This window comes from Hemitrygon akajei, chromosome 1 (genome assembly GCF_048418815.1).
Source record: "Hemitrygon akajei chromosome 1, sHemAka1.3, whole genome shotgun sequence".
Taxonomy (NCBI): Eukaryota; Metazoa; Chordata; class Chondrichthyes; order Myliobatiformes; family Dasyatidae; genus Hemitrygon; species Hemitrygon akajei.
In genome coordinates this window covers 3,341,317-3,413,168 of record NC_133124.1, presented here as the reverse complement: position 1 = coordinate 3,413,168, position 71,852 = coordinate 3,341,317, and the positions used below count along the sequence as shown (strand labels likewise).

Below are 71,852 nucleotides of genomic sequence, written 5' to 3'. Positions count from 1 at the left end.
GGGTGAGACCAGGTGAGGGGGAAGGTGGGTGGGTGGGGGAGAGGGGGGATGAAGTGAGACACTGGGAGGTGATGGGTGAGACCAGGTGAGGGGGAAGGTGGGTGAGTGGGGGAGGGGGATGAAGTGAGACACTGGGAGGTGATAGGTGAGACCAGGTGAGGGGGAAGGTGGGTGGGGAGGGGGATGAAGTGAGACACTGGGAGGTGATAGGTGAGACCAGATTAGGGGGAGGATGGGTGAGTGGAGGAAGGGGATGAAGTGAGACACTGGGAGATGATGGGTGAGACCAGGTGAGGGGGAAGGTGGGTGAGTGGGGGAGGGGGATGAAGTGAGACACTGGGAGGTGATGGGTGAGACCAGGTGAGGGGGAAGGTGGGTGAGTGGAGGAGGGGGATGAAGTGAGACACTGGGAGGTGATGGGTGAGACCAGGTGAGGGGGAAGGTGGGTGGGTGGGGGAGAGGGGGGATGAAGTGAGACACTGGGAGGTGATGGGTGAGACCAGGTGAGGGGGAGGATGGGTGATTGGAGGAGGGGGATGAAGTGAGACACTGGGAGGTGATGGGTGAGACCAGGTGAGGGGGAAGGTGGGTGGGGAGGGGGATGAAGTGAGACACTGGGAGGTGATAGGTGAGACCAGATTAGGGGGAGGATGGGTGAGTGGAGGAAGGGGATGAAGTGAGACATTGGGAGGTGATGGGTGAGACCAGGTGAGGGGGAAGGTGGGTGGGTGGGGGAGAGGGGGGATGAAGTGAGACACTGGGAGGTGATAGGTGAGACCAGGTGAGGGGGAGGATGGGTGAGTGGGGGAGGGGGATAAAGTGAGACACTGGGAGGTGATGGGTGAGACCAGGTGTTGGGGAAGGTGGGTGGGTGGGGAGGGGGATGAAGTGAGACACTGGGAGGTGATGGGTGAGACCAGGTGAGGGGGAAGGTGGGTGAGTGGAGGAGGGGGATGAAGTGAGACACTGGGAGGTGATAGGTGAGACCAGGTGAGGTGGAAGGTGGGTGGGTGGGGGAGAGGGGGGATGAAGAGAGACACTGGGAGGTGATGGGTGAGACCAGGTGAGGGGGAAGGTGGGTGGGTGGGGGAGAGGGGGGATGAAGTGAGACACTGGGAGGTGATGGGTGAGACCAGGTGAGGGGGAAGGTGGTTGGGTGGGGGAGGGGGGGATGAAGAGAGACACTGGGAGGTGATAGGTGAGACCAGGTGATGGGGAAGGTGGGTGGGGAGGGGGATGAAGTGAGACACTGGGAGGTGATAGGTGAGACCAGGTCAGGCGGAAGGTGGGTGGGTGGGGGAGAGGGGGGATGAAGAGCGACACTGGGAGGTGATGGGTGAGACCAGGTGAGGGGGAAGGTGGGTGGGTGGGGGAGAGCGGGGATGAAGTGAGACACTGGGAGGTGATGGGTGAGACCAGGTGAGGGGGAAAGTGGGTGAGTGGAGGAGAGGGGGATGAAGTGAGACACTGGGAGGTGATAGGTGAGACCAGGTGAGGGGGAGGATGGGTGAGTGGAGGAGGGGGATGAAGTGAGACACTGGGAGGTGATGGGTGAGACCAGGTGAGTGGGAAGGTGAGTGCGTGGGGGAGAGGGGGGATGAAGTGAGACACTGGGAGGTGATGGGTGAGACCAGGTGAGGAGGAAGGTGGGTGAGTGGAGGAGGGGGATGAAGTGAGACACTGGGAGGTGATGGGTGAGACCAGGTGAGGGGGAAGGTGGGTGGGTGGGGGAGAGGGGGGATGAAGTGAGTCACTGGGAGGTGATGGGTGAGACCAGGTGAGGGGGAAGGTGGGTGGGTGGGGGAGAGGGGGGATGAAGTGAGACACTGGGAGGTGATGGGTGAGACCAGGTGAGGGGGAAGGTGGGTGGGTGGGGGAGAGGGGGGATGAAGTGAGACACTGGGAGGTGATGGGTGAGACCAGGTGAGGGGGAAAGTGGGTGAGTGGAGGAGAGGGGGATGAAGTGAGACACTGGGAGGTGATAGGTGAGACCAGGTGAGGGGGAAGGTGGGTGAGTGGGGGAGGGGGATGAAGTGAGACACTGGGAGGTGATGGGTGAGACCAGGTGAGGGGGAAGGTGGGTGGGTGGGGGAGAGGGGGGATGAAGTGAGACACTGGGAGGTGATGGGTGAGACCAGGTGAGGGGGAAGGTGGGTGGGTGGGGGAGAGGGGGGATGAAGTGAGACACTGGGAGGTGATGGGTGAGACCAGGTGAGGGGGAAAGTGGGTGAGTGGAGGAGAGGGGGATGAAGTGAGACACTGGGAGGTGATAGGTGAGACCAGGTGAGGGGGAAGGTGGGTGAGTGGGGGAGGGGGATGAAGTGAGACACTGGGAGGTGATGGGTGAGACCAGGTGAGGGGGAAGGTGGGTGGGGGAGAGGGGTGATGAAGTGAGACACTGGGAGGTGATAGGTGAGACCAGGTGAGGAGGAAGGTGGGTGAGTGGAGGAGGGGGATGAAGTGAGACACTGGGAGGTGATGGGTGAGACCAGGTGAGGGGGAAGGTGGGTGGGTGGGGGAGAGGGGGGATGAAGTGAGTCACTGGGAGGTGATGGGTGAGACCAGGTGAGGGGGAAGGTGGGTGGGTGGGGGAGAGGGGGGATGAAGTGAGACACTGGGAGGTGATGGGTGAGACCAGGTGAGGGGGAAGGTGGGTGGGTGGGGGAGAGGGGGGATGAAGTGAGACACTGGGAGGTGATAGGTGAGACCAGGTGAGGGGGAATGTGGGTGGGTGGGGGAGAGGGGGGATGAAGTGAGACACTGGGAGGTGATAGGTGAGACCAGGTGAGGGGGAAAGTGGGTGAGTGGAGGAGAGGGGGATGAAGTGAGACACTGGGAGGTGATAGGTGAGACCAGGTGAGGGGGAGGATGGGTGAGTGGAGGAGGGGGATGAAGTGAGACACTGGGAGGTGATGGGTGAGACCAGGTGAGGGGGAAGGTGGGTGGGGGAGAGGGGGGATGAAGTGAGACACTGGGAGGTGATAGGTGAGACCAGGTGAGGGGGAAGGTGGGTGAGCGGAGGAGAGGGGGGATGAAGTGAGACACTGGGAGGTGATAGGTGAGACCAGGTGAGGGGGAAGGTGGGTGGGTGGGGGAGAGGGGGGATGAAGTGAGACACTGGGAGGTGATAGGTGAGACCAGGTGAGGAGGAAGGTGGGTGAGCGGAGGAGAGGGGGGATGAAGTGAGACACTGGGAGGTGATAGGTGAGACCAGGTGAGGGGGAAGGTGGGTGGGTGGGGGAGAGGGGGGATGAAGTGAGACACTGGGAGGTGATAGGTGAGACCAGGTGAGGAGGAAGGTGGGTGAGTGGAGGAGGGGGATGAAGTGAGACACTGGGAGGTGATGGGTGAGACCAGGTGAGGGGGAAGGTGGGTGGGTGGGGGAGAGGGGGGATGAAGTGAGTCACTGGGAGGTGATGGGTGAGACCAGGTGAGGGGGAAGGTGGGTGGGTGGGTGAGAGGGGGGATGAAGTGAGACACTGGGAGGTGATGGGTGAGACCAGGTGAGGGGGAAAGTGGGTGAGTGGAGGAGAGGGGGATGAAGTGAGACACTGGGAGGTGATAGGTGAGACCAGGTGAGGGGGAGGATGGGTGAGTGGAGGAGGGGGATGAAGTGAGACACTGGGAGGTGATGGGTGAGACCAGGTGAGTGGGAAGGTGAGTGTGTGGGGGAGAGGGGGGATGAAGTGAGACACTGGGAGGTGATGGGTGAGACCAGGTGAGGGGGAAGGTGGGTGGGTGGGGGAGAGGGGGGATGAAGTGAGACACTGGGAGGTGATAGGTGAGACCAGGTGAGGAGGAAGGTGGGTGAGTGGAGGAGGGGGATGAAGTGAGACACTGGGAGGTGATGGGTGAGACCAGGTGAGGGGGAGGATGGGTGAGTGGAGGAGGGGGATGAAGTGAGACACTGGGAGGTGATGGGTGAGACCAGGTGAGTGGGAAGGTGAGTGGGTGGGGGAGAGGGGGGATGAAGTGAGACACTGGGAGGTGATAGGTGAGACCAGGTGAGGGGGAAGGTGGGTGGGTGGGGGAGAGGGGGGATGAAGTGAGACACTGGGAGGTGATAGGTGAGACCAGGTGAGGAGGAAGGTGGGTGAGTGGAGGAGGGGGATGAAGTGAGACACTGGGAGGTGATGGGTGAGACCAGGTGAGGGGGAAGGTGGGTGGGTGGGGGAGAGGGGGGATGAAGTGAGTCACTGGGAGGTGATGGGTGAGACCAGGTGAGGGGGAAGGTGGGTGGGTGGGGGAGAGGGGGGATGAAGTGAGACACTGGGAGGTGATAGGTGAGACCAGGTGAAGGGGAAGGTGGGTGGGTGGAGGAGAGGGGGATGAAGTGAGACACTGGGAGGTTATAGGTGAGACCAGGTGAGGGGGAGGATGGGTGAGTGGAGGAGGGGGATGAAGTGAGACACTGGGAGGTGATGGGTGAGACCAGGTGAGTGGGAAGGTGAGTGTGTGGGGGAGAGGGGGGATGAAGTGAGACACTGGGAGGTGATAGGTGAGACCAGGTGAGGAGGAAGGTGGGTGAGTGGAGGAGGGGGATGAAGTGAGACACTGGGAGGTGATGGGTGAGACCAGGTGAGGGGGAGGATGGGTGAGTGGAGGAGGGGGATGAAGTGAGACACTGGGAGGTGATGGGTGAGACCAGGTGAGTGGGAAGGTGAGTGGGTGGGGGAGAGGGGGGATGAAGTGAGACACTGGGAGGTGATAGGTGAGACCAGGTGAGGGGGAAGGTGGGTGGGTGGGGGAGAGGGGGGATGAAGTGAGACACTGGGAGGTGATAGGTGAGACCAGGTGAGGAGGAAGGTGGGTGAGTGGAGGAGGGGGATGAAGTGAGACACTGGGAGGTGATGGGTGAGACCAGGTGAGGGGGAAGGTGGGTGGGTGGGGGAGAGGGGGGATGAAGTGAGTCACTGGGAGGTGATGGGTGAGACCAGGTGAGGGGGAAGGTGGGTGGGTGGGGGAGAGGGGGGATGAAGTGAGACACTGGGAGGTGATGGGTGAGACCAGGTGAGGGGGAAAGTGGGTGAGTGGAGGAGAGGGGGATGAAGTGAGACACTGGGAGGTGATAGGTGAGACCAGGTGAGGGGGAGGATGGGTGAGTGGAGGAGGGGGATGAAGTGAGACACTGGGAGGTGATGGGTGAGACCAGGTGAGTGGGAAGGTGAGTGGGTGGGGGAGAGGGGGGATGAAGTGAGACACTGGGAGGTGATAGGTGAGACCAGGTGAGGGGGACGGTGGGTGAGTGGAAGAGGGGGATGAAGTGAGACACTGGGAGGTGATAGGTGAGACCGGGTGAGGGGGAAGGTGGGTGGGTGGGGGAGAGGGGGGATGAAGTGAGACACTGGGAGGTGATGGGTGAGACCAGGTGAGGGGGAAGGTGGGTGAGCGGAGGAGAGGGGGGATGAAGTGAGACACTGGGAGGTGATAGGTGAGACCAGGTGAGGGGGAAGGTGGGTGGGTGGGGGAGAGGGGGGATGAAGTGAGACACTGGGAGGTGATGGGTGAGACCAGGTGAGGGGGAAGGTGGGTGGGTGGGGGAGAGGGGGGATGAAGTGAGACACTGGGAGGTTATAGGTGAGACCAGGTGAGTGGGAGGATGGGTGAGTGGAGGAGGGGGATGAAGTGAGTCACTGGGAGGTGATGGGTGAGACCAGGTGAGGGGGAAGGTGGGTGAGTGGGGGAGGGGGATGAAGTGAGACACTGGGAGGTGATGGGTGAGACCAGGTGAGGGGGAAGGTGGGTGGGGGAGAGGGGGGATGAAGTGAGACACTGGGAGGTGATAGGTGAGACCAGGTGAGGAGGAAGGTGGGTGAGTGGAGGAGGGGGATGAAGTGAGACACTGGGAGGTGATGGGTGAGACCAGGTGAGGGGGAAGGTGGGTGGGTGGGGGAGAGGGGGGATGAAGTGAGTCACTGGGAGGTGATGGGTGAGACCAGGTGAGGGGGAAGGTGGGTGGGTGGGGGAGAGGGGGGATGAAGTGAGACACTGGGAGGTGATGGGTGAGACCAGGTGAGGGGGAAGGTGGGTGGGTGGGGGAGAGGGGGGATGAAGTGAGACACTGGGAGGTGATGGGTGAGACCAGGTGAGGGGGAAGGTGGGTGAGCGGAGGAGAGGGGGGATGAAGTGAGACACTGGGAGGTGATAGGTGAGACCAGGTGAGGGGGAAGGTGGGTGAGCGGAGGAGAGGGGGGATGAAGTGAGACACTGGGAGGTGATAGGTGAGACCAGGTGAGGGGGAAGGTGGGTGGGTGGGGGAGAGGGGGGATGAAGTGAGACACTGGGAGGTGATGGGTGAGACCAGGTGAGGGGGAAGGTGGGTGAGCGGAGGAGAGGGGGGATGAAGTGAGACACTGGGAGGTGATAGGTGAGACCAGGTGAGGGGGAAGGTGGGTGGGTGGGGGAGAGGGGGGATGAAGTGAGACACTGGGAGGTGATAGGTGAGACCAGGTGAGGAGGAAGGTGGGTGAGTGGAGGAGGGGGATGAAGTGAGACACTGGGAGGTGATGGGTGAGACCAGGTGAGGGGGAAGGTGGGTGGGTGGGGGAGAGGGGGGATGAAGTGAGTCACTGGGAGGTGATGGGTGAGACCAGGTGAGGGGGAAAGTGGGTGAGTGGAGGAGAGGGGGATGAAGTGAGACACTGGGAGGTGATAGGTGAGACCAGGTGAGGGGGAGGATGGGTGAGTGGAGGAGGGGGATGAAGTGAGACACTGGGAGGTGATGGGTGAGACCAGGTGAGTGGGAAGGTGAGTGGGTGGGGGAGAGGGGGGATGAAGTGAGACACTGGGAGGTGATGGGTGAGACCAGGTGAGGGGGAAGGTGGGTGGGTGGGGGAGAGGGGGGATGAAGTGAGACACTGGGAGGTTATAGGTGAGACCAGGTGAGTGGGAGGATGGGTGAGTGGAGGAGGGGGATGAAGTGAGTCACTGGGAGGTGATGGGTGAGACCAGGTGAGGGGGAAGGTGGGTGAGTGGGGGAGGGGGATGAAGTGAGACACTGGGAGGTGATGGGTGAGACCAGGTGAGGGGGAAGGTGGGTGGGGGAGAGGGGGGATGAAGTGAGACACTGGGAGGTGATAGGTGAGACCAGGTGAGGAGGAAGGTGGGTGAGTGGAGGAGGGGGATGAAGTGAGACACTGGGAGGTGATGGGTGAGACCAGGTGAGGGGGAAGGTGGGTGGGTGGGGGAGAGGGGGGATGAAGTGAGTCACTGGGAGGTGATGGGTGAGACCAGGTGAGGGGGAAGGTGGGTGGGTGGGGGAGAGGGGGGATGAAGTGAGACACTGGGAGGTGATGGGTGAGACCAGGTGAGGGGGAAAGTGGGTGAGTGGAGGAGAGGGGGATGAAGTGAGACACTGGGAGGTGATAGGTGAGACCAGGTGAGGGGGAGGATGGGTGAGTGGAGGAGGGGGATGAAGTGAGACACTGGGAGGTGATGGGTGAGACCAGGTGAGTGGGAAGGTGAGTGGGTGGGGGAGAGGGGGGATGAAGTGAGACACTGGGAGGTGATGGGTGAGACCAGGTGAGGGGGAAGGTGGGTGGGTGGGGGAGAGGGGGGATGAAGTGAGACACTGGGAGGTTATAGGTGAGACCAGGTGAGTGGGAGGATGGGTGAGTGGAGGAGGGGGATGAAGTGAGTCACTGGGAGGTGATGGGTGAGACCAGGTGAGGGGGAAGTTGGGTGAGTGGGGGAGGGGGATGAAGTGAGACACTGGGAGGTGATGGGTGAGACCAGGTGAGGGGGAAGGTGGGTGGGGGAGAGGGGGGATGAAGTGAGACACTGGGAGGTGATAGGTGAGACCAGGTGAGGAGGAAGGTGGGTGAGTGGAGGAGGGGGATGAAGTGAGACACTGGGAGGTGATGGGTGAGACCAGGTGAGGGGGAAGGTGGGTGGGTGGGGGAGAGGGGGGATGAAGTGAGTCACTGGGAGGTGATGGGTGAGACCAGGTGAGGGGGAAGGTGGGTGGGTGGGGGAGAGGGGGGATGAAGTGAGACACTGGGAGGTGATGGGTGAGACCAGGTGAGGGGGAAGGTGGGTGAGCGGAGGAGAGGGGGGATGAAGTGAGACACTGGGAGGTGATAGGTGAGACCAGGTGAGGGGGAAGGTGGGTGGGTGAGGGAGAGGGGGGATGAAGTGAGACACTGGGAGGTGATGGGTGAGACCAGGTGAGGGGGAAGGTGGGTGGGGGAGAGGGGGATGAAGTGAGTCACTGGGAGGTGATAGGTGAGGGGGAAGGTGGGTGGGGGAGAGGGGGGATGAAGTGAGACACTGGGAGGTGATGGGTGAGACCAGGTGAGGGGGAGGATGAGTGAGTGGGGGAGGGGGATGAAGTGAGACACTGGGAGGTGAGACCAGGTGAGGGGGAAGGTGGGTGGGGGAGAGGGGGGATGAAGTGAGACACTGGGAGGTGATAGGTGAGACCAGGTGAGGGGGAAGGTGGGTGAGTGGGGGAGAGGGGGGGATGAAGTGAGACACTGGGAGGTGATAGGTGAGACCAGGTGAGGGGAAGGATGGGTGAGTGGAGGAAGGGGATGAAGTGAGACACTGGGAGGTGATGGGTGAGACCAGGTGAGGGGGAAGGTGGGTGAGTGGGGGAGGGGGATGAAGTGAGACACTGGGAGGTGATAGGTGAGACCAGGTGAGGGGGAAGGTGGGTGGGGAGGGGGATGAAGTGAGACACTGGGAGGTGATAGGTGAGACCAGATTAGGGGGAGGATGGGTGAGTGGAGGAAGGGGATGAAGTGAGACACTGGGAGGTGATGGGTGAGACCAGGTGAGGGGAAGGTGGGTGAGTGGGGGAGGGGGATGAAGTGAGACACTGGGAGGTGATGGGTGAGACCAGGTGAGGGGGAGGATGGGTGATTGGAGGAGGGGGATGAAGTGAGACACTGGGAGGTGATGGGTGAGACCAGGTGAGGGGGAAGGTGGGTGGGGAGGGGGATGAAGTGAGACACTGGGAGGTGATAGGTGAGACCAGATTAGGGGGAGGATGGGTGAGTGGAGGAAGGGGATGAAGTGAGACACTGGGAGGTGATGGGTGAGACCAGGTGAGGGGGAAGGTGGGTGGGTGGGGGAGAGGGGGGATGAAGTGAGACACTGGGAGGTGATGGGTGAGACCAGGTGTTGGGGAAGGTGGGTGGGTGGGGAGGGGGATGAAGTGAGACACTGGGAGGTGATGGGTGAGACCAGGTGAGGGGGAAGGTGGGTGAGTGGAGGAGGGGGATGAAGTGAGACACTGGGAGGTGATAGGTGAGACCAGGTGAGGTGGAAGGTGGGTGGGTGGGGGAGAGGGGGGATGAAGAGAGACACTGGGAGGTGATGGGTGAGACCAGGTGAGGGGGAAGGTGGGTGGGTGGGGGAGAGGGGGGATGAAGTGAGACACTGGGAGGTGATGGGTGAGACCAGGTGAGGGGGAAGGTGGGTGGGTGGGGGAGGGGGGGATGAAGAGAGACACTGGGAGGTGATAGGTGAGACCAGGTGATGGGGAAGGTGGGTGGGGAGGGGGATGAAGTGAGACACTGGGAGGTGATAGGTGAGACCAGGTGAGGCGGAAGGTGGGTGGGTGGGGGAGAGGGGGGATGAAGAGCGACACTGGGAGGTGATGGGTGAGACCAGGTGAGGGGGAAGGTGGGTGGGTGGGGGAGAGCGGGGATGAAGTGAGACACTGGGAGGTGATGGGTGAGACCAGGTGAGGGGGAAAGTGGGTGAGTGGAGGAGAGGGGGATGAAGTGAGACACTGGGAGGTGATAGGTGAGACCAGGTGAGGAGGAAGGTGGGTGAGTGGAGGAGGGGGATGAAGTGAGACACTGGGAGGTGATGGGTGAGACCAGGTGAGGGGGAAGGTGGGTGGGTGGGGGAGAGGGGGGATGAAGTGAGTCACTGGGAGGTGATGGGTGAGACCAGGTGAGGGGGAAGGTGGGTGGGTGGGTGAGAGGGGGGATGAAGTGAGACACTGGGAGGTGATGGGTGAGACCAGGTGAGGGGGAAAGTGGGTGAGTGGAGGAGAGGGGGATGAAGTGAGACACTGGGAGGTGATAGGTGAGACCAGGTGAGGGGGAGGATGGGTGAGTGGAGGAGGGGGATGAAGTGAGACACTGGGAGGTGATGGGTGAGACCAGGTGAGTGGGAAGGTGAGTGTGTGGGGGAGAGGGGGGATGAAGTGAGACACTGGGAGGTGATGGGTGAGACCAGGTGAGGGGGAAGGTGGGTGGGTGGGGGAGAGGGGGGATGAAGTGAGACACTGGGAGGTGATAGGTGAGACCAGGTGAGGAGGAAGGTGGGTGAGTGGAGGAGGGGGATGAAGTGAGACACTGGGAGGTGATGGGTGAGACCAGGTGAGGGGGAGGATGGGTGAGTGGAGGAGGGGGATGAAGTGAGACACTGGGAGGTGATGGGTGAGACCAGGTGAGTGGGAAGGTGAGTGGGTGGGGGAGAGGGGGGATGAAGTGAGACACTGGGAGGTGATAGGTGAGACCAGGTGAGGGGGAAGGTGGGTGGGTGGGGGAGAGGGGGGATGAAGTGAGACACTGGGAGGTGATAGGTGAGACCAGGTGAGGAGGAAGGTGGGTGAGTGGAGGAGGGGGATGAAGTGAGACACTGGGAGGTGATGGGTGAGACCAGGTGAGGGGGAAGGTGGGTGGGTGGGGGAGAGGGGGGATGAAGTGAGTCACTGGGAGGTGATGGGTGAGACCAGGTGAGGGGGAAGGTGGGTGGGTGGGGGAGAGGGGGGATGAAGTGAGACACTGGGAGGTGATGGGTGAGACCAGGTGAGGGGGAAAGTGGGTGAGTGGAGGAGAGGGGGATGAAGTGAGACACTGGGAGGTGATAGGTGAGACCAGGTGAGGGGGAGGATGGGTGAGTGGAGGAGGGGGATGAAGTGAGACACTGGGAGGTGATGGGTGAGACCAGGTGAGTGGGAAGGTGAGTGGGTGGGGGAGAGGGGGGATGAAGTGAGACACTGGGAGGTGATAGGTGAGACCAGGTGAGGGGGAGGATGGGTGAGTGGAGGAGGGGGATGAAGTGAGACACTGGGAGGTGATGGGTGAGACCAGGTGAGTGGGAAGGTGAGTGTGTGGGGGAGAGGGGGGATGAAGTGAGACACTGGGAGGTGATAGGTGAGACCAGGTGAGGAGGAAGGTGGGTGAGTGGAGGAGGGGGATGAAGTGAGACACTGGGAGGTGATGGGTGAGACCAGGTGAGGGGGAGGATGGGTGAGTGGAGGAGGGGGATGAAGTGAGACACTGGGAGGTGATGGGTGAGACCAGGTGAGTGGGAAGGTGAGTGGGTGGGGGAGAGGGGGGATGAAGTGAGACACTGGGAGGTGATAGGTGAGACCAGGTGAGGGGGAAGGTGGGTGGGTGGGGGAGAGGGGGGATGAAGTGAGACACTGGGAGGTGATAGGTGAGACCAGGTGAGGAGGAAGGTGGGTGAGTGGAGGAGGGGGATGAAGTGAGACACTGGGAGGTGATGGGTGAGACCAGGTGAGGGGGAAGGTGGGTGGGTGGGGGAGAGGGGGGATGAAGTGAGTCACTGGGAGGTGATGGGTGAGACCAGGTGAGGGGGAAGGTGGGTGGGTGGGGGAGAGGGGGGATGAAGTGAGACACTGGGAGGTGATGGGTGAGACCAGGTGAGGGGGAAAGTGGGTGAGTGGAGGAGAGGGGGATGAAGTGAGACACTGGGAGGTGATAGGTGAGACCAGGTGAGGGGGAGGATGGGTGAGTGGAGGAGGGGGATGAAGTGAGACACTGGGAGGTGATGGGTGAGACCAGGTGAGTGGGAAGGTGAGTGGGTGGGGGAGAGGGGGGATGAAGTGAGACACTGGGAGGTGATAGGTGAGACCAGGTGAGGGGGAAGGTGGGTGAGTGGAAGAGGGGGATGAAGTGAGACACTGGGAGGTGATAGGTGAGACCGGGTGAGGGGGAAGGTGGGTGGGTGGGGGAGAGGGGGGATGAAGTGAGACACTGGGAGGTGATGGGTGAGACCAGGTGAGGGGGAAGGTGGGTGAGCGGAGGAGAGGGGGGATGAAGTGAGACACTGGGAGGTGATAGGTGAGACCAGGTGAGGGGGAAGGTGGGTGGGTGGGGGAGAGGGGGGATGAAGTGAGACACTGGGAGGTGATGGGTGAGACCAGGTGAGGGGGAAGGTGGGTGGGTGGGGGAGAGGGGGGATGAAGTGAGACACTGGGAGGTTATAGGTGAGACCAGGTGAGTGGGAGGATGGGTGAGTGGAGGAGGGGGATGAAGTGAGTCACTGGGAGGTGATGGGTGAGACCAGGTGAGGGGGAAGGTGGGTGAGTGGGGGAGGGGGATGAAGTGAGACACTGGGAGGTGATGGGTGAGACCAGGTGAGGGGGAAGGTGGGTGGGGGAGAGGGGGGATGAAGTGAGACACTGGGAGGTGATAGGTGAGACCAGGTGAGGAGGAAGGTGGGTGAGTGGAGGAGGGGGATGAAGTGAGACACTGGGAGGTGATGGGTGAGACCAGGTGAGGGGGAAGGTGGGTGGGTGGGGGAGAGGGGGGATGAAGTGAGTCACTGGGAGGTGATGGGTGAGACCAGGTGAGGGGGAAGGTGGGTGGGTGGGGGAGAGGGGGGATGAAGTGAGACACTGGGAGGTGATGGGTGAGACCAGGTGAGGGGGAAGGTGGGTGAGCGGAGGAGAGGGGGGATGAAGTGAGACACTGGGAGGTGATAGGTGAGACCAGGTGAGGGGGAAGGTGGGTGAGCGGAGGAGAGGGGGGATGAAGTGAGACACTGGGAGGTGATAGGTGAGACCAGGTGAGGGGGAAGGTGGGTGGGTGGGGGAGAGGGGGGATGAAGTGAGACACTGGGAGGTGATGGGTGAGACCAGGTGAGGGGGAAGGTGGGTGAGCGGAGGAGAGGGGGGATGAAGTGAGACACTGGGAGGTGATAGGTGAGACCAGGTGAGGGGGAAGGTGGGTGGGTGGGGGAGAGGGGGGATGAAGTGAGACACTGGGAGGTGATAGGTGAGACCAGGTGAGGAGGAAGGTGGGTGAGTGGAGGAGGGGGATGAAGTGAGACACTGGGAGGTGATGGGTGAGACCAGGTGAGGGGGAAGGTGGGTGGGTGGGGGAGAGGGGGGATGAAGTGAGTCACTGGGAGGTGATGGGTGAGACCAGGTGAGGGGGAAGGTGGGTGGGTGGGGGAGAGGGGGGATGAAGTGAGACACTGGGAGGTGATGGGTGAGACCAGGTGAGGGGGAAAGTGGGTGAGTGGAGGAGAGGGGGATGAAGTGAGACACTGGGAGGTGATAGGTGAGACCAGGTGAGGGGGAGGATGGGTGAGTGGAGGAGGGGGATGAAGTGAGACACTGGGAGGTGATGGGTGAGACCAGGTGAGTGGGAAGGTGAGTGGGTGGGGGAGAGGGGGGATGAAGTGAGACACTGGGAGGTGATGGGTGAGACCAGGTGAGGGGGAAGGTGGGTGGGTGGGGGAGAGGGGGGATGAAGTGAGACACTGGGAGGTTATAGGTGAGACCAGGTGAGTGGGAGGATGGGTGAGTGGAGGAGGGGGATGAAGTGAGTCACTGGGAGGTGATGGGTGAGACCAGGTGAGGGGGAAGGTGGGTGAGTGGGGGAGGGGGATGAAGTGAGACACTGCGAGGTGATGGGTGAGACCAGGTGAGGGGGAAGGTGGGTGGGGGAGAGGGGGGATGAAGTGAGACACTGGGAGGTGATAGGTGAGACCAGGTGAGGAGGAAGGTGGGTGAGTGGAGGAGGGGGATGAAGTGAGACACTGGGAGGTGATGGGTGAGACCAGGTGAGGGGGAAGGTGGGTGGGTGGGGGAGAGGGGGGATGAAGTGAGTCACTGGGAGGTGATGGGTGAGACCAGGTGAGGGGGAAGGTGGGTGGGTGGGGGAGAGGGGGGATGAAGTGAGACACTGGGAGGTGATGGGTGAGACCAGGTGAGGGGGAAAGTGGGTGAGTGGAGGAGAGGGGGATGAAGTGAGACACTGGGAGGTGATAGGTGAGACCAGGTGAGGGGGAGGATGGGTGAGTGGAGGAGGGGGATGAAGTGAGACACTGGGAGGTGATGGGTGAGACCAGGTGAGTGGGAAGGTGAGTGGGTGGGGGAGAGGGGGGATGAAGTGAGACACTGGGAGGTGATGGGTGAGACCAGGTGAGGGGGAAGGTGGGTGGGTGGGGGAGAGGGGGGATGAAGTGAGACACTGGGAGGTTATAGGTGAGACCAGGTGAGTGGGAGGATGGGTGAGTGGAGGAGGGGGATGAAGTGAGTCACTGGGAGGTGATGGGTGAGACCAGGTGAGGGGGAAGTTGGGTGAGTGGGGGAGGGGGATGAAGTGAGACACTGGGAGGTGATGGGTGAGACCAGGTGAGGGGGAAGGTGGGTGGGGGAGAGGGGGGATGAAGTGAGACACTGGGAGGTGATAGGTGAGACCAGGTGAGGAGGAAGGTGGGTGAGTGGAGGAGGGGGATGAAGTGAGACACTGGGAGGTGATGGGTGAGACCAGGTGAGGGGGAAGGTGGGTGGGTGGGGGAGAGGGGGGATGAAGTGAGTCACTGGGAGGTGATGGGTGAGACCAGGTGAGGGGGAAGGTGGGTGGGTGGGGGAGAGGGGGGATGAAGTGAGACACTGGGAGGTGATGGGTGAGACCAGGTGAGGGGGAAGGTGGGTGAGCGGAGGAGAGGGGGGATGAAGTGAGACACTGGGAGGTGATAGGTGAGACCAGGTGAGGGGGAAGGTGGGTGGGTGAGGGAGAGGGGGGATGAAGTGAGACACTGGGAGGTGATGGGTGAGACCAGGTGAGGGGGAAGGTGGGTGGGGGAGAGGGGGATGAAGTGAGTCACTGGGAGGTGATAGGTGAGGGGGAAGGTGGGTGGGGGAGAGGGGGGATGAAGTGAGACACTGGGAGGTGATGGGTGAGACCAGGTGAGGGGGAGGATGAGTGAGTGGGGGAGGGGGATGAAGTGAGACACTGGGAGGTGAGACCAGGTGAGGGGGAAGGTGGGTGGGGGAGAGGGGGGATGAAGTGAGACACTGGGAGGTGATAGGTGAGACCAGGTGAGGGGGAAGGTGGGTGAGTGGGGGAGAGGGGGGGATGAAGTGAGACACTGGGAGGTGATAGGTGAGACCAGGTGAGGGGAAGGATGGGTGAGTGGAGGAAGGGGATGAAGTGAGACACTGGGAGGTGATGGGTGAGACCAGGTGAGGGGGAAGGTGGGTGAGTGGGGGAGGGGGATGAAGTGAGACACTGGGAGGTGATAGGTGAGACCAGGTGAGGGGGAAGGTGGGTGGGGAGGGGGATGAAGTGAGACACTGGGAGGTGATAGGTGAGACCAGATTAGGGGGAGGATGGGTGAGTGGAGGAAGGGGATGAAGTGAGACACTGGGAGGTGATGGGTGAGACCAGGTGAGGGGGAAGGTGGGTGAGTGGGGGAGGGGGATGAAGTGAGACACTGGGAGGTGATGGGTGAGACCAGGTGAGGGGGAGGATGGGTGATTGGAGGAGGGGGATGAAGTGAGACACTGGGAGGTGATGGGTGAGACCAGGTGAGGGGGAAGGTGGGTGGGGAGGGGGATGAAGTGAGACACTGGGAGGTGATAGGTGAGACCAGATTAGGGGGAGGATGGGTGAGTGGAGGAAGGGGATGAAGTGAGACACTGGGAGGTGATGGGTGAGACCAGGTGAGGGGGAAGGTGGGTGGGTGGGGGAGAGGGGGGATGAAGTGAGACACTGGGAGGTGATAGGTGAGACCAGGTGAGGGGGAGGATGGGTGAGTGGGGGAGGGGGATGAAGTGAGACACTGGGAGGTGATGGGTGAGACCAGGTGTTGGGGAAGGTGGGTGGGTGGGGAGGGGGATGAAGTGAGACACTGGGAGGTGATGGGTGAGACCAGGTGAGGGGGAAGGTGGGTGAGTGGAGGAGGGGGATGAAGTGAGACACTGGGAGGTGATAGGTGAGACCAGGTGAGGTGGAAGGTGGGTGGGTGGGGGAGAGGGGGGATGAAGAGAGACACTGGGAGGTGATGGGTGAGACCAGGTGAGGGGGAAGGTGGGTGGGTGGGGGAGAGGGGGGATGAAGTGAGACACTGGGAGGTGATGGGTGAGACCAGGTGAGGGGGAAGGTGGGTGGGTGGGGGAGGGGGGGATGAAGAGAGACACTGGGAGGTGATAGGTGAGACCAGGTGATGGGGAAGGTGGGTGGGGAGGGGGATGAAGTGAGACACTGGGAGGTGATAGGTGAGACCAGGTGAGGCGGAAGGTGGGTGGGTGGGGGAGAGGGGGGATGAAGAGCGACACTGGGAGGTGATGGGTGAGACCAGGTGAGGGGGAAGGTGGGTGGGTGGGGGAGAGCGGGGATGAAGTGAGACACTGGGAGGTGATGGGTGAGACCAGGTGAGGGGGAAAGTGGGTGAGTGGAGGAGAGGGGGATGAAGTGAGACACTGGGAGGTGATAGGTGAGACCAGGTGAGGGGGAGGATGGGTGAGTGGAGGAGGGGGATGAAGTGAGACACTGGGAGGTGATGGGTGAGACCAGGTGAGTGGGAGGGTGAGTGGGTGGGGGAGAGGGGGGATGAAGTGAGACACTGGGAGGTGATGGGTGAGACCAGGTGAGGGGGAAGGTGGGTGGGTGGGGGAGAGGGGGGATGAAGTGAGACACTGGGAGGTTATAGGTGAGACCAGGTGAGTGGGAGGATGGGTGAGTGGAGGAGGGGGATGAAGTGAGTCACTGGGAGGTGATGGGTGAGACCAGGTGAGGGGGAAGGTGGGTGAGTGGGGGAGGGGGATGAAGTGAGACACTGGGAGGTGATGGGTGAGACCAGGTGAGGGGGAAGGTGGGTGGGGGAGAGGGGTGATGAAGTGAGACACTGGGAGGTGATAGGTGAGACCAGGTGAGGAGGAAGGTGGGTGAGTGGAGGAGGGGGATGAAGTGAGACACTGGGAGTTGATGGGTGAGACCAGGTGAGGGGCAAGGTGGGTGGGTGGGGGAGAGGGGGGATGAAGTGAGTCACTGGGAGGTGATGGGTGAGACCAGGTGAGGGGGAAGGTGGGTGGGTGGGGGAGAGGGGGGATGAAGTGAGACACTGGGAGGTGATGGGTGAGACCAGGTGAGGGGGAAAGTGGGTGGGTGGAGGAGAGGGGGATGAAGTGAGACACTGGGAGGTGATGGGTGAGACCAGGTGAGGGGGAAAGTGGGTGGGTGGAGGAGAGGGGGATGAAGTGAGACACTGGGAGGTGATAGGTGAGACCAGGTGAGGGGGAGGATGGGTGAGTGGAGGAGGGGGATGAAGTGAGACACTGGGAGGTGATGGGTGAGACCAGGTGAGTGGGAAGGTGAGTGGGTGGGGGAGAGGGGGGATGAAGTGAGACACTGGGAGGTGATGGGTGAGACCAGGTGAGGGGGAAGGTGGGTGGGTGGGGGAGAGGGGGGATGAAGTGAGACACTGGGAGGTTATAGGTGAGACCAGGTGAGTGGGAGGATGGGTGAGTGGAGGAGGGGGATGAAGTGAGTCACTGGGAGGTGATGGGTGAGACCAGGTGAGGGGGAAGGTGGGTGAGTGGGGGAGGGGGATGAAGTGAGACACTGGGAGGTGATGGGTGAGACCAGGTGAGGGGGAAGGTGGGTGGGGGAGAGGGGGGATGAAGTGAGACACTGGGAGGTGATAGGTGAGACCAGGTGAGGGGGAAGGTGGGTGAGCGGAGGAGAGGGGGGATGAAGTGAGACACTGGGAGGTGATAGGTGAGACCAGGTGAGGGGGAAGGTGGGTGGGTGGGGGAGAGGGGGGATGAAGTGAGACACTGGGAGGTGATAGGTGAGACCAGGTGAGGAGGAAGGTGGGTGAGCGGAGGAGAGGGGGGATGAAGTGAGACACTGGGAGGTGATAGGTGAGACCAGGTGAGGGGGAAGGTGGGTGGTTGGGGGAGAGGGGGGATGAAGTGAGACACTGGGAGGTGATAGGTGAGACCAGGTGAGGAGGAAGGTGGGTGAGTGGAGGAGGGGGATGAAGTGAGTCACTGGGAGGTGATGGGTGAGACCAGGTGAGGGGGAAGGTGGGTGGGTGGGGGAGAGGGGGGATGAAGTGAGTCACTGGGAGGTGATGGGTGAGACCAGGTGAGGGGGAAGGTGGGTGGGTGGGTGAGAGGGGGGATGAAGTGAGACACTGGGAGGTGATGGGTGAGACCAGGTGAGGGGGAAAGTGGGTGAGTGGAGGAGAGGGGGATGAAGTGAGACACTGGGAGGTGATAGGTGAGACCAGGTGAGGGGGAGGATGGGTGAGTGGAGGAGGGGGATGAAGTGAGACACTGGGAGGTGATGGGTGAGACCAGGTGAGTGGGAAGGTGAGTGTGTGGGGGAGAGGGGGGATGAAGTGAGACACTGGGAGGTGATGGGTGAGACCAGGTGAGGGGGAAGGTGGGTGGGTGGGGGAGAGGGGGGATGAAGTGAGACACTGGGAGGTGATAGGTGAGACCAGGTGAGGAGGAAGGTGGGTGAGTGGAGGAGGGGGATGAAGTGAGACACTGGGAGGTGATGGGTGAGACCAGGTGAGGGGGAGGATGGGTGAGTGGAGGAGGGGGATGAAGTGAGACACTGGGAGGTGATGGGTGAGACCAGGTGAGTGGGAAGGTGAGTGGGTGGGGGAGAGGGGGGATGAAGTGAGACACTGGGAGGTGATAGGTGAGAGCAGGTGAGGGGGAAGGTGGGTGGGTGGGGGAGAGGGGGGATGAAGTGAGACACTGGGAGGTGATAGGTGAGACCAGGTGAGGAGGAAGGTGGGTGAGTGGAGGAGGGGGATGAAGTGAGACACTGGGAGGTGATGGGTGAGACCAGGTGAGGGGGAAGGTGGGTGGGTGGGGGAGAGGGGGGATGAAGTGAGTCACTGGGAGGTGATGGGTGAGACCAGGTGAGAGGGAAGGTGGGTGGGTGGGGGAGAGGGGGGATGAAGTGAGACACTGGGAGGTGATGGGTGAGACCAGGTGAGGGGGAAAGTGGGTGAGTGGAGGAGAGGGGGATGAAGTGAGACACTGGGAGGTGATAGGTGAGACCAGGTGAGGGGGAGGATGGGTGAGTGGAGGAGGGGGATGAAGTGAGACACTGGGAGGTGATGGGTGAGACCAGGTGAGTGGGAAGGTGAGTGGGTGGGGGAGAGGGGGGATGAAGTGAGACACTGGGAGGTGATGGGTGAGACCAGGTGAGGGGGAAGGTGGGTGAGCGGAGGAGAGGGGGGATGAAGTGAGACACTGGGAGGTGATAGGTGAGACCAGGTGAGGGGGAAGGTGGGTGGGTGGGGGAGAGGGGGGATGAAGTGAGACACTGGGAGGTGATGGGTGAGACCAGGTGAGGGGGAAGGTGGGTGGGTGGGGGAGAGGGGGGATGAAGTGAGACACTGGGAGGTTATAGGTGAGACCAGGTGAGTGGGAGGATGGGTGAGTGGAGGAGGGGGATGAAGTGAGTCACTGGGAGGTGATGGGTGAGACCAGGTGAGGGGGAAGGTGGGTGAGTGGGGGAGGGGGATGAAGTGAGACACTGGGAGGTGATGGGTGAGACCAGGTGAGGGGGAAGGTGGGTGGGGGAGAGGGGGGATGAAGTGAGACACTGGGAGGTGATAGGTGAGACCAGGTGAGGAGCAAGGTGGGTGAGTGGAGGAGGGGGATGAAGTGAGACACTGGGAGGTGATGGGTGAGACCAGGTGAGGGGGAAGGTGGGTGGGTGGGGGAGAGGGGGGATGAAGTGAGTCACTGGGAGGTGATGGGTGAGACCAGGTGAGGGGGAAGGTGGGTGGGTGGGGGAGAGGGGGGATGAAGTGAGACACTGGGAGGTGATGGGTGAGACCAGGTGAGGGGGAAGGTGGGTGAGCGGAGGAGAGGGGTGATGAAGTGAGACACTGGGAGGTGATAGGTGAGACCAGGTGAGGGGGAAGGTGGGTGGGTGGGGGAGAGGGGGGATGAAGTGAGACACTGGGAGGTGATGGGTGAGACCAGGTGAGGAGGAAGGTGGGTGAGTGGAGGAGGGGGATGAAGTGAGACACTGGGAGGTGATGGGTGAGACCAGGTGAGGGGGAAGGTGGGTGGGTGGGGGAGAGGGGGGATGAAGTGAGTCACTGGGAGGTGATGGGTGAGACCAGGTGAGGGGGAAGGTGGGTGGGTGGGGGAGAGGGGGGATGAAGTGAGACACTGGGAGGTGATGGGTGAGACCAGGTGAGGGGGAAAGTGGGTGAGTGGAGGAGAGGGGGATGAAGTGAGACACTGGGAGGTGATAGGTGAGACCAGGTGAGGGGGAGGATGGGTGAGTGGAGGAGGGGGATGAAGTGAGACACTGGGAGGTGATGGGTGAGACCAGGTGAGTGGGAAGGTGAGTGGGTGGGGGAGAGGGGGGATGAAGTGAGACACTGGGAGGTGATGGGTGAGACCAGGTGAGGGGGAAGGTGGGTGGGTGGGGGAGAGGGGGGATGAAGTGAGACACTGGGAGGTTATAGGTGAGACCAGGTGAGTGGGAGGATGGGTGAGTGGAGGAGGGGGATGAAGTGAGTCACTGGGAGGTGATGGGTGAGACCAGGTGAGGGGGAAGGTGGGTGAGTGGGGGAGGGGGATGAAGTGAGACACTGGGAGGTGATGGGTGAGACCAGGTGAGGGGGAAGGTGGGTGGGGGAGAGGGGGGATGAAGTGAGACACTGGGAGGTGATAGGTGAGACCAGGTGAGGAGGAAGGTGGGTGAGTGGAGGAGGGGGATGAAGTGAGACACTGGGAGGTGATGGGTGAGACCAGGTGAGGGGGAAGGTGGGTGGGTGGGGGAGAGGGGGGATGAAGTGAGTCACTGGGAGGTGATGGGTGAGACCAGGTGAGGGGGAAGGTGGGTGGGTGGGGGAGAGGGGGGATGAAGTGAGACACTGGGAGGTGATGGGTGAGACCAGGTGAGGGGGAAAGTGGGTGAGTGGAGGAGAGGGGGATGAAGTGAGACACTGGGAGGTGATAGGTGAGACCAGGTGAGGGGGAGGATGGGTGAGTGGAGGAGGGGGATGAAGTGAGACACTGGGAGGTGATGGGTGAGACCAGGTGAGTGGGAAGGTGAGTGGGTGGGGGAGAGGGGGGATGAAGTGAGACACTGGGAGGTGATGGGTGAGACCAGGTGAGGGGGAAGGTGGGTGGGTGGGGGAGAGGGGGGATGAAGTGAGACACTGTGAGGTGATAGGTGAGACCAGGTGAGGCGGAAGGTGGGTGAGCGGAGGAGAGGGGGGATGAAGTGAGACACTGGGAGGTGATAGGTGAGACCAGGTGAGGGGGAAGGTGGGTGAGTGGAGGAAGGGGATGAAGTGAGACACTGGGAGGTGATAGGTGAGACCAGGTGAGGGGGAAGGTGGGTGAGTGGAGGAGGGGGATGAAGTGAGAGACTGGGAGGTGATAGGTGAGACCAGGTGAGGCGGAAGGTGGGTGAGCGGAGGAGAGGGGGGATGAAGTGAGACACTGGGAGGTGATAGGTGAGACCAGGTGAGGGGGAAGGTGGGTGGGGGAGAGGGGGGATGAAGTGAGACACTGGGAGGTGATAGGTGAGACCAGGTGAGGGGGAAGGTGGGTGAGTGGGGGAGAGGGGGGGATGAAGTGAGACACTGGGAGGTTATAGGTGAGACCAGGTGAGTGGGAGGATGGGTGAGTGGAGGAGGGGGATGAAGTGAGTCACTGGGAGGTGATGGGTGAGACCAGGTGAGGGGGAAGTTGGGTGAGTGGGGGAGGGGGATGAAGTGAGACACTGGGAGGTGATGGGTGAGACCAGGTGAGGGGGAAGGTGGGTGGGGGAGAGGGGGGATGAAGTGAGACACTGGGAGGTGATAGGTGAGACCAGGTGAGGAGGAAGGTGGGTGAGTGGAGGAGGGGGATGAAGTGAGACACTGGGAGGTGATGGGTGAGACCAGGTGAGGGGGAAGGTGGGTGGGTGGGGGAGAGGGGGGATGAAGTGAGTCACTGGGAGGTGATGGGTGAGACCAGGTGAGGGGGAAGGTGGGTGGGTGGGGGAGAGGGGGGATGAAGTGAGACACTGGGAGGTGATGGGTGAGACCAGGTGAGGGGGAAGGTGGGTGAGCGGAGGAGAGGGGGGATGAAGTGAGACACTGGGAGGTGATGGGTGAGACCAGGTGAGGGGGAAGGTGGGTGGGTGGGGGAGAGGGGGGATGAAGTGAGACACTGGGAGGTGATGGGTGAGACCAGGTGAGGGGGAAGGTGGGTGGGTGGGGGAGAGGGGGGATGAAGTGAGACACTGGGAGGTGATAGGTGAGACCAGGTGAGGGGGAAGGTGGGTGAGTGGAGGAGGGGGATGAAGTGAGACACTGGGAGGTGATAGGTGAGACCAGGTGAGGGGGAAGGTGGGTGAGTGGGGGAGGGGGATGAAGTGAGACACTGGGAGGTGATGGGTGAGACCAGGTGAGGGGGAAGGTGGGTGAGTGGAGGAGGGGGATGAAGTGAGACACTGGGAGGTGATGGGTGAGACCAGGTGAGGGGGAAGGTGGGTGGGTGGGGGAGAGGGGGGATGAAGTGAGACACTGGGAGGTGATGGGTGAGACCAGGTGAGGGGGAAGGTGGGTGAGTGGAGGAGGGGGATGAAGTGAGACACTGGGAGGTAGTAGGTGAGACCAGGTGAGGGGGAAGGTGGGTGGGGGAGAGGGGGGATGAAGTGAGACACTGGGAGGTGATAGGTGAGACCAGGTGAGGGGGAAGGTGGGTGGGGAGGGGGATGAAGTGAGACACTGGGAGGTGATAGGTGAGACCAGATTAGGGGGAGGATGGGTGAGTGGAGGAGGGGGATGAAGTGAGACACTGGGAGGTGATGGGTGAGACCAGGTGAGGGGGAAGGTAGGTGGGTGGGGGAGAGGGGGGATGAAGTGAGACACTGGGAGGTGATGGGTGAGACCAGGTGAGGGGGAAGGTGGGTGAGTGGAGGAGAGGGGGGATGAAGTGAGACACTGGGAGGTGATAGGTGAGACCAGGTGAGGGGGAAGGTGGGTGGGTGGGGGAGAGGGGGGATGAAGTGAGACACTGGGAGGTGATGGGTGAGACCAGGTGAGGGGGAAGGTGGGTGAGTGGGGGTGGGGGGGGGATGAAGTGAGACACTGGGAGATGATGGGTGAGACCAGGTGAGGGGGAAGGTGGGTGAGTGGAGGAGAGGAATGAAGTGAGACACTGGGAGGTGATGGGTGAGACCAGGTGAGGTGGAAGGTGGGTGGGTGGGGAGGGGAATGAAGTGAGACACTGGGAGGTGATGGGTGAGACCAGGTGAGGGGGAGGATGGGTGAGTGGAGGAGAGGATGAAGTGAGACACTGGGAGGCGATGGGTGAGACCAGGTGAGGGGGAAGGTGGGTGAGTGGAGGAGGGGGATGAAGTGAGACACTGGGAGGTGATAGGTGAGACCAGGTGAGGGGGAGGATGGGTGAGTGGGGGAGGGGGATGAACTGAGACACCTGGAGGTGATAGGTGAGACCAGGTGAGGGGGAATGTGGATGAAGTGAGACACTGGGAGGTGATAGGTGAGACCAGGTGAGGGGGAAGGTGGGTGAGTGGAGGAGGGGGATGAAGTGAGACACTGGGTGGTGATGGGTGAGACCAGGTGAGGGGGAAGGTGGGTGAGTAGAGGAGGGGGATGAAGTGAGACACTGGGAGGTGATAGGTGAGACCAGGTGAGGGGGAAGGTGGGTGAGTAGAGGAGGGGGATGAAGTGAGACACTGGGAGGTGATGGGTGAGACCAGGTGAGGGGGAAGGTGGGTGAGTAGAGGAGGGGGATGAAGTGAGACACTGGGAGGTGATAGGTGAGACCAGGTGAGGGGGAAAGTGGGTGAGTGGAGGAGGGGGATGAAGTGAGACACTGGGAGGTGATGGGTGAGACCAGGTGAGGGGGAAGGTCGGTGGGTGGGAGAGAGGATGAAGTGAGACACCTGGAGGTGATAGCTGGAAAGGGTAATGAGCCGACAAAGTAGGAATCTGAGAGGAGAGGCGAGTGGGCCATGGGAGAAAGGGGAGGGTGGGGCTCCTGAGGGAGGTGATGGGCAGGTGAGGAGTGGAGAAGCGGTGAGACGGGAACCAGAATGGGGAATAGAAAAAGACCTCCTTGAAACCTCTCGAATGGTGAAAGGCCTTGATAGAGTGGATGTGGAGAGGATGCTCCTATTGTTGGAGGGTTAAAGACCAGAGGACACAGCCTCAGAATAGAGGGGTGCCATTTTAGAATGGAGGTCAGGGGATTTTCATTAACCAGAGAATGGTGAATCTGTGAATTTGTTGCCATGGGCAGCTGTGGAGGCCAAGTCTTTATGTATTTTTAAAGCATAGGTTGATAGATTTTTGATTGGTCAGGGCATGAAGGGATATGGAGGGAAAGCAGGAGATTGGGGCTGAGAGGAAAATTAGATCAGCCAAGATGAAATGGCAGGCAGACTCATAGAACATAGAACAGTACAGCTCATTACAGGCCCTTCGGCCCACAATGTTGTGCTGACCCTCCAACCCTGCCTCCCATATAACCCCCCACCTTAAATTCCTCCATATACCTGTCTAGTAGTCTCTTAAAACTCACTAGTGTATCTGCCTCCACCACTGACTCAGGCAGTGCATTCCACGCACCAACCACTCTTTGAGTAAATAAACCTTCCTCTAATATCCTCTTCCTCTAATAATTTGTGAGAGTAAGCATTCAGCATGAACTAGAAGGGCTGAGATGGCCTGTTTCCGTGCTCTAATTGTTATATCCCCCTTGAACTTCCCTCCCCTTACCTTAAAGCCATGTCCTCTTGTACTGAGCAGTGGTGCCCTGGGGAAGAGGCACTGGCTATCCACTCTATCTATTCCTCTTAATATCTTGTACACATCTATCATATCTCCTCTCATCCTCCTTCTCTCCAAAGAGTAAAGCCCTAGCTCCCTTAATCTCTGATCATAATCCATACTCTCTAAACCAGGCAGTATCCTGGTAAATCTCCTCTGTACCCTTTCCAATGCTTCCACCTCCTTCCTATACTGAGACGACCAGAACTGGACACAGTACTCCAAGTGTGGCCTAACCAGAGTTTTATAGAGCTGCATCATTACATCGCGTCTCTTAAATTCTATCCCTCGACTTATGAAAGCTAACACACCATAAGCTTTCTTAACTATCCTATCTACCTGTGAGGCAACTTTCAGGGATCTGTGAACATATAACCCCAGATCCCTCTCTCCTCCACACTACCAAGTATCCTGCCATTTACTTTGTACTCTGCCTTGGAGTTTGTCCTTCCAAGGTGTACCACCTCACACTTCTCCGGGTTGAATTCCATCTGCCACTTCTCAGCCCACTTCTGCATCCTATCAATGTCTCTCTGCAATCTTCAACAATCCTCTACACTATCTACAACACCACCAACCTTTGTGTCATCTGCAAACTTGCCAACCCACCCTTCTACCACCATATCCAGGTAATTAATAAAAATCACAAAAAGTAGAGGTCCCAAAACAGATCCTTGTGGGACACCACTAGTCACAACCCTCCAATCTGAATGTACTCCCTCCACCACGACCCTCTGCCTTCTGCAGGCAAGCCAATTCTGAATCGGATTAATAAATCATCTTTCTGTGCTCGTCATTCCCTTCTACAATTTAAAGTGGTTCATAGAGCTTACATTTCTAAGCAGAAGCTGTCCAGCTTTTATCCAAACGTTTCTCCACTTTGTAATAAATGCAACTCTGCTGATGCCTCTTTAATTCATATGTTTTGGTTTTGTCCTAAAATTGAAAAGATTTGTCGGGAAGTATTCCATAACTTTTCACAACTTTTTAGGGTCCAATTTGACCCAAATCCCCTTACCATCTTGTTTGGTATTATTGCAAATGAAGATATAACTTTAAATACTCCTAACCTACAGGTTTTAGTTTTTACCTCTCTTTTAGCAAGGAGAGCAATCTTGCTTAAATGGAAGGAGTCTACTCCTCCTACACATCTTCAATGGCTACGTGATATTATGTCTTATTTAAATTTAGAGAAGATCCGCTGCTCAGTCTTAAATTCGAAACAATCTTTTTATGATATCTAGGGACCTTTCCTAAATTACTTTTCCAATTTATAAAGCTTAACAGTGCACAGACTTTTATGTATATTTCTATCTTCTCTTCTTAAGCGAATATGTCTTTTTTTCTAATTATCCATTATCATCCATCAGCTTTTTTCTTTGGTAGTTGGTAGGGGGTTGGCTTTTTTATATATAAAAAAATTTCTTTTATGATGTATGACTTATCTTTAAATTTTTGATTACGGAGTGGTATACCTTTATGTGATATGCTATAACATTTTGATCAATTTTATTACAATATATGAATGTACACACTTTATGTTGAGATGTATCTACGTGTTGCACTCTGTAAATCTTGTTTTTTCTTCTGAATAAAAATACTGTAAAAGGTTAATAAAAATCACAAAAAGTAGAGGTCCCAGAACAGATCCTTGTTGGACACCACTAGTCACAACCCTCCAATCTGAATGTACTCCCTCCACCACAACCCTCTGCCTTCTGCAGGCAAGCCAATTCTGAATCCACCTGGCCAAACTTCCCTGGATCCCATGCCTTCTGACTTTCTGAATAAGCCTACCATGTGGAACCTTGTCAAATGCCTTACTAAAATCCATGTAGATCACATTCACTGCACTACCTTCATCTATATGCCTGCCCACCTCCTCAAAGAACTCTTTCAGGTTTGTTAGACACGATCTGCCCTTCACAAAGCCATGCTGACTGTCCCTGATCAGACCATGATTCTCTAAATAGATCCTATCTCTAAGAATCTTTTCCAACAGCTTTCCCATCACAGACGTAAGACTCACTGGTCTATAATTACCTGGACTATCCCTACTATCTTTTTTGAACAAGGGGACACATTCGCCTCCCTCCAATCCTCCAGTACCATTCCCGTTGACAACGAGGACATAAAGATCCTAGCCAGAGGCTCAGCAATCTCTTCCCTTGCCTCGTGGAGCAGCCTGGGGAATATTCCATCAGGCCCCGGGGACTTATCCATCCTAATGTATTTTAACAACTCCAACACCTCCTCTCCCTTAACATCAACATGCTCCAGAACATCAACCTCACTCATATTGTCCTCACCATCAAGTTCCCTCTCAGTGGTGGATACCGAAGGGAAGTATTCATTGAGGACCTCGCTCACTTCCACAGCCTCCAGGCACATCTTCCCACTTTTATCTCTAATCGGTCCTACCTTTACTCCTGTCATCCTTTTGTTCTTCACATAATTGAAGAATGCCTTGGGGTTTTCCTTTACCCTACTCGCCAAGGCCTTCTCATGCCCCCTTCTTGCTCTTCTCAGTCCCTTCTTAAGCTCCTTTCTTGCTACCCTATATTCCTCAATAGACCCACCTGATCCTTGCTTCCTAAACCTCATGTATGCTGCCTTCTTCCATCTGACTAGATTTTCCACTTCACTTGTCACCCATGGTTCCTTCACCCTACCACTCTTTACCTTCCTCACCGGGACAAATTTATCCCTAACATCCTGCAAAAGATCCTTATACATCGACCACATGTCTATAATACATTGCCCTGCAAAAACATCATCCCAATTCACACCCGCAAGTTCTAGCCTTATAGGCTCATAATTTGCCCTTCCCCAATTAAAAATTTCCTGTCCTCTCTGATTCTATTCTTTTCCATGATAATGCTAGTGGCCAGGGAGTGGTGATCACTGTCCCCCAGATGCTCACCCACTGAGAGATCTGTGACCTGACCCGGTTCGTTACCTAATACTAGATCTAGTATGGCATTCCCCCTAGTCGGCCTGTCAACATACTGTGACAGGAATCCATCCTGGACACACTTAACAAACTCTGCCCCATCTAAACCCTTGAAACTAATCAAGTGCCAATCAATATCAGGGAAGTTAAAGTCACCAATGATAACAACCCTGTTATTTTTGCACCCTTCCAAAATCTGCCTCCTAATCTGCATCTCGGTATCTCTGCTGCTACCAGGGGGCCTATAGAATACCCCCAATAGAGTAACTGCTCCCTTCCTGTTCCTGACTTCCACCCATACTGACTCAAAAGAGGATCCTGCTACATTACCCACCCTTTCTGTAGCTGTCATAGTATCCCTGACCAGTAATGCCACCCTTCCTCCCCTTTTCCCCCCCTCTCTATCCCTTTTAAAGCACTGAAATCCAGGAATATTCAGAATCCATTCCTGCCCTGGTGCCAGTCAAGTCTCTGTAATGGCCACTACATCATAATTCAATGTATGTATCCAAGCTCCCAGTTCATCACCTTTGTTCCTGATGCTTCTTGCATTGAAGTACACACACTTTAGCCCTTCTACCTTACTACCTTTATACCCTTTATTCTGCTTCTCTTTCCTCAAAGCCTCTCTATATGTTAGATCTGGCTTTACTCCACGCACTTCTTTCACTGCTCTATCGCTCTGGGTCCCATCCCCCTTGCAAATTAGACTCGATTGGCCAAATGGCCTAATTCTGCTGCTGTGTCCTATGGTCTTATGGACACAACAGTTCATGGGTTAATTGGTCGTTGTAAATTGTCCCATGATTCGGTTAGGGGTAAATATATGGGTTGCTGGGTGGTGTGGCTCATTGAGCCTGTTCTGCACCGTTTTGCGAAATAAATAAATTAATGAATAAATAAATAACAAATTCATGTGAAGATATCAGGAAGTATGACCATTAAAAAATTGAGTGAAAACAGCAATAGAGAAATTTGTCACTCACCATTCTGAATGGCCCTCAGATTTAATAACTGACCCTTAAATTTAATGAATGACTCTCAGATTTAATGAATTAATGAATGACCTCAGATTTAATGACTGACTCTGAGATTCACTGACTGATTCTCAGATTTACTGATGTCCCTTAGATTTAATGAATGGACCTCAGATTTAAAGAATGAACCAGATTTAATGACTGACTGTCAGATTTAATGATTTAATGAATGACCCTCAGGTTTAATGCCTGACCCTCAGATTTAATGAGTGACTCTCCGATTCAATGCCTGACCCTCAGATTTAATGAGTGACTCTCCGATTCAATGCCTGACCCTCAGATTTAATGAGTGACTCTCCGATTCAATGCCTGACCCTCAGATTTAATGAGTGACTCTCCGATTCAATGCCTGACCCTCCGATTCAATGACTGACACTCAGATTTAATGAATGGCTCTCAGATTTAATGGTGACCCTTAGATTTAACGAATAACTTTCAGTTTTAATGCCCTCTGTCAAAAGACATCTTGTTTCATTTCAGTCCTAATTGGTCAACTCCTCATTTTGTCACCTTTGGTTCTAGACTGCTTATCCAGAAAAATATCCTGCTCTAGGACAGAGAACAGTACAGCACAAAAACAGGCCCTTCGGCCCACAATGTTGTGCTGAAACAATTAAATTAGTAATCAAATGGCCAACTAAACTAATCTCTCTGCCTGCATAATATCCATATCCTTCCATCTTCCTCACATTCATGTGTCTATCTAAACATCACTTAAAAGTCTAATACATCTGCCTCTGCCTCTGCCACCACCCCAAGCAATTCATTCTGGGCACCCACCATCCTTTGAGTGAAAAACTTACCCCTCACATCTCCTTTGAAATTCCCCCCTCTCACTTTAAATGCACACCTTATGGTATTAGACATTTCAGCCCTGGAAAAAAAGATCCTCCGTCCACCCCACCCTTTGAAGCCCTCAGAGTATTTAAAGAGTTAATGATATGTTCATTCCTATGTTACCATCCGGAGCTGAATCATGGACCACCTACAGCAGACAGGCCGAAGAGGGACAAGAGCAAATCATCTCAGTACTTGGCTGAGTGCAGACCAGCTTTTCAATTAGATTTACAAAATAATCCCAGAAAAAGACACATCGTGAAATTAAATATTTAATGATAAAGCAATAGTGAGAATATAACCAATAAAAAATCTATTTAGGGCCAATTATCAGAAAAGACTGGAGTGAATTTGCTCGAATTCTATGAAACTCCAAATGTTGTGATGTAATGTGAGGTAGATAATGAAAAACGTATCTCCACGCTTGGTACAAAAAGAAGTAAACATATTAATATTTTAGAACAATTACAACTTGGGAATGTCTGATATTGTTCGATTATCGTTTAAAACCCTGTACAACTCAACATAAACACAGGAGATTCTGCAGATGCTGGAAATCCAGAGCAACACACACAAAATGCTGGAGGAATTCGGCGGGTCAGGCAATGTCTCATCGCCATCATCATGACGTGCCGTGTGGTATGACGTGGGCAGTCGTAGTCATGATCGTTCTTGCCGATTTTTACTACAGTAGTGGTTTGCTGTTGCCTTGTTCTGGGCACTGTCTTTACAAGACGGGTGACCCGAGCCATTATCGACACTCTTCAGAGATTGTCTGCCTGGTGTCAGTGATCGCATAACCAGGACTAGTGACACGCACCAGTTGCTCGTACCACCATCTACCAGCTGCTCCCATGGCTTCACGTGACCCTGATCGTGGGGGAGAGGCTAAGCAGATGCCACACCTTATCCAAGGGTGACCTGCAGGCCAGCAGAGGGAAGGAGCGCATTACACCTTTATGGGTGGTCCGCCCCGCCGCCAACAAAAATGTTTTCTGATGAATGGGTGACTCTTCATTCCTCTCCGTGGATGCTCCCTGACCTACCGAGTTCCTGCAACATTGTGTGTGTATTAATCTAAACATATTAATATTTTAGAACAATTGGGCAATGTCTGATATTGTTCGATTGTCGTTTTAAACCCTGTACAACTCAAATATTACTTTTCAAAAATATGAGAGATTGCACGAAACTGAGTGCATACAAAGATTCATACATTATTCTTTATATATTTAGTGTAATTGTTAACTTTCGATTTCCGCACATTAAAGTTTGCTTAAATACGTTAAGTATATACAGTACAACATACGGAACAACAGTGCATTAAAGCTAACGTGCATTTTTATACATATGGTCCGCGCTTGAGTCCTTCCCAGTTTCCCTGTAATCGGATTGTGCAATCCAGGCAAGATACAGTTTACAATGCCGTCCATTGGACATTTCCCAAGCAAGTGGTGACTGAACCGAGCAAGTCCTTATATTCCAGACAGGAGCCGAGCTGTTCATATCCTGGTGCAATAGCGTTTGTGAGGTCGCGAGTCCCCTGCATGTTTTCCCATTGCGAAGTATTTGCCTACTTATAAGCTGAATTTGCAAATACTGTGCTGTTTGCAAGTGGCGAAGCGCCGCCAATCGCATTGTGATCCGTTCCGATTGTGAACATCACATACACTTCGGCCATTTCGTCTTTGACACCTCCCTCCACCCTCCCGTCACGGGTTTTAATCACTCCGGGCACCTCAAATTCCTTTCTGGGTATAACTACAATCGGCTGAAGTCCCTCTTTTTCTTTGGCTGACTGCTCTTTTAGAGTGGTAACCTTACCGGAATGCCTGAGGCAACAAGTGCTCTTTAAAACAGGAAACTAGAGGGTCGTGAGATTGTGGAACGAGTTTCCAGCACCGGTGGTGCACGCGAGCTCGGTTTCAATGTTTCCCAGAAATTTGGATAGGGACATAGTTCAGGTTAATAGGACTAAGCATGGGCTAGATGGGCTGAATGGCCCTGTTTCGGTGCTGTAGTTCCATGACTCTGTGTCGGGCGGGGTGGGGGAACGTGGGGCTAGTGATTTGATACGCTACTGCCATCTATATATTAATCGAGATCGACGGATAATTGTTGAGGGGAAAAAACTGGATGACAGCCTTCGCTTAGAAATCATAAAGCACAGAGAGGGGTCCTTCGGCCCATCTAGTCCATGCCGAATTGTTATTCTGCCTTCTCCCATGGACCTGCACCCGGACCATAGTCCTCCATACCCTTCCGTCAAAGTTTCTATCCAAACTTCTCTTAAGCATTGAAATCGAACCCACGTTCACCACTTCCGCTGGCAGCTAGCACCGCCCTCAGAGTGAAGTTCCCCCTCGTGTTCCCTTAAACATTTCATCTTTTACCCTTGACCCATGACCTCTAGTTCTAATTGATCTGAAATGGTTCGGTTTGAACAGGTTTGTATGTTCACAGTGATTTTCAACACGCAATCTCCCTTCTAACGCCGACTTAACCGTAATGATTTAATGGCGGCTGGTGAAGGAGTGGGGTCTGTGTCCTCTCTCCGCTTGTCAAGTGGAATAATTGGCTGTGCGTATCCTGTGGATTGGCAATGGTCATCCCAAAAGGGGTTGGGGTGAGTCTCATATTCTGACGGGTAAGGACCATAAATCCGTAACGTCATAAGACGCAGGAGCAGAATTAGACAATTCGGCCCATCGAGTCTGCTCCACCATTCCATCATGGCTGATTTATTACCGCTCTCAACCCCACTCTCCTGCCTTTTCCCCATAACCTTTGACGCCCTGACTAATGAAGAACCGATCAACCTCCCCTTTAAAAATACCCAGTGACTCCGCTTCCACAACCGCCTGTAGCAATGATTCACCGCTCTCTGGCTAAAGAAATTCCTCATCATCTCTGTTTGAATGGACATTCCTCTATTCTGAGTTCGTAACATCTGGTCCTAGACCACCCTCCCTCCACTAACCTTCGCATGTCTACTTTAGGCCATTCAATATTCGAAAGGTTTCAATGAGATTTCCTCATTCTTCCGAACATCAGTGAAAAAGGGCCCAGAGCTATCAAATACTCCTCATATGTTAACCCTTAACCAGTAAAGTGGAGGGTGTCCTCTTGTGATGTCTGCGGGTCGTTACCTAACAACGAAGATAGGTGCGCGCATGAATGCCTCTTCCCCAGCGGTTTCTGTCATCAACGTTATGCAGTGAATAATATCCGTACGGGTTAACGTTTCGGATAAATTTGAGGCAAACTCTTCCGCTGTCCCTACGGACGGTAACCGAAGGCGAGCCTCTCATTGCTTGTAATATGGCCCGTTGTGCATTGTGATCAGATTAGTTAGATATCGCTTAACGGGTAAATTGTAGGTAGTGTGTTTAAATATCGGTGTCATAGCAACTAAATGACGTGTACGAATAAATTATAGAGAACATTCTAGGTCTGTGACTGTCTCCCCCTCCTCTCTCACCCCTTCTCTCTCCTTTCCTCTCTCGCTCTCTCTCTCTCTTCCTCTCCCTCTCCCTCTTCCTCTCTCGCTCGCTCTCTCTCCCTCGCCTGTCTCACACTTGCCCCGGTGGATAATTTGCGGGGCCCTCCAGTGAGAAACACAGCTAGTTGAACACAAGTAAAACAACGTGCATGGTCCTCGGACGGACCAACCCTACCACGTCCTCAAGTATGTACTCAGTATTCTGGCTGCCCCCGAAAACTGGGGACGCAACGCTACCTGCATCCACACGATTCGACCACCATGTCCTCGTACTGTTTATAGACAACGTTATTGCCCGCGTCGATGTACAGAATACTGATGGGGCTCAGTCTGGTGGGGACGCAACAGCTCGGCGGAGTGGAGTTGGGGTCCATGGAGTTCATGAGGGTTTGGATGATGGCGTGGTTCGTGGGTTCTAAATGAGATCGCAGGGGGAAGTCACACACCCCTTCGCAGTGGTACGCCTCGTAGTCCAGGGGGGCGATGATCCAATCATCCCAGCCCAGTTCTTTGAAGTTGACGTGCAAAGGCTTCTTACTGCAGCGGGACTTGGACCTCTTCCCGTGTCTCTTCCCGTGCCGGTTGGCAAAGGCGGTCCGCCTCTTCCTGCGGCCTTTCAACAGCAGTCTGCCTCCCTCGGCCGAACCTTCTGAGGATTTAATGTTCTGCTTCATCTCGCTGAACAGGTTTTCTTTTTTCCGAGTTCGGGTGAAAACGACCAAAACTGCCTTTTCTTGGAGCGGCCTCCCTAACCGCCCAAGGCCCACCTGCCTAAAGTCAATCTCAAACCTGCTTTTACAAGATGTCACCTTAATTTCGAAGCAGAGTTGGGTGGGGTGCGGGAGTTTAAAGACCTCCCAAACATCAAAAACTTCCCATGCTTGTTTCTTTGAGTGGGACATGTCAAGTCTCCTGGACTCCAATAATTTGGGCGAGTTTCCCTGGGTGAAACACGAGTAGAGCTCAATGTCATACAGGCCTGGCGGCGTCTCCTCGAAATCCTCTGCCGGTTTCCTCAGGATCCTCAGTTCGGCCCCGACCAGTTCCTCCTTGTCCGACAACGTAGCTACGTCGAATAGATAGTTCTGCTTTTTGAAATGCGGGTGTGAGGATTCGTCTGCAAGGAAAAGGAGAGACAGAGGTGTCAGCAAGTTGTAAAAGCATAGAAGTTTCTGCAGGTGCTGGAAATCCATCACTCCCATCAGGGAGGAGGCTACGGAACATATACGCCTGAACCACAGAGTAAAATGGAGGGGGGAGATAGGAGTACGAGCTGGCAGGTGATAGGTGAGACCAGATGAGGGAAGAGGAATAAACAGTCGACGTTTCGGGCAGGGACCCTTCATCAGAACTGCAAACAGCGTCTTCCCCCTTACCCTGCCTTCCCAGTCCTGGAGAAAGCTCGGCCCGAGACGTTCATTTCCATAGATGCTGCCTGGCCTCCAGGCATCAGAAAGCTGGGAATGACGCGGTCAGGAGAAAAGCCTCTCTGCACATTATATTGGTCAAGTAGGTTCGGCAACTTAGATTACATAGATAATTAAAAATTCTATTATATATAATAAACATATACTTTGCCTATAATAAGACCTAAAAGCAGGGTTAGGCCATTCGGCCCATTGAGTCTGCTCTGCCATTCCATCATGGCTGCTTTATTAACCCTCTCAACCCCATTCTCCTGCCTTCTCCCCGTAACATTTGACATCCTTGCTAATCAAGCAACTGAATGCTGGAGGAACTCAGCATGGCAGGCAGCATCTATGGGAAAACAGTCGACGTTTCGAGTCGAGACGAAAGGCATTTTTCCATCGATGCTGCCTGGCCTGCTGAATTCCTCCAGCATTTTGCGTGTGCTGCCTAGACCTTTCTATATTCGGTAGGTTTAAATGAGATTCCTCCCTCTCTCCCCATTCTTCTAAACCGCGGCGAGTACAGGCCCAAAGCCATCAAACGCTCCTCATACGTTAATTTCCGGAACATTCTCGTGAATACATTGCATGTGGAGTATAATTAAAAGGTCTATTTCTATAGGACGAATGCTAAATAAAATTACTGATATGTTATAGACAGAAGTTAAACCTCCTTCTAAGCTCATGAAATAAAAATCTCCACACATTTTCACGACACGAGTCGGTGATCATGCGCGCCAAGGTAGCCTAGCGGTTAGCTTGCTGTTTGACGTACCTTGTCAACTATTTTAAAGGTTTGTGTATGATGTATCCTCGAAGTAAACTCAGCAAAAATAGAGCATGTTATTGAGACGGCTAATAACTTTGGCTCTCAGAGGAAATAAAGTCTGTTCAACATCCTGCCATCCAAACGTTTACGCACATCGAACAGTACAGGCTCTTCGGCCCACGATGCCGTGCCGACCCGTTAAGATCAATCTAACCCTTCCCTCTCACATATCCCTCCATGTACCCATATAACTAAGAGTTGTTCATTGTTCCTAATGTGTCTGCCTCTACCAGCACTGTTCCACACACCCACCACTCTCTGTGTTAAATCAAAACTTGCCGCCAGTCACCTTAACGCTATGCTCCCTCGTATTAGCGAGAGGACGAGCAAAGGAAGTCATCCAAAGGAACGGAGATACAAACCACTTGAGATTTGGGGAGTGTGAGGTGTCCAGGGAGGGGCGTCACCTCTGGTGACGGGGCTTGTCCTGTCCACTCTGGGGCAGCTCACTCACATTCGGTCCCACAGCTCTCACCTGCTGTTCCAAGTAGCTGTTTGCATGTGACAGCGGCCGCCCCCAGTCCATCGCTTCAACAAGCAGGCTAAACCAGGCGGGGGTAGCCGGCGGGCCTCATACCCCGGTGAGATCCGGTCAGTTCCAGCGGACTGGGCGGATGAGATCTACAGCGAGCTCCGACGCCCAGGAAGGTGGTTCTTCGTGGAGAGCGAGGGGCATGACAAGAGACAGAAGAAACCATGGCCATCCGCTGCAACCAAGGAAGACCCCAATTGTTACGACTGCTCGTACCGCGGGACCCGGACTTCCGAAATCGACAGAGTGCAATTGCCCAGTGCACGGTTTTTCCACTTTAAAAGCTCTCCCCCACGGGTCTCCCGTCATTGTCGGCCATGTTACTTTCATAAACTCATACATTTTATCATACTCGGGCACTTTTATTTATATTTAAAATGTTGTTACAACACGAATTGGCGCTACGAGTATTAGACATCCCAATTCCAATACAGCTTCAGTCGACTGAGAAGCATTAAGTCCGCAAGGGCTTCACCAGAGCTGTAGACACAAAATACTGGAAGAACTCAGCAGGTCAGGCAGCCTCAATGGCGAGGAATAAACAGTCGATATTTTCGGGTCGAGACCCTTCATCTAGACAGGACTGAGTCCTGACCTGCTGAGTTCCTCCAGCATTTTGTGTGTGTTGCTCTGGATTTCCAACATCGGCAGAAACTCTGGTGTTTATCACGAGAGGTGTCACAATTTGCAATTGAGCTATAGGATCAAATAAAACTGGAATTTAAATACAGTTTTCAGTTTATAGGAGATATTTAATGTTGCAATGGATAGACTTTCAGAATATCTGCCTTCACATTTAATAGATGACATTTTTTTTGTGATACCTACCAAGATTTCTGCGTATTCAACTTCACCGAAATAATACCGCGTTGTTAAAGCAGGCGTCATTTGTCCCTTGTTCTTGCTTTAGAGTTTTCACTTTTCCCAGTCTGCTCTGAGGAATATCTTCTCAAAGAAAATGCAGCAGTTTGGATGTCTGCCAGAAATGTATGATATCCTAATCCGGGCTGACCATTGAAATAATTATGGAACTAGCGCGCCTTTCTTTGCCTCGCACAAATAGCGTTTTGGATTACTCATCGAATGTGTTGTGGTAACCGGAGCTAGGGTTTTAAATCAGAAAGTGTAAGGGAAGTGACCAATCAGAATCAGGTTTAATATCACCGGCGTCTGTCGTGAAATCTGTTGTTTTGTGACAGCAGAACTTTGTAATACATAATAATAAAACAGTAAATTACAATAAGAAATATGTGTGCGTATATATATATATATATATATATATATAAGAGAGAGAGAGAGAGAGAGCTCGGGTGCCAAAAATTTTTGCACAGTGAGTATTTGTCAACTATTAATTTTTAGTAAGTATGTATAACAGTTAAATTGAATAAGTAGTGCTAAAAGAGAGTAAACAAAAAGAAAAGGTTGCGAAGTGAGGTAGTGTTCATGGGTTTATTGTCCATTCAGAAATCTGATGGCTATTCCTAAAACGTCTTCGGGTTCCTGAGAAGAGGGAGGGCATGCCCTGGGTGATGATAGATGCCGCTTTTTGAAGCATCACCTTTTGAAGATGTCCCCGATGATGGATCTGGCTGAGTTTACAACTTCCTGCAGCTTTTTTGTAGTTTCTGCAGGTAGATATATAGAAGCCAATGAGATGTTCGTGTCTGCAAACCTGTGTGATTTACATTTTACATAAGAAAGTAGAACACTACCGCATAGAAACAGACCCTTCGGCCCAACTAGTCCATACTGATCTATTAACCCGCCTAGTTCAATCAGCCTGTAGCAGACCATCGCCCTCCATACACCTCCCATAAATGTAGCTATCCAAACTTCTTTTACAATCGAACCCATATCCAGTGCTTGTGCTGGCAGCTCGTTTCACACCCTCAGCACCCTCCAAATGAAAAAGTTCCCCCTCAGGTTCCCGTTAAACATTCCACCTTTCACCCTTAACCCATGACCTCTAGTTGTAGTCTCACCCAGCCTCAGAGGGAAAAGTCTGCTTCAGTCAGGTCAGTTCGCTCTGCTCGGGATATTCCAGTTAATCTGCATGGAACAATCAAGATATCGTTGCACAAGACATTCTGCAGATGCTGGAAATCGAGAGTAACACACACAGGATGCTGGAGGAACTCAGCAGGTCAGGCAGCATCTATGGAGAGGAATAAACAGTCGACGTTTCGTACCGACACCCTACATCGGGATGTTGTTTGCCCCATGACCGTAATGAGGCGCGCCGTTAACTCCAAGAAGAATAACAGTGCCAACTACAATGCAAAGAAAAGATCAGTGTAAAGTCCCCCCCCCCACCAATTCCAACTTCTGCTAAAATCAAATCATTTATGATTAAAGAACCAAGCAGTGTGTTGTTGTTGTTGTTGTTGTTTTTTGCTAGGCTTATTTAAAAGTACTGTATCGGGAGAAACGGGTCCTTCCGACACAACGAGCCGCGCGTCGAGCACCTGCCAATGTAGCACTAGCCTAATCTTTACAGGGAAGTTTACAACGACCAATTAATCTTCTAGCCGGCAGGGTTTTGGTCTGTAGGAGGAATCTCAGGTGGTCACGGCGAGAACATACCGGCTCCTTGCAGGCTGTTTGGCTATCCAGGATGCGTGCTGGTTGTTCAGATGCAGATGATGTTCAGACCATGAGCCATTCGGCCCATCGAATGTGTTCTGCTAATCCATCATGGCTGACTTATTATCCCTCTCAACCCCATTCTCCTGCCTTCTCCCCATAACCTTTGACACCCTGACTAATCAAAAACCTATCAACCTCTGCCTTAAGTACACCCAATAACTCGGCCTCCACAACTATCTGTGGCAAAGAATTCCACAGATTCACCACCCTCTGGCAATTCCTCCTCATCTCTGTTCCAAAGAGACATCCAGCTGTTCTGAGGCTGTGCCCTCTGGTCCGAGGCTCCCCACCGTAGGAAATATCCTCTCCACATCCACTCTAGACCTTTCAATATTCGATACATTTCAACACGATCCCCTCTAATTCCAGCGAGTACAGGCCCAGAGTCATCAAATGCTCCTTATAGGTGGTTTAACTTTACTGGCTGCAGCGATCACATAGTCCGATCAAATCAGATGTTTTATACAGATGTAGCTTGCTCATTTAAGCACTGTACGAATCTGTAGCTTTTATAAAATTATTTTATAGCACAGTACTTGAAGGCAAAGTAATATCCTGGATATGTATTCACTTTCAATGCCACAGTTGTTTGGCTACTGAAATGCCTTGATCCACAGACGGTAAAGCTCGCCAACGCCTCTACTTTCTGAGGAGGCTGAGGGCGAATCATCCCTACTCACGTCATTCTATAGATGCACAATAGACAGCATCCTACCACACTGCATATGGAAACCGCACTGCTGCAGACAGGAAGGCTTTACAACGGGTAGTCAAAACTGTCCAATGCATCACCGGCACCAGCCCACCTGCCGTCCAGGACATATATACAGAAAAGAGCTGGAAAAGGACCAGTAACATCATGAAGGATCCCACTCATCCTGCTCAAACACTGTCTGTCACACTCCCACTAGGGAGGAGGCTACATAGCATCCACACCAGGACCACTAGACTTCCCCCTGCAGTAAAGCTGATCACCCATTAACCGACCCCACAAACCCCTAACCACCACTACTTCACCATTTCCTTCCAGTGTCACTGTATGTACAGACACTCCAGTGCCTAGCCTCACTTTATGGAGATACAATCGATCGATGTAAATAACCCATCTTAATGTACTTATATTTATTGTATGTTTTATAATGATGTTCTTTATATCATTGTTTGTGTGTTTTTTTCTGTGCTGCTTCAGATCCAGAGTAACAATTATTTCGATTTTTACACTTGTGTACTGGAAATGACAGTAATCAATCTTGAATTTTGAATCTTGGATTATTTTTTAGCGCAGTTCGTAGTTGTGAAGTATTACAAATTTAATTTGCTGGAGCGTAGAAGATTAAGATGAGATTTAATAGAGGGATACGAAATAATGAGGGGTATAGACAGGGTAAATGCAAGCAGGCTTTTTCCACTGAGGTTGGCTGAGACTACAACCAGAGGCAATGGGTAAGGGGAACATTGGGGGGAACTTCTTCACTCAGAGGGTGGTTAGAGTGTGGAATGAGCTGCCATCGTAAGTGGTGGACGTGGATCCGATTGCAACATTTGACAGAAGTGTGGGTAGGAACATGGACAGGAGGGGTATGGAGGTCGATGGGACTAGGCAGAATAATGGGCACGGACTAGATGGGCCCAAGGTCCTGTTTCTGAGCTGCAGTGTCCTGTGATTCTATCATTCTACTATCCCGGATGTTTATTCAATGTAGATGGCGCAGTTCTTTGGCAAATACAATGTCTTGTTTCGCAGCTGGCAGCTGGATTCACTTGGACCAGAGACGTCTCTAATAAAATGTGCAGAACTGAAGGAATTATTATTGATAGTGCACTTGTGTGTTATACTGGGGAATTGCCTGAGAGATTGCTTTCCAGAATGGAATCAGTCGATACCACACAGGCCGAATGCTGCCAATTTTAGCAGATTTGAAACAGATGACCGATTCTCGCTCTTGTCTCTAATGTATACACTTTGATTGGGAATGCATTTTAATAATCTGCTCGTTCACGAGTTGATCCGCGCCTGAGCGTCGGTCGTTTTATTTTTACAACACTGACTTTATTTTTAAACGAAACGATGCACACAAAATGCTGGAGGAACTCAACAGGTCAGGCAGCGTGTATGGAAATGAATAAATGTCGATGTTTCAGGCCGAGACGCTTCACCAGGACCTGAACAATGGGTCATGATGAAGGGTCTCAGCCCGAAACACCGGCACTTTGTTCCTTTCCATAGACGCTGCCCGACCTGCTGAGTTCCTCCAGCATTGTGAGTATGGTGCTCTGGACTTACAGCGTCTGCAGAATCTCCTGTGCTTATTTTTATTTTTACAAACTATCTTTAGGGGAGATCTGACAGCGGTTACCTGGATTAGAAGGTACGAGGTTGGACAAACTTGGGATGTTTTCTCTGGAACGGTGGAGGCTGAGGGGTGATCTGATAGAGATTTATAACATTATGAGAGGCATTGATAGAGCAGACAGACAGAGTTGAAATGTCTAATACCAGAGGGCATGCATTTAAGGTGAGAGGGGTAATTTCAAAGGAGATGTGAGGGGCAGGTTTGAGAGTGGTGGGTGCCTGGAATGTGCTCTCTGGGGTGGTGGTAGAGGCAAATACATTCGAGACGTTTAGATAGGCTCATGACTATGAAGGGAGTGGAAGGATATGGACATTGTGTAGGCAGAAGGGATTAGTTTAGTTGACAATTTGATTGCTAATTTAATTGCTTTGGCAAGCAAGAGAAAATCTGCAGATGCTGGAAATAGTATTTCAGGATGTATACTGTATACATTTCCCTGATATTAAATGTACCTTTGAATACAAAGTAACGCACACAAAATGCAGGAGGAACTCAGCAGTCCAGGCAGCATCTACGGAAAGGAGCAAACAGAGGACGTTTCGGGCAGCGACCCTTCAGCAGGACTGGAAGGGAAGAGGAGAACTCAGAGGAAGCATGTGGCGGAAGAGGAGGAAGATGTACGTGAGTCCGGGAGAGGGGGAGGGGTGAAGTAAAAAGTGAATAAAGAGCTGGAAAAGGGGGAGTCTGAGAGGAGAAGATAGAAGGCCATGGAAGAAAGGGAAGGAGGAGGAGAGCCGGGGGAAGGTGATGGGCAGAGAAGGAGATGAGGTGAAAGAGGGGAACGGGAATGGAGAATAGTGAAGGAGAAGGGGGGCAATTACCGGAAGTTCGATAAATCGATGTTCATGCCATTAGGTTGGAGGCTACCCAGACAGAATATAAGGTGTTGCTCCTCGGGTGCCTGGACCGTGATTGGCCATCTTGTCCAGGCCCAGGAGCAAGCCCAGCAGTAAATCCTCCTAGAGGCTCATACTCCGCCGTAGTGGGGCGCGGGGCTGAAGGGCAACCAGAACTTAGGAGCAGCCCCTTCAAGTATTCAAGCTGGGGTTGCAACCTCACGCTCCATATGAAGGTGCCACACCGTCTGCACCCGGCCACAAAAGGGATAGGCGAATGGCGTGTCAGTAAACCGGCTAACCATTGTGAAATTGCGTTTTAAAGACTGGCGCAGACGTAGGCCGCAAAAGGTGTTTTTTTTTCTTTTATATTGCTCCAGTTCCGTACTTTGTCAACAGGATTTAAATCGAGTGTTCACCTCAAATGCAACAAACATTTACGTAGAAGAAGGCAAATGCGATGTCAGCATTCCTTTCGAGAGGACCAGAAAATAAACTCAAGGACGTATACTGAGGCTTGGTCAGACTACACTTGGAGTATTGTGAGAGTTTTCGGTCACTCATCTGAAAAGAAAATGCGCTGGCATTGAAGAGGGTCCGGGGGAGGTTCAAGAGAACGATCCCGGGGGGAAAAGGGTCAACATAGGAGGAGCGTTTGATGGCGCTGAGTCCATCTTGTTGGAATTTGAAAGAATGAGTGGGAGCTCACTGAAACCTATCGAATATTCTAAGGCCGAGAGTGGATGTTTCTGTAGTGAGGGGAGTCTAGGACCAGAGGAAACATCCTCAGAATAGAGGGATGTCCATTTAGATCAGAGATAAGGAGGGGAGGGTGGTGAATCTGTGGAATTCATTGCCGCAGACGGCTGTGAAAACCACGTCATTTGGTATATTTAAAGCGGAGCTTGATAAAACCGTAAGACCTTAAGATATGGTCTCAGTTTTTTTTTGTATTTTCTCTCCATTTAAAAAATAGTCAACCTTTCAGTTCTTCTACCAAAGTGCATGAATTTAAATGATAGGTTATTGATAGGTACAGGGCCCTGGTGAGACCCCACCTGGAGTGTTGTGTGCAGTTTTGGTCTCCAAATTTGAGGAAGGACATTCTTGCTATTGAGGGAGTGCAGCGTAGGTTCACAAGGTTAATTCCCGGAATGGCGGGACTGTCATATGTTGAAAGATTGGAGCGACTGGGCTTGTATACACTGGAATTTAGAAGGATGAGAGGGATCTGATTGAAACATATAAGATTATTAAGGGATTGGACACGCTGGAGGCAGGAAGCATGTTCCCGCTGATGGGTGAGTCCAGAACTAGAGGCCACAGTTTAAGAATAAGGGGTAGGCCATTTAGAACAGAGATGCGGAAAAACATTTTCACCCAGAGAGTGGTGGATATGTGGAATGCTCTGCCCCAGAAGGCAGTGGAGGCCAAGTCTCTGGATGCATTCAAGAGAGAGTTAGATAGAGCTCTTATAGATAGTGGGGTCAAGGGATATGGGGAGAGGGCAGGAACGGGGTACTGATTGTGTATGATCAGCCATGATCACAGTGAATGGCGGTGCTGGCTAGAAGGGCCGAATGGCCTACTCCTGCACCTACCGTCTATTGTCTATTGTCTATTAGTCAGGGCATCAAAGGTAGAGGCGAGACGGCCGGAGAATGGAGTTGAGAGGGATCATGAATTAGCCATGATGGAATTGCAGAGCGAATGCCCTTCTTCTCAAATGCAACATGTCATTTACAAAGTATTTGTCGCGAGGAGAGCAAATGGTTCTGTTCCCGGATGTTGGGTCCCGTGGGGTCAACTTCCTCCCATCTGATTTCCCTCTTTGCCCTTCTCCCTAATCCTGAAGGGTCAGATGATAATTGACTTCCCGTTCCGCGGATAGGCTGTGCCACGTGACGTGCGGAGGACAGTGTGCGGCCAACCCGTCAATTAGCTGAAGAAGATAGTCCAGCCATTATCAATACTCTTCAGAGATTGCCTGCCTGGTGTCAGTGGTCGCACAACCAGGACTTGTGATGTTCACCAGCTGCTCATTACGACCATCCACCGCCTGCTCCCATGACCACGTGACGCTGATGGGGGAGGTGGGGGGCTAAGCAGGTGCTACACCCTGTCCAATGGTGGCCTGCAGGCCAGCGGAGGGAAGGAGTGACTAACACCTCCTTTGGTAGAGATGTGTCTCCACCTCGGCACCCGCTTGGCAGTTACGCACACATCGATATTCACGCTGGTAAGGCATGGTTTTGTACGCTAAAGACATACATTCGAAATGAAGAATAATTCCTATGTTAAGTGAGGCTTCACCAGTGCTTTATAATGTATCAACATTACATGCTCGCTTTTATATTTTAGTCCATTAGAAATGAATGCGAACATTGCATTTGTCCTGCTCACCACTGACTCAACCTGCAAATGAACCTTTAATGAATCCCGCACGAGGACTCCGAGGTCCCTATGCAACTCAGCATTTGTGTATTTTCTCTCCATTTAGTAAACAGTCGACCCTTTCATTTCTTCTAGCAAAGTGCATGATCATACACTTCCCAACACTGCATTCCATCTGCCATAAACTTGCTCATTCTCCTAATCTAAGTCCTCTCTACTTCCTCAGAAATACCTGCCCCTCCACCTATCTACATACCGTCTGCAACTGTCGCAACAAAACCATCATCCAAACCATTGATAGATAACGTAAAGAGACTCGATCCCAACACAGACTCCTGTGGAACATCACTAGTCACTGGTAGCCAAACAGAAAAGGCTCCGTTTATTCCCACTCATTGCCTCCTGCCATCAGCCACTGCTTTATCCATGCTAGAATCTTTCCTGTAATACCATGGGCTCGTAGCTTGTTAAGCAGCCTCATGTGTGGCACCTTTTCAAGGGCCTTCTGAAAATCCAAGTACACAACATCACCCGATTCTCCTGCTTGTTATTTCTTCTAAGAATTCTAACAGACTTGTCAGGCAAGATTCTCCCTTGAGGAAACCATGCTGACTATGGTCTATTTTATCGTATTCCTCCACATATCCCGAAACCACATATCTAACAATCGACCCCAACATCTTCCCAACCGCTGAGGTCAGACTAACTACAGCCCGCATGTACCAATACCTCATCCTTAGTAATCAACACCAACATCTTCCCAACCGCTGAGGTCAGACTAACTGGCCTATAGTTTCCTTTCTGCTGCTTCTCTCCCTTCTTGAAGAGTGGAGTGACATTTGCAATTTTCCAGTCTTCCAGAACCATTCCGGAACCTTTCGCTTCCCTCCCAACTACACAATGATGTTAATCTTAAAGGAGACCGTGAGATTCGGGAAGATTAGTTGGTCGTTGGCAGATGCATGGAAACAAAAAGAGTGTTTACGCAGAATGAACCAAGTAGGCGGGTTAGGATCAGATTCAGGGTTTAAAGTTCCAAGCTCAAAAGTAAGTTTATTACTGAAGTACATATATGTCACATATGCAACTCCGAGACTCATTTTCTTACGGTCATTCACAATAAGTACAAGAAAACGCAATGAAGGACTGCACACAAACGACCAATGTGCAAAAGATAACAGACTGTGATAATACAAAAAAGAAAAAAAGTAAAAATAATAATAAATAAATAATAAATATCGAAAATATGAGTTGTAGAATCTTTGAAAGTGACTCCACAGGTTGTGGAATCAATTCAGTGCTGAAGTGAGTGAAGTTTTATTCACACTGGTTCATGAGTCTAATTGGTTGAGGAGTAATAAGTGTTCATGAAGCTGGTGGTGCGAGTCCAGAGGCTCCTCAGCCTCCTTCCTGATGGCAGCAGAGAGAACAGAGCTTCTCCTGGGTTGGCGGGAATACCCAATAACGGACGCTGCTTTCTTGCGACAGAAAGGAAAGACTTACGGCGAATTTCCCTGAACTCACAGAAAATCTGGCGATTACAGTCAAGATTTACATGCAGATTTAAGCGCGATGATGAATCCTGATTACTGATTCGATGCAGCTAAATTCGGTTCGGTGAGCCGTTTAACGGCCACGCCGGTATTAAAGTTCAGCAAACCAGTAACAGGCAGCGTGCGTTAGGAAGAGATCTGAGGATCCGAACTCCTTGTTAGCAAAAGAATATTGTGCAGATCAACAGATCATCATGAAAGCTATTACCGCTTACTCAAGATTCAAGATTGTTTGATGTCATTTCCAGTAGGCAAGTGTAAAGGAGAATGAAATAATTGTTACTCCGGATCCGATGTGCCCCAAAAAGAAACTCAACAAGATACAGATCACAACTATAATAAGAACACGATAAATATAAATACATGTTATCTACTGTATATACACAGATTGATTGTATGTCCATAAAGTGACGCTATGCACAGGAATGTCTGTACATTAGGTGCCTGACAGGAAATAACAAAGTAGCGGTGGGGGGTGAGGAGTTGTCGCTCATTATCTTTTCGGTACTTTGGACTTTAATGAAGCACTTTGTGTATAGACTTCAACGTTCAAATGAAACGTGTTACCAAAGTCCCTGTATGTCATCACATACAACCACACGCAGAATGCTGGAGGCCCTGCCGAAACTTCGCTACACTTCCTGGCCTGCTGAGAGACAGAGTCTCTCTTGTTTGCGATTGAATATACAACCCCAATATTCATCTCCTTGCAGGCATTCACGGGAACATAAAGGAATGCAATAGAATCAATGAACGCCTATACACAAACAAAACTGACAAAACAACAACACTGTGCAAAGGAAGACAAATCGTGCAGATTTATTTTAAAGCAAATAGATAATACTGAGAACACTGAGCAGTAGATACGTTGAAAGTGAGTCTGTAGGTTGTGGAATCAGTTCAGTGAGAGCAGAGGGATTCAGTAGAGTGTACAACAATGGGCTTCATGTTTCAGAAATGATGATCGTCTTCTGGCGAGATTTTAGAGAAATTTGACTAGACAAAAACCTGAAACCACTAGACAAATCCCTTCTCTCTACTGTCATCAGGAAGAAGGTAGAGGAGCTCCAGAACCCACACTACCGGGTTCAGGGACAGTTACTACCCCTCAGCCATCAGACTCCTCTACCAGAGGGTTTAACTTCACTCAAATTCGCTCACCTCAACACTGAACTGTTCCCACAACCTATGGACTCACTTTCAAGGACTCTACATCTCATGTTCTCAATATTCGGTGTTTATTTACTATTATTATTTTTATTTTTTCAGCTCAAGCTGGTAAAACCTGAGGTACGGACATAGCCAAGCATGCTAATTTCTTAATAGCTAGGAACTTTCTGACTATTCTAGTGGTATTGAGGCTTTCTGGAGATTTACACAGATATCGCTGTGTGGGCCTAAAAGTTTAATGCTGTTGTGTAGTGACTTTGGGATGACACCAATTGCAGATATTACTATTGGGATAATGTATACCTTGTTCATGTTCCAAAGTCTTTCAATTTCCTCTTTTAATTCAGCGTATTTCTGGTGTTTTTCACTTATTTTCTGTAGGTTACATGTGTTTGGAATGGCTCAATCTATCAAATAAGTTGTTCCTGCTTGTTTATCCTGTGTTATTATATCTGGACAGTTATTATGGATTGTCCTATCTGGAATAACGGATCAGGAAGAATATAATGTGCAGGAATCTGACTCTAAAACTGGATCATAAACACAAGCTGTGGTATTTTTATGAATTTGTATTTTAAAGCAAAGTTTTGATGAATGATGTTGTCGCTTGCTTGTGCCTGTGTAAGTAATCAGATTGAGTGAATACGTTGCATTGTTTCTGGTTTCTCTTCGCACTTTCTGCACAAATCGTCTTGAATTTGTTGATCTTTGATTATGTATTTTTGGCGTTTTTTGTGTGTGTTAACCCCCCGGTCCTGTATTGCCACAAGGAATCGTCTGTTTCTTGGAAGAAGTCTCCAACTCTGAGCCAGGCCTTTCTTGTCCACATCTAGTCTGCTCAGATCCTGGGCTGTCTTCCAGGGAGGGACATGCTCTTCCATTGGTTAACTTTTTTTTTCCTGTAGTGATAATTCCTTCATATTTAATATAATTAATTTCTCTTTCTTTTTGTATTTGTTATCTTTTACATTTTGGTTATTTGTCTGTCCTGTTGGGTGAGGGCTTTCATTGAATCTATAGTGTTTCTTCTATTTACTGTGAATGCCCGCAAAAGTGAATCTCAGGGTCGTACATGCTGACATTAATGTACTTTGATAATAAATTTACTTTGAACTTTTGAAATGGGCGGGCGGGCGGGCTGTCTGATGGGGGAAGTTCCGGCGGGTAAGGCTTGCAGCTGTTGGCGTTTAGCAAGTTGAAGCTGCCTTGGTTGGAACAGATGAGATGCCGACAGGTCTTGGCCCATGGTTGTTGAGAGGAAGTGTCCTCTGGTTGGAGAGTCTGGAATTAGAGTCACTGCATAAAAATAAGGAAGAGCATTTTTAAGACAGAGATGAGTTTTTGCCCCCTAGCAGTGAGTCTTTGGAGTCTTTTCCCCTTTCTCAGTGGGCAGGGGAAACGGTTTTTAAATATTTTTAAGACAAAGGTCGGAAGATTATTGACATTAAGAGCTGATGTTTTCTGCCCAGGTTGTGATCAGATTCGCTATAAACTGCGGTACATGTTTGAGGAATTGAATACATTTGTAAGCCCAGCCAGCTCCGTTTGGACACTGGCCTCATCGGCATTAAGGACATCTTCAAAGCGCATAGCATCAAATGGCGGCATCCGTCATTGCGGACCGCATCGACCGGAACTGATCTTCTCCTCAGGAAGGAGGCACAGAAGCCTGAAGACACATACTTCAGAACAGCTTCCCCCCTCCGCCATTAGGTTTCTGGATAGACATCGAACCCAGGAGCATCACCTTGTTAAGTTTTTCTTTGCACCAGTTTACAAAAGTCTCAGGCATATTTAGAGCTAGACTGCCTAACATCTTTTGCAGAGTACTGGAGTAATTTTATGTGTTGCACTCTACTGCTACCATAGGGGAAACAAAAACAAATTTCATGACATATGTGATTGGTGATAAACCAGATTCTGATATGGGTCTCTATTGTGGGAAGGGGGCAGGGAGAGGGCAATCACGGTTGGGAAAGGGGAAGGGGGAAAGGGAGGGAGAGGGAAGCACCAGAGAGACATTCTGTAATGATCAATAAACCAACTGTTTGAAATCAACTTATATTGCCTGGTGTCTCAGGGCTGGGTGTGCCTGCACCGGCGTCACTCCCACCCCCACAACCTCTCCTGGCACTCCTTCTCTGCCATCTGTCCCACACCCCTCCCGCGGCGCTCCACCCTCACCATTCCCAACGTCGTTTGCTCCCGCCAGATTCACAAACTCGCTCCCCGCTCCGCGTTGACAAATACAGAGCTGTGCAAAAGTCTAAGGCACTATATATGCCCAAGACTTCTGCACAGAACAGTATACATATTTATTATTGTAATTTATGTTTTATTATTCTGTAGTGTTGTTGCAAAACAGCAAATCTCATGACATACGACAGTAATATTAAACCTGATTGGAATTCTGGTGGCTTTCTAATCCTCCTGAGCCATGTTATGACAGAATGCATCGTGAAAACGAAGGCAGCGCTCTCGACTCGCCTGTTCCTGCCTGTAATCCGAGCAGAAACTTCTAATAAGACTAGAGTCTGGTTACTCTTGGCTATTTCATCAGACCTGGCTTGTCGTGTTGGAAAATACCAATTTAAAATCCCAAATGAATCTACCGAGACACCAACGTGCCGCGCTGGCCGCACAGAACGGATCTTTGCGGAGCTGATTTGCGGCCGTTTTATTGAATCTAAGGACAACGTCTACTTTCGATTTATGGAGCGCCGTTCTCTGAGAAGGCGCTGCTTTTCGCTGTAGCTAAAGCAAAGTTCTCATACCAAATTAGATTAAGTGTATTTTCAAAGTACAAACACGTCACTATATACAACCCAGAGATTCATTTACTTGCGGGCATTCACGGTAAACTCTAGGGGGGAAACCGCCGACAATAAAGATGGACAAACAGCCACTGTGCAAAAAGAAACGACGATTTGTGCAAATACAAAAGGGAGAAAAATCAAGTTACGGTAATTATAACAATATAAAAGCAATAAATATCGAGAACATGAGATGACGAGTCCCTGAAAGTGAGCCCATGGGCTGTGGAAACAGTTCAGTGATGCCCTCTTCTCATTGCTACCATCAGGGAGGAGGTACAGAAGCTTGAAGACACATACTCAATGATTCAGGAAAAGCTTCTTCCCCTCCCCTATCAGATTTCTGAATGGACAATGAACCCATGAACACTACCTCACTACTTTTTCTTTTTTTCTCTCTCGTTTTGCACTACTTAATTAATTTAACTTTTATATATATGTATTACATTTCTTACTGTCGTTTACATTTTATCATTATGTACTGCATTGTAAAACAACAAATTTCCCGACGTATGTCAGTGATAATAACCCTGATTCTGATGGGACGAGTTCAGTTATCCCCTCTGGTTCAAGCAGCGACGGGAAAATGAATGCAAAAAAACTTCGTTCTATTAGTTGTGAGAATAACATACGATGCAGCGATTCACTTGGGAAAACGTGATCGGAGTTTATGAAGATACGAGGGTGAGGGTTGTTTGCATTAAACCCGGTCTTTACCGCTGATTAAAAGTAATTAACGTCACAATCTTTTATTCCAAACTATTATAATAAAGCAAATGGCACTGATTTGTCAACAGCTAATACAAGATTGAAAGGAACGCGACCTCAAAAATTCAGCTATTAATATTTCGTTTTACACAATGATATATCAGCGGCGGTTCCCATCCCATAAACACAATGTGTAAGATATTTGTACGCGACCGTTTAGGCCCTTTCTTACCACAGGTTCGAGTTTCCTTTTGGTCGGAGAAGGTGCCCTTCTGACTATCTCGCTGATCGTTATGATATCCCCTCTTCCTTTCCATTCTCTCAACACGGTGTAATATTAAACTTAGATTGGAACCGTCTGTTATAGCAGGCACTTGAAGCGTCTGTTCTGCATTAGTTGTTTTATATATGAGTCTCAAACAAATCGAATACAAGGTCACCGAATAATTAACAGTTTCCAATTCTCTCTTCATCCATTAAAATACTTTCCTGATTATATTTCATTTCCCCTGCGTCTTAGAGTTTTAAAGACATAGGGTTTTTTTGCGTTCAGTTATATGGTATCCAACGTAACTGGTTAAATAGAAAAACTCTATGTCTTAAAGTTTTTAAAAACATAGTTTTCCTTTTGCGTTCTGTTGAAGATTGTCATTTCTAGTACACACGTGTAAAGGAGATGTTGACAAAATAATTGTTACTCCAGATCCGGTGCAAGACAAAAAGATAAAGAACGGAATAATAAAAAAAATACTATATACGAGTAGCTTCTACACGTAGATTGATTGTATGTCCAGTAAGTGACGCCAGTTATATGGAATTTAGCGTAGTTGGTTAGATAGATAAAGTCTACGTCTTGGAGTTCTAAACGCACAGATTTTTGCGTTCAGTTATATGGAATTCAGCGTGGCTGAATAGATACAAAATCTCTACGTGTTGGGATTTTTAAAGATTTCGGTTAATTTTGCGTGCAGATTTATGGAATCCATTGTAACCGGATTCCAATGTAGAAGAAAAGTTCGTTCTAAAGGTCAAAACAAACGTATTAAAATGTATTCCACCGGTCCCCGACTGGCGTTAAATTTTGCATTACTATGTTTAAAGTAAATTTACTTCCACAGTATAGATACGTCAACATATACAACCCTGAGATTAATATTCTTGCGGGCTTTCGCAATAAATACAAAGAAATACAACAGAGTCAATATGAAAGACCAGACGCAACAACGGCCGACAGCCAAAGTGTCTGCAATTGAAAAGCTGGGGCGAATAAAAATAACTTAAATTGCTTGAACGATTATTTTCCCCCCAAACAAGCAGACAGTGCCCCAGAATTAAAGCTGTTCTTTCTGATTGGTGACGGAACGGAAGATTTAATACTCTATGTGTCACAGACATGTAACACGCGGGAATCCTGTGTAGCCATCACGAGGGGTACCACGCGCACTAAGTCAATCACCGCTTGATTTAAAAGTACTTTTTCTTTCAGCTTTAGACTCCGCTAGTAAATCCGGCGTATTTTCCTTAATTCCTTCCCCTAATTGTCCTGTTTTACTCTGCACGGTCTGTTGCCGTGGGTCCCCGGGCCAGCGCGCTCCCATCTGCGTTTTAATGAGTTACTTCATGCACCAAAACTAATGTTACTGCATTCGACTTGTTCTTGTCTGATCTTGCGACCGTAGCGGACGATGAAATTCGCAGACGTCCCTCCCCCTTGCGCTTTAATCTATCAATGGAGAAGTGGGGTTAATGGCGGGAGTTAGCGTTGGAGCCATTAGGTGCTGCGAAGAAAGTCCGTTTTTGATCCGACTGGTATGGAGGGTCGGGAAAAGCCGCCGAGAGTTGCAAACTCGGCAGCCCCATCATGGGATCGAGCCTCCCCAACATCGGGAACATCTTCAAACGGTGTTGCCTCAAAAAGTCAGCACCCATTATTAAGAATTCCCATCACCCAGAAAATGTCCTTTTCTCATTGCCCCCATCAGGGAGGAGGTACAGGAGCCTGAAGACACACACTCAACATCTCAGGAACAGCTTCCTCCCCTCTGCCATCAGATTTCTGAATGGACAATGAACTCGTGAACACTACCTCGCTATTTTCCCCTTTTTTTTTGCACGGCTTATTTAATTTATTTTTTTATATATTCTTATTGTAATTTAGAGTTTTTATTACTTTTTAATGCAACGTACTACTGCCACAAAACAACAAATTTCACGGCATAGGCCGGTGATATTAAACCTCACTGAGGTTATTTTAAACTGATCCAGGGCTAGGGAGTCTGCTAAGTTGCAGGGAGCAGCGGAATTCGCATCCAGCAATTAATAGCTCGCAAAGTAGCGATCGCGGAGGGTGGTAACTAGTAAAACTGAATAAGCATCTCAGAGGAGCGGAAGTCTGTGGAGTTTTCGGGATTTGCTATTGGCTGGGCCAGTTCATTACGGGAGTACAGACAATATTTGATATATTGTGACATGAACACGCAATTAGATCATTGAGTTCAAATACTCAAATCACTGTCTTTCTGCTAAACGACCCTCAGTAGGTCCTGCGCGGGGTCACTGCGGTGACACATTAAATCACATCAGCTTGGACGGAGAATGTGTACACAAAGAGCACAAACCCCAGCCCAAAATTGTGCTAGCAAAGTGACTCTAGCGGTTACTTTCCGCCGGCTTCGCGGATACGTTAAACATATGGCGCTACAGGAATTTACTTCGCATGAATTTAACATTGTAAACCTGATTACGGGGTAAAATTATTCAAAAAGCGGCCGGGTCTGAGCTAATCGGTTTACAGCAAATGCCAGATATCTCGATGTCGTCAAAACTACTCTCCGAGCGCACTGCAGCCACGGCCGTTAATTAAATCACCTCCGATTAACGATTTTTGTCCTTCAGAGAATAAAACCGTGAGACATTAGAGCCATTCAGCCCATCAGATCTGCCCTACTATTCCATCATGACTAATTTATTATCCCTCTCAACCCCATTCCCCAACCTTCTCCCTAAAACTTTTGACACACTGACTAATCAAGAATCTATCAAACTCTGCCTTAAATATACATAAAGACTTGGCCTCCATAGCTGCCTGTGGCAATGAATTCCAGATTCACCACTCTCTGGCTAAAGAAATTCTGTTTTAAAGGGGCATCCCTCTATTCTGACGCTGTGCCCTGAGCTCCCAGACTCCCCCATTGTACGAAACATCATATCCACGTCCACTCTATCGAGGCCTTTCAATAAAAAATGAAATCCCACTCCTCCTCCCCCACTCATTCTCCTAATCTCCAGTGAGAATACAGGCAAAGGCCCTTCGGCCCACAATGTAGTGCTGAACCAATTGAATTATCAATCAAACAGCCAACTAAACTGATCACTTGTGTCCATAGGACGTCCATATCCTTCCATTCTCCTCACAACTCTCTGGAATTAATCAAAAAATAACTAGAAATAGCTAGCACGAGAGGGCACAGTTTTAAGGTGCTTAGGAGTAGGAACAAAGCAGATGTCAGGGGTAAGTTTTTTACACAGAGAGTGGTGAGTGTGTGGAATGGGCTGCCTGTGGCGGCGGCGAAGGTGAAAACGATAGGGTCTTTTAAGAGACTCCTGGATGGCTACACGGAGCTTAGAAAAATAGAAGGCTATGGGTAAAGCCTAGGTAGTTCTAAGGTAAGGGCATGTTCGGCACAGCTTTGTGGGCCGAAGGGCCTGTATTGTGCTGTAGGTTTTCTATGTTTCTATGTTTCTATGTTTCAAACGCGAGGAAGTAGATTTCAACCTGCAGCTTTTAACCAATAATTTAGCATTAATGCGGCAACCGCTATTAGGAATCCCCACCACCCATTTAATTTAATTGCTATATATATCTTGCTGTAATATGTACTGTATATATAAAGCGTATTTATTTATTATTATTATGTATTGCAATGCTTTGCTACCGCAAAACAACAAATTTCAGGACAAACGCCAGTGACATTAAACCCAATTCTGATGCTGATTCTGACAGTGGCTTCTTTTGCCTTTTCAACGGCCAGGTTTCTTGGCCCAATAACAACTAAATGTTTGGGTGTCATTCGCCTCTGCACGCGTGCTGTGTTTTGTTTTAAATTACTCAACAGTTTAGTCTGCTGATCAATTTACCGAATCTCCGAAAGCTTCTCCCACTCGCACAGTGACTTCATTTTAATAAAAACTCTCAAGATGACTTGATCAACATGGTTGCCCCTTGTCCGATCAGTGGAGGGGGCAAAGGCGGCTTAAAACCAGTCGTTTCAGGCAGATGGGGCTCGTTAACCTTGTTTGGCAGCTCATCTAGGAGAAGGAAAACTCTGATCTCAAACCTCTGCTGCCTAGCAGTTATACCCACTTAAGGGGAAGGCTTCGGGGCCAAACATAGAAAACCTACAGCACAATACAGGCCCTTCGGCCCAGAAGGTTGTGCCGAACATGTCCCTGCCTTAGAAATTACTAGACTTCCCAAAGCAAATCCGGAGCTGGACTCCCTCAGTCGGTCCTCCGTTGAGTTCAACACGACGCCGCTGCTGCCAAACTGTATCGGTGTCTGCCGTTCCCTTGAGTTAATTCATCAGCGTGTAGAGGGGACCTGCTACACGAGCAACAGCTTGCTCTGCATACCGTACTGCACTGGCTTACAGCTAACATACATTAACGTTACAAAGTAGCTTCAAACTTTCGCTACATGCTCAAGCAGATCAACACATTTCAAATGGCAGGTTACCCCAAAGTGCGGAATGCTACTCTTTATTTTGTCTTACTGTGAGGTACAACTGCGCATACACTTCTCCGGTAACCCCCCCCCCCCCCCCCCACACACACACACACAATCATAATTGAAGCTACAGGAGTAACCAAGTCGACAATCTGAGGGGTCGCATGTTTATATCCATCAAGGCGAGGACAGGGAGATAAAATTCCTTTGAAGTAAATGCGTTCAGCGACCGATCATCCGGCTGATTTCTATTAAACTGGGAGGTTATCCGTGTCGCTGTAGTATAACAGGCCTTCCGACACTCCAGGACCAAGTGCCTATTGCGGTGTTATCAGCCTCAAAGCATCTTTTGATGAAATTAGGAAGAGAATAAACACGGGCTTTTGCCTGCATCATACACAGGGTCAGAGTAACACACACAAAATGCTAAGGGAACTCAGCGATCCTCTATGAAGAGGAGTGTTTTGGGCCGAGGCCCTTCATCAGAACTGAAAAAGTGCGTCCTGAAATCCATTAAAAGTTTCAGGAGACTGGGAATGTCACCAAAGACTCGCAAACGTCTCCAGATGGGCCGGGGAGACCATTCTGGCTTTCTGGTGTGAAGGGGCCACGGCACTGGATCGGAAAAAGCTTCAGACAGTTTAAACTCAGTAACTCCATCATGGGCACCAGCCTCCCCAGCATCAGGGACACCTTCAAAAGGTGGTGCCTCACGCATCATTGGGGACCCCCATTAACCAGGACATGCCCTCTTCTCATTGCCACCATCAGGGAGGAGGTACAGGAGCCTGTAGACATCGTCAATGATACAGAACCCCCATTAACCAGGACATGCCCTCTTCTCATTGCTACCATCAGGGAGGAGGTACAGGAGCCTGTAGACATCGTCAATGATACAGGACCCCCATCACCCAGGACATGCCCTCTTCTCATTGCCACCATCAGGGAGGAGGTACAAGAACCGGAAGACACACACTCAACATTTCAGGAGCAGCTTCTTCCCCTCCTCATCTGACTTCTAAACGAACAATCATTCCATGAATACTGCTTCACTATATTTTAATGGTTTTGCTATCTTTTGCGCCACTTTTATATATATCTTGGTATAATATATGGTTAATTTTTACTCTGTACTGCTACCGCAAAAATACTGTATCTTACGATTTATGCCAGTGATATCAAAACGTGATTCTGATCTGCAAACAAGAAAAAAATCTGCAGACGCTGGAAATCCAGAGCAACACACACAAAATGCTGGAGGAACTCAGCAGGCCAGGCAGCCTCTGTGGACAGAGTAACACACACAAAATGCTGGAGGAACTCAGCAGGCCAGGCAGCCTCTGTGGACAGAGTAACACACACAAAATGCTGGAGGAGCTCAGCAGGCCAGGCAGCCTCTGTGGACAGAGTAACACACACAAAATGCTGGAGGAGCTCAGCAGGCCAGGCAGCCTCTATGGAAAAGAGTACAGTCGACGTTTCGGGCCGAGACCTTTCATCAGGACTGGAGAAATAAAGATTTGCATCATCCCTTGCGTTTGTGATACATTGAGAAATGGGTCGTTAACTGTGAGCCGATTACAAACTGCCTCAGAATAACAGTTTCCAACGGTTACATCCAATGATCAGTTTAGCAACATTGACAGCGTGCACTTTAAATAATGTGAATCTCGTACCTGTGGAATCCTTCAAGGGCGGAGGAATATTATTATCCTTCTTTGTTCCTTTCAACCCCTTTCTTTTGAGCAAGATTAATCCGCAGTTTGAGTTTGTGCAGAATGCCGTTTTAACGAAAGCAGAGATCACACTGAACTCTCGGGATCCCCATAACATAAATACTTAACACGCACTAACGTGATGTCTATCTTTGCCAAACTTTGTAGAAGGTAGCTGGACAGACCTCAGTACAACTACACCGACTCCCACGCGCAGGCGGCACTAAGGTAGTTCTGAGTCCGGCTAAAATCTTGCGTTGGGGTCTGCTTGTTTAAGATGACTTTAAAATACATCTTAAATCTATTTGCAAATTCATGTTACAAGTGATCCCATGTGATACTAAATCAAAAACAGCATTAGCCAACTGGGGGGATGTTGTCGTAGAAAGCTGCTAAACTTTGCAAGGTGCCCTATCGTGCCTGAAGCGACAACGCCGATAACTCCGTATTAGTATATGGAACAGTACAGCACAGGAACAGGCCCTTCGGCCCGCAACGTTGTGCTGAACCAATTATATTAGTAATCAAATGGCAAACTAAACTAATCTCTTCTCTCAACACGATGTCCATATCGTCCTAATTCCCTTACATTCAAGCCCCTATCTAAACGTCTCTTAAAGCCCCGTCCCTAATGTTTCTGCCTCTACCCCCACCCCGGACAGCACATTCCTGGCACCCACCTCTCTGTGTGTAAAAAACAAACTTGCCTTTCACATCTCCTTTGAAATTTCCCCCTCTTACCATCAATGCATACCGTCTGGTGCCGTATCAGACATTTCAACCCTGCTAAAAGGTACTGTCTACTCGTAAGCCTTTCACAGTCTTATAAACCTCAACCAGATACCTCGGTCTCCACCGCTTCAGAGATTAAAAAATCAAGTTTCTTGTGATAGCACATCTCAGATCTCTTAAAACTTAGACCCTTAAGTGCATGCTCTCTGCTGTTAGAATTCCAGAACCTAATATTATCTTATTATTGTACTAATATCTTGTCTTATTTATTTTTAACTTTTCTAAACTAAAATCCTCTGTCCGCCCCACAAACGGTGAATGCTCTTTCCTGAGATCAGCTACAACCCCGTCTGCACAAAGTGGCCCGGACTGCAGCCGGCAGTAACGGCCGGCTCTGAACATCCGATGGGTCGGAGGGGAACTCGGGGTCCGATCGCAGCGGTAGCGTTACTAGGAACGGATTTTCGCTCGGGACCAACCTTCTGCTTGGTCTACGAAACTCGTGATCGTGTTGGCAGACTTTGTAGCGCGGAGGATACTGGTGTTTAGTCCAAGTTTCTCGGCTGCAGAGTAAGTCCTGTACATTGCCATCATGAAGTGGTGAGGGCTCACGCCGCCGGTCCGCCGGTGACCGCTCCCTCGGACCGGCAACGAGCGCACGGTGCCATCCGCTCGGAGCGCCGCGCCGCCGACCGCTGTCCGGGAGGAGGAGGCGGCGCCCGGAGCAGCTGGGGACAGAGCTGCCGGCTCCACGCACTGTAAACCCCACCAGCAGCAGGTGACCGAGCACAGGAGAAGGGCAGCGGCTCGGAGCGGCTCCATCCGGAGGGGATTTGAGGGGCGCTCCGCCCGGGCGCGGCTCGCTTCAAGCACACAAACGCACGGTACCTTGACTTCCCTGCCGCGGCCGCCCGTCCGCCGCCCCACTGTCCCGACGTGCGCGCCGGCCCGCCCACCCGCGCACGCGCGCCGCCGATGATTGGCCGGGCGGCGCGCACTGCCCGCCCCCATTTGGCCAGTGGGAGGAGGCAGAGCGATTCCCTCCACCCCCTGACAGGGCAGCAATATTCGGCCAAGGCAAAGAAGTGTGGTGCGCCCATTTCTCTAAGTGATCACTTGGTGTAAAAGTTCCATCACAGCGCGTCTCTTAAGACTCCTTGTGCAGGATTCCCTAAAGGTTAATTTACAGGTTGAGTCTGTGGTGAGGAAGGCAAATGCAATGTTAGCATTCATTTCAAATGGACTAGATTATAAAAAGCAAACATGTCATGTTTCATAAAGCACTGGTCAGACGGACGGAGTCTTGTGAGCCGCTTTGCGCCCCTTATATGTGTCGGCATAGGCGAGGGGTCCAGAGGAGGTTCATCAGAATGATTCCCGGAATGAAAGGGTGAACCTTTGAGGATTGGTAGGTGGCTCTGGGTCTGTACTCGCTTAAGTTTTGAGGAATGAGTGGCGATCCCATTGAAACCTATTGAAAACTGAAAAGCCTAGACAGAGTGGATGTGGAGAGGATGTTGCCTACAGTTTAGGACCAGACGGCACAGCCTCAAAATAGAAGGACGTCCATTTCGAAATAGATGAGCCAGATAGATAGTGTTGAATCTGCGGAATTCATTGCAACAGGCGGCTATAGAGGCCAAATCATTGGGTATATTTAAAGCGGTGGTTGATAAATTATTGATTAGTCCGGACGCAAAGATTACGGAGAGAAGGCAGGAGAATGGAGTTGAGGGAGATAATAAATCAGTCACGAAGAAATGGTGAAGCAGACGCGATGGGCAAAAGGACCTAATTCTGCTCCTGGTCTTATGACGGTGGGATAAATTAACACAGATTCTTCAGATGCTGGAAATCCACAGCAACCCACAGTAAATGCTGCAGAAACTCAGCAGGTCAGACAGAAACCATGCAGAGGAGTAGGCTATTCTGGTCCGAGACGCTTCGTCAGGTCTCAGAATGAAAGGACGTCAGAATGGTTTATGGTGGAATAAATAGAACGAAAAATCTAGTTTGCAGATCACTTCCCGGATGATACTTACAGCTGATTTGCCCTGTAACCGTTTTACAAACGCCAGTCCTGTGATGCACAACGATCGTGTGAAGTATCGATGACAGTTACTTTGAAAACATGGCCACCTATCAGAATCAGAAGCGGAACCTGGGTTACTGTCACCGGCAGCTGTACATAGTAATGCATTTATTTAAAATATATAAATTACAATTATATATAATTAAATAGGTAGTTCAAAAAAGGCAAAAAGAAGATGAAATGCTGAAGAAGTGCACATGGGTTCGTTGTCCATTCTGATGGCAGAGGGGTAGAAGCTGTTCTTAAAAACTATTTACATTGATAAAACACTTTACCATCCACATACACATTTGAAAATTATGTCAAGGTAAAATAATATGTGATGTGTTTCATTGGATTATGAGAATCTGGGAATTGGTGGTTATCTCAGGGAGGGGGGAGGCTGAGGGGGGGGGTCTGGTAGCGGTGTATATGATTATGAAAGGCACAGTTAGAGTAGACAGACAGCATCTTTTTCCCAGGGTTGAAATGTCTAATACCAGAGGGCATGTATTTAAAGTGAAAGGGGGTAATGTGAGGGGCATGTTTTTTTACGCAGAGAGTGGTGGGAGCCTACAACGCGCTGCCTGGGGTGGTGGTAGATGCAGATACATTAGGTGCTTTACACATGAGACATAAGAGACGTTTAGACAGCAACATAACTGTGAGGGAAATGATAGAATGTGGACATTGTGTAGGTAGAGGGGTTAGTTTAGTTGGCCATTTGATGATTAATTTAATTTGTGGGCCGAAGGGCCGGTTCCTGTACTGTACTATATTGTCTAGTTTAAAGGTTAAAATGCTCTTATGGGATGATCTCCTCAGGTTTGGCTGTCCCAATAAATTTGTTAACATCCTCCGCCAGTTCCATGATGGGATGACTGCTCGGGTGACCTTAGGAGGACAAGAGTCTGAGCCCTTCCTTCTACACACAGGGGTGAGGCAGGGGTGTGAGCTAGTGCCAGTGCTCTTTAACATCTTCCTCTTGTGTGTTACCAAGCTTCTCCACAATGAGATTGAGGATAGCAGTGTGTGGCAGTGGACATCAGATTAGATGGCAACCTCTTTGACATCAGGAGGCTCCAGGCAACCACCAAACTCCATAGTGAACGGGTCCTGGAGCTGCAGTATGCAGATGACTGTGCTCTTGTGGCCCATACTCCGGAGGATCTTCAGACTGTCCTTGCTGTGGCGATGAGAGCGTACAGCAGGATGGGGCTGACCGTCAATACCACCAAGACAGAAGTGGTTTGCCAGTGGAGTACCAGTGTCCCACCCACCCTACCTGCCTTCACTGTTGGTGATGAAAAGCTGTCAGTAGTGCCATCTTTCAAATATCTGGGGAGCATTCTCCCTGAGGATAGCGGCATTGACAACGGCATCCAGAGCTGCATTAAACAGGCATCAGCTGCCTTTGGGAGACTTCAGCGTAGAATCTTTCAGAACAGGAGCCTTCGTCCCTCCACAAAGGTCACCGTATACCAAGCGGTCTGTGTCACCACCCTCCTTTATGGCTGTGAAGCTTGGGTAACCTACAGCCATCACATCAAGTCCTTGGAGCGCTTCCACATAAGCTGCCTCCAGTGCATCCTGGGAATTACCTGGCATGAGCGGGTGCCTCGCACTGAAATACTTTAGAGACTAACTGCAGAAGTATTGAGGCCATGATCACCCAGTGTCAGCTGCAATGGCTGGGGCATGTGATAAGGATGCCCCCATGTCGGCTACCCCGCAGAGTGTTATACGGCCAGCTACATCATGGTCAATGCTCAGCTGGAGGGCCGAAGACGCGCTGTAAGGATCAGATGAAGAAAGCTTTAAGGAAGTGCAAGATCAGACCTGAGGACCTGGAGGATGTTGCTGCTGATCGTAACACTTGGCGACAGCTGTGTAGGGACGGGGTTCGTATTCTGGAGATGGAATGAACAACCAGAGGAGAGCCAGGAGAAATGCAGCCATGGTTGCCATCACCACCACTACCACATATACATGGCCCACCTACAATAGAACTTGTGGATCCAGGACAGGACTGTGTGGTCATCAAAGATCTCACCGTTAAAGGAGTGGACGTCATCCGATTTCGATGGACAACCGAAGAAGAAGAGTTTGAAAGTATATCACAAAATAATGAATGTCCCTCGTCAGTTCAGGATGACGTTGTGCGTGGAGCGAACCCAGACTGCTGGGATAACTGAGTGTTTCGGGGGACCCAGGAAAAGCTGACCAGCCCCTGCCACCACAGATGTTACCCCACCGTCCTGCAATAGACCACAAGACATAGAAGCAGAATTCGGCTATTCGGCCCATCGTGTCTGCTCTGCCATTCCATCATGGCTAATTTATTATTCTTCTTAAACCCATTCTCCACCCGTCACCCCATAACCTTTGACGCACTTACTAACCAAAAACCTGCCAACCTCGGTTTTAAATGTACTTACTGACTCGGCCTCCGCAGCTGTCTATGGAAACAAACTCCGTTCTGACCGAACACATTCCTGGTCGTTGCTGCTCTGAAGCTCTGTCCTCTGGCCCTAGGCTCCCCTGCTATATGGATTGGAGGGTGTACCTTATGAGAATAGGTTGAGTGAACTCGGCCTTTTCTCCTTGGAGCGAAGGAGGATGAGAGATGACCTGATAGAGGTGTATAAGATGATGAGAGGCATTGATCGTGTGGATAGTCAGAGGCTTTTTCCCAGGGCTGAAATGGTTGCCGCAAGGGGACACAGGTTTAAGGTGCTGGGGAGTAGGTACAGAGGAGATGTCAGGGGTAAGTTTTTCACACAGAGAGTGGTGAGTGCGTGGAATGGGCTGCCGGCAAAGGTGGTAGAGGCGGATACGATGGGGTCTTGTAAGACACTCTTAGATAAGTGCATGGAGCTTAGAGAAATAGAGAGAAATTCCGGGCATCTTCTAGAGTAGGTTACATGGTCGGCACAACATTGTGGGCCGAAGGGCCTGTAATGTGCTTTAAATTTCTATGTTTGATGTTCTATATATTAAAAAAAAACATCCTTTCCACATCCACTCTATCGAGGGCTTTCAACAATCGATACGTTTCAATGAGATCCCCACTCATTCGTCTAAACTCCAGCCTGTATTGTCTGAATTTTGCTTCCGTTTCGAGTATCTGCAGCGTCCCATGTCTCCATCTTACACTGACCGTAGATGGTCAAATTTCAGCTGTGCGAGGGAATCAAACAATCGCATAATTATTGTCGAAAATGGTTTACTGCCAATTACAGTGAGATTAAATCACATCAACCGGTGACTTATATGCAGCATTTCAAACTGGTAACGTTTATTTAATTGTTTCAGAAACGGCCTAAATCTAGATTTGCGGAGATACATCGGCAGTTCCACGCTGAACTGTGAATATTAGTGCAGCGCATAATTGACACGACCGTGGTGGGTCTCATCAGCAAGAACGACGAGTCAGCTTACAGAGAGAAGGTGCAGCGGCTAACGGACTGGTGCAGAGCCAACAACTTGTCTTTTAATGTGAACAAAACAAAAGAGATGGTTGTTGACTTCAGGAGGGTACGGAGCGACCACTCCCCGCTGAACATCAACAGCTCCTCGGTAGAAATTGTTAAGAGCACCAAATTTCTTGGTGTTCACCTGGTGGAGAATCTCACCTGGTCCCTCAACACCAGCTCCATAGCAAAGAAAGCCCAGCAGCGTCTCTACTTTTTGCGAAGGCTGAGGAAAGTCCATCTCCCACCCCCCATCCTCATCACATTCTACAAGGGTTGTATTGAGAGCATCCTGAGCAGCTGCATCACTGCCTGGTTCAGAAATTGCACCATCTCGGATCGCAAGACCCTGCAGCGGATAGTGAGGTCAGCTGAGAAGATCATCGGGGTCTCTCTTCCCGCCATCACGGACGTTTACACTACATGCTGCATCCGCAAAGCAAACAATATTATGAAAGACCCCATGCACCCCTCATACAAACTCTTCTCCCTCCTGCCATCTGGGAAAAGGCACCGAAGCATTTGGGCTCTTACGACCAGACTATATAACAGTTTCTTCCCCCAAGCTATCAGACTCCTCAATACCCGAAGCCTGGACTGACACCTTGCCCTACTGTCCTGTTTATTATTTATTGTAATGCCTGCACTGTTTTTGTGCATTTTACACAGTCCTGCGTAGGTCTGTAGTCTAGTGTAGCTTTCTCTGTGTTGTTTTTACGTAGTTCAGTCTAGTTTTTTGTACTGTGTCATGTAACACCATGGTCCTGAAAAACATTGTCTCATTTTTACTGTGTACTGTACCAGCAGTTATGGTCGAAATGACAATAAAGTGACTTGACTTGATTTGACCGATATGTTTTTACCAACAGTGCCTAGCTGATACACACACTCAATGTTTAATCCTCTCCATCAGATTTCTGGAATGGACAGTGAACTCATTACGCTAGCTCACTCTTTGCTTCTGTTTCCATTTGCTCTCTTTTTGCACCACACACACACACTCACACACACTCTCACACACACACACACTCTCTCACACACTCACACACACACACACACTCACACACATACACGCACTCACACACACACTCACACACACACTCTCTCACACACTCACACTCACACACACTCTCACACACACACTCTTACACACACACTGACACACACACACTCTCACACGCACACGCACACTCTCTCTCACACACTCTCACACACACACTCACACACACACACACACACACACACACACACACACACACACACACACACACACACACACACACACACACACACACACACACACACACACACACACACACACACTGCCGCTCCTGGCCTGCGGAGTCAGCTGGGCGGACTGGGTGGATGAAAGGCACAGTGCGATCCAGCGGCCGGGAAGGTGGCTCAGCAATGCTCGGTGGAGAGCGATGGGCGTGACAAGGCACAAAAGTCATGGTCGTCCATTGCAACCAAGGGCGACCCCAGTTTGTGACGACTACTCATACCACTGGACCCGGACTTCTGAGGCTGAGGGAGTGAAGCTGCCGCCGTGCAATGGCTTTTCCACTTTAAAAACTCTCCCGCACAGGTTTCCCTGCAATGGCGGATGGACAACCACACCATATATATTTCTTATTTTAATTTATAGTCTTTTAAAATAACTTACATTGCATTGCACAGCTGCCACAAACACAACATAATCAGTAATATTAAACCTGATCCTGATCCTGATTCTAATTCTGATTCTGATTCTGATCCTGATCCTGATCCTGACCCTGATCCTGATTCTGAATCTGATTCTGATTCTGACCCTGATCCAGAATCCGAATCTGATTCTGACCCAGATTCTGATTCTGACCCAGATGCTGATTCCTGATTCCCGATTCTGATCCTGATCCTGATTCTGACTCAGATGCTGATTCCTGATTCCCAATTCTGATCCTGATCCTGATCCTGAATCTGATTCTGACCCTGATCCTGATTCTCTTTCAAATCTTTTTATTATTATTATTATTATTATTATTATTATTATTATTATTATTATTATTATTATTATTATTATTATCCAAAATAACAAGAGTACATTGAAGTAGGTAACACTTATAATATCTCAAAGGAAAAAAAAACAATGTTTTAAGAGATTGAAAAATATGGTGACACAAAAAAAAGTTTTAAAAAACCCTACTAAAGCAAAGAAACGCGAGAACAAAACCCCATTAGGTGTTCAACCCCGGAGCCACGCGTCTTACAAAAAGCTTCTAAAGATAAACATCAAACCACCAGCAAAAAAAAAGCAAAATTTACAATTAGATCGTGGAGGAGATCTATCAATTAACTCAAATGGTAGTAATGAGCAAATGAATCCCATCTTTTCTCAAAATCAAACATAGGTTCAAAGATTCGACTTCTACTCCTGATCCTAATCCTGACCCTGATCCTGATTCTGATTCTGATTCTGATTCTGATTCTGATGCTGATTCCTGATTCCCAATTCCCAATTCTGATCCTGATCCTGACTCTGATTCTGATCCTGATTCCCAATTCCCGATTCTGATCCTCATCATGATTCTGATCCTGATCCTGACTCTGATTCTGATCCTGATTCATGATTCTGATTCTGATCCCTGCTCATTCAACGGCGGGATTCCATTCGTCATCTTTTGCCTGTAGAGTTAAACGTGATTGTGCTTAAAACATTAAACGATCCCCATCTGGTGGCAGTAGGCAGCATTAATGTTCACTAAGTGAAAATCCGAGCATGCAGTTTAAATTTAATTCTAGCGCAGACTGAAATTTTGAATCCTCTTTTAGTTGTTTTGTAAACAACTAAAATGATTCTGCTTTTAGAAGCTCGCTGATGCACTGAATTGGACTGATTCTCGATGTTAAATATTAAGACACGGACGGAACAAAAACATGGCTCGGTAGATATTCGAATCAGATGCTGTTTTAAATCAATATCAGGATCGGAATCAGGTGTAATATCACTGACATCTGCGGTGACGTTTGTTGTTGCATGGCAACATCAATTTGCAATAATAGTAATAAAAATGCAAGAGAAAGATCTCTCAGAAATAAGAAACGGATCTCAGGGTGGTAGACTGCATACATACTTTGATAATGAATGTACTTTGAATCTTTGAATATAAAATTAAATTAAATAAGTAGCGTAAAAAGAGCACAAAATAGCGAGGTAGTGTTCGCGGGTTCTTTGTCCATTCAAAAACCTGATGACGGAGGGGAAGATGTTGAGTATGTGTCTTCAGGCTCCTGTACCTCCTCCCTGATGGTAGAAATGAGAAGAGGGCATGTCCTGGGTAGTGGGGCCTTTAATGACGGGTGCCCCCTTTTTGAAGCATTGCCCTTTGCCGATGTCCCCGATGCTGGGGAGGCTTGTGCCCGTGATGGAGCTGACAGAGTTTACAACTTACTGCAGCTTTTGAACAGCAAAATAAATTGGATTTTAGAAATCATTTCGATTCAATGATCAACGCAAACTGCCTCTTTAGTAGAGAGATGTGTAGGAATTTCTTTAGCCAGAGAGTGGTGAATCTGTGGAATTGATTACAACAGACGGCTGTGGAGGCCAGGTCATTGGGTATATTGGGTATAAGCAGAGGTCGATAGGTTCTTGATTAATCAGGGTATCAAAGGTTATGGGGAGAAGCAGGAGACTTGGTGTTGAGAGGGAAAATAAATGATGGGAGGAATGGCCTAATTCTACTCCTATAGTTTATGGCCTTATGGACTGAACAAAAACGTGGCTATTTACGCTGAAAGCGTTTGACAGGAGTCTGCGGCGAGCCACCGTTCCCGGTCGAAAACTAGCGTCATCGTCGCTTTTCATTTATAAATAAATGATTGTTTGCAAAACTAGGATGTAACTTACTCTCTGCTCAAAGATAACTGCTATTTATAGAAGAATATTTATTTTAACATTAAATTCCCACTTTGCCACTCCGTTTCCCCAATATCCACGATTCAGTGTTGTTAATTGACAGTCGGGCGGTGCTTCATCTCCCCATCACCAAGTCGTGGAGCAAAACAGCACAAAACATGCCCTGCGGCCCACCTAGTCCGTTGGAACAATTAATCTGTATTCAATGTGTTTCAGTTGCCTCTGCGGAAATTAGCAGAGTCTATAATGGAGGTAAGAGGCTCGTTGGGCATCTCTGGCAAAGTTAAATGACGCTTATGTTATGAATAAAAGATCTGCGGCGCTGAGCCTCTCTGCGACTACTTTAAGGCGAAGGGGAGGAGAGGAGTCGCACTGTGCTGAGAAGGGATTCGTGAGTTGGGGAACAGAACGGAGGTTGTGTGGGCGAGAATGAGATATGTTGCCTCCTGGGTGTCAGGGTCCGGGATATCTCGGACCGAGTTCTCAGCGTTCTTAAGTGGGAGGGTGAAGAGCCAGAGGTCATGGTCCATGTAGTTACCAATGACATGGGCAGGACAAGTGATGAGGTTCTACATAGGGAGTTCTGTGCTAGGTTAAAGGGCAGGACCTCCAGGTAGTGATCTCAGGACTGCCACCTGCTAGACCATACAATCTCCAGCATTGTACTCCATCTGCTACTTCTTTGCCCATTTCTCTGATCTGTAGCTTCATGCGTGGCTCCTTGTCAACGGCCCTCTGTGTGGTAAACTATGTATACCTGTCTGGACACGCCCCTCTGCTGACTGCTCCTGTGGCTCCTCCACAGACCCCTGCTGACTGCTCCTGTGGCTCCTCCACAGACCCCCGCTGACTGCTCCTGTGGCTCCTCCACAGACCCCCCTGCTGACTGCTCCTGTGGCTCCTCCCACAGACCCCTGCTGACTGCTCCTGTGGCTCCTCCACAGACCCCCGCTGACTGCTCCTGTGGCTCCTCCACAGACCCCCCTGCTGACTGCTCCTGTGGCTCCTCCCACAGACCCCTGCTGACTGCTCCTGTGGCTCCTCCACAGACCCCCGCTGACTGCTCCTGTGGCTCCTCCACAGACCCCCGCTGACTGCTCCTGTGGCTCCTCCCACAGACCCCTGTATAAAGGCGATTGGGTCTCTGCCCCTCCCTCAGTCTCCGAGATGTCGTGCTCCCTTTTTGCTGTTAATAAAAGCCTATCGTTCACTTCCAGTCTCTGAGAGTTATTGATGGTGTATCACTATGCAAATCCAAGTACACAGAGTCTGACGATGGCCTCCTTTATCATGCGCCTCCAAGTACCGTCAAACCACATCCTTAACAATCGACTCCACTGAGGTATGACCAGCTGGCCTATACGTTCCTTTCTTCTGTCTCTCTCCCTTCTTCAAGAGTGGAGTGACATTTGCAATTTTCCAGTCTTCTGGAACCATTCCAAGATCCAGTTGTTCTTGAAAGGTTACTGCCTCCACAATCTTTTCAGCCACCTCTTCCAGAAACCTGGGGTGTACACCATCTGGTCCAGGTGACTTATTAACCTTCAGACCTTTCAGTTTTTCAAGAACTTTCTCCCTAATAATGGTAACTTCACACACGTCATGCCCCCTGACACCTGGAACATCCACCATACTGCTAGTGTCTTCCACGGTGAAAACTGATGCAAAATACTTATGCAGTTCATCTGCCATTTCCGTGTCCCCCATTACTACCTCTACCAGCATCGTTTTCCAATGATCTGATATCCACTCTCGCCTCTCTTTTACACTTTATGTATCTGAAGAAACTTTTGGTCTCTTCTTTAGTATTAGTGTCTAGTTTACTTTCATATTCCGTCTTTTGACTTTTTTAGTTGCAGTCTGTTGGTTTTTAAAAGCTTTCCAATTGTCTAACTTCCACTAATTTTTGCTCTATTATATCTCTTCTCTTTGGCTTTGACTTCTCTTGTTAGCCACGGTTGTGTCATTTTGTCCTTAGAATACCTCCTCCTCTTTGGGATGTATATATTCAGTGCCTTCTGAATTGTTTCCAGAAACTCCAGCCATTGCTGCTTTTCTGTTATTCCTGTCAGGTTTCGCTTCCAATTAATTCTGGCCATATCCTCTCTCATGTCTCTGTAATCCCCTTTACTCCACTGTAGTACTGATACATCTGACTTTAGCTTCTCCTCCTCAAATTTCAGTATCATATTATAATCACCCTAAGATTTGCTTTTACCTTAAGCTCTCTAAACAATTCTGGTTCATTGCATAACACCCAACACAGAATAGCTGATCCCCTAGTTGTCTCAACCACAACCTGCTCTGATAAGCCATCTCATAGACATTCTAGAAACTCCCCCTCTTGGAACCCAGCACCAACCTGATTTTCCCAATCCACTTGCATATTGAAATCCCCCATGACTATTGTAACATTGCCCTTTTGGCATGTATTTTCTATCTCCCATTGTAGTCCCAGGGTTCTGTTGTTTTAGATGAGATAGAGCAGGAGTGGCGTTACTAGTCAGGGAAAATGACATGGCAGTGTTATGGCTGCAACTGAGTAATAACAAAGGTATGATCACATTAATGGGGCTATATTACAGACCACCCAATAGTCTGAGGGATTTAGAGGAACAAAATTGTAAAGAGATCACAGACTGTTGCAAGAAACATAAAGTTGTGACAGTAGGTGATTTCCACATATTGACTCGGACTCCCTTACTGTAAAAGGACTAGATGGGATAGAGTTTGTCAAATGTGTTCAGGAAAGTTTCTTTAGTCAGTACATAGAAGTTCCAACATGGGAATATGCAATACTTAGGGAATACATTCCCTAATCTGCTATTAGGGAATGAGACAGGGCAGGTGACAGAAGTTTGTGTAGGGTAACATTTTTCATCCAGTGATCATAATGCCATTAGTTTCAAGGTAATTATGGAAAAGCATAGGTCTAGTCTGAGGTTTCAGATACTAAGTTGAAGAAAGACCAATTCTAGTGGTATCAGAAATTATCTGGCAAGTGTAGATTGGGACAGGTTGTTTACTGACAAATGTAAACTTGGGAGACTTTCAAAGCTGAAATTTGAGAGTTGAAAGCTTGAATGTGCCTGCCAGAATAAACGGAAAGATAACGGGTGTAGGGAACCTTGGTTTTCAACAGATATTAAGAGAAAAAATGTGTGTAGCAGGAATAGGCAGGTAGAAAAAAGTGAGGTGCTTATGGAGTATATGAAATGCTAGAGAACACTTAAAAAAGAAATTGGGAAGGCTAAAGGATGGCATGATGTAAACCTAGCAGACAAGGTGAAGGAGAATCCAAAGAGCTTCTACAGTAAGTTAAGGGCAAAAGGTTTGCAAGGGAAAAAATCGGTCCTCTGAAAGATCAGAATGGTAATCCATGTGTGGGGCCAAAAGAGATGGGGCAGATCTGAAATGGATTTTTTGTGCATCTGTATTTAATCAGGAGAAGGACAGAGAGTCTATAGAAATGATGCAACACAAGAGTCTCAGCCCAAGTCATCAACTGTTCTCTTTTCCATAGATGCTGATGGCCTGTTGAGTTCCTCCAGCACTTTGTGTGTAGAGCTTGCATTTCCAGCTTCTGCAGATGTTCTCTTGTTTGAGATTGTTTGAGGTGTGTTTGCTGTTTTGAAACAAATCCCCAGTGCCTGACAAGGTATTCCCTCGGACCCTGTGTGAGCCAATCAGTAATTGTAGGGACCTTGGCAGAGATATCTAAATCATCCTTAGCAACAGGTGAGATAGCAGAGGATCGGAGGATAGCTGATGTTGTTCCGTGTTTAATAAAGGTTTCTAAGAATAAGCCAAGAAATTATAGATTGGTGAGCCTGACATCAGTAGTGGGAAAGCTATTGGAAGGCATTCTAAAGGACCAGGTATATGAGTATTTGGATAGACAGGGACTCAGTGGGAATAGTCAGCATGGTTTCGTGCATGGTAGATCATGCTAGCCAATTTTATAGAGTTTTTTGAGGAAGCTACCAGGAAAATTGATGAAGGCAAGGCAGTGGAGATTATTCATATGGACATCAGCAAAGCACTTGACAAGGTCCCACATTGGAGATTGGTCGAGAAGCTCCATCGCTCGGCATTCAGGAGGCGGTTGTAAATTGGATCAAACATTGGTTTTGCGGGAGAAGCCGGAGTGGTAGTAGATGGTATCCCCTCTGACTAGAAGCCTGTGACTAGTGGAGTGCCGCAGGATATGGTGCTTGGTCCATTATTGTTTGTCATCTATATCAATGATCTGGATAATAATGTGGTTAACTGGATCAGTAAATTTGCAAATGATACCAAGACTGGAGGTGTAGTGGACAGTAAGGAGGCTATGGTGGCTTGCAGAGGGATCTGTATCAGCTGGAAAAATGGGCTGAAAAGAATTTAATGCAGACAAGTGCGAGGTTTTGCACAGGGTGGTTATTATACAGTGAGCAGTAGGGCACTGAGGAGTGTGGTAGAACAAAGGGAATACAGGTGCATATTTCTTTGAAAGTCGTATCACAGGTAGGTAGGGTTGTAAAGAAAGCTTTTGGCACATTGGCCTTCATAAATCAAAGTACTGAGTACAAGAGATGGGATGTTATGTTGAAGTTGTATAAGATGTTGGTGAGGCCTAATTTGGAGTATTGTGTGCAGCTTTGGTCACCTAGCTACAGGAAAGATGTAAATAAGATTGAAAGAGTGCAGAGAAAATTTACAAGGATGTTGCCAGGACGGGAGAACCTGAGTTATAAGCAAAGATTGAATAGGTTATAACTTTATTCCCTATAACATAAAACATAGAGGGGAGATTTCATTGAGGGAAAGAAAATTATGAGGGTATAGATAGGGTAAATGCAGGTAGGGTTTTTCCACTAAGGTTGGGTGGGGCTGCAACTA

The 71,852-nt window shown here is 50.4% G+C and overlaps 1 protein-coding gene across 1 annotated transcript; it reads right to left on the bottom strand.

Annotated features, from left to right (window-relative positions):
* Positions 1-33,138: 33,138 nt before the first annotated feature.
* Positions 33,139-58,351, bottom strand: gdf6a (growth differentiation factor 6a). Its single transcript, XM_073049994.1, has 2 exons — positions 58,009-58,351; positions 33,139-34,229 (listed from the first exon to the last, which is right to left on the bottom strand). The coding sequence occupies exons 1-2, from the start codon at positions 58,349-58,351 to the stop codon at positions 33,346-33,348; spliced, it is 1,227 nt and encodes a 408-aa protein (XP_072906095.1). The 3' UTR covers positions 33,139-33,345.
* Between the last annotated feature and the right edge of the window lie 13,501 nt (positions 58,352-71,852).

Bases quoted from the DNA above. Each gene is read 5' to 3' on its own strand.
- gdf6a (XM_073049994.1), bottom strand. From the start codon at position 58,351: ATGGAGCCGCTCCGAGCCGCTGCCCTTCTCCTGTGCTCGGTCACCTGC. The intron at 34,230-58,008 runs GTTGGTCCCGAG...TTTTCCTTGCAG, and splicing joins TTTCGTAGACCAAGCAGAAG to ACGAATCCTCACACCCGCAT.